The sequence below is a fragment of the Pomacea canaliculata genome, linkage group LG9, assembly GCF_003073045.1.
Source record: "Pomacea canaliculata isolate SZHN2017 linkage group LG9, ASM307304v1, whole genome shotgun sequence".
NCBI lineage: Eukaryota > Metazoa > Mollusca > Gastropoda > Architaenioglossa > Ampullariidae > Pomacea > Pomacea canaliculata.
In genome coordinates, this window is record NC_037598.1 from 149014 (window position 1) to 218676 (window position 69663).

Consider the following 69663-nt stretch of genomic DNA (forward strand, 5'->3'; position numbering starts at 1 on the left):
TTAAAATCAAGCAAAATATAACTGTAACATTCACTCTCAAGATAACGACAACCCCCAACCTTCATAACCTTTACAACTGTTTCCATCGTATTTTACTTCATTAATAATGTAGAGCAATTGACAAATGGAAAGCTTTTAACATGACAAGTACATTAGCATGATGACCTGAACAAAGTATGCACATCCCTCGGCTATAAAAGTCTAAAGGGCTTGGGAGCGAACCCAGTAGCAGCTACTCGGTTGTTATAGAGACTTATAGCTTATAGTTGTGACCATCATGTGTGAATATTACAGTCACCAGAGGTCAAAAGGTTTCTGTCTGGCGAGGTTAGCATTTCTAGTAGTTTACATAAGTCCTGTGTGCTCTGCCCGGTCATGGAAGGAAAGTCACTTTTACCGACTGGAGAGAGATTTACTGACTAACTACAGCCACACTGTGAGGCCAGTCATGGAGGTCAACACACCAACCAACATCTCAGTCACCTTCACACTCATGTGTATCTACGAGGTAAGAGCAACATATTGTAATCTTGAAACTGAATGAAATTCATAATGTATGATAGTCTGTGTAAGAAACATGGCAATCCTTGGTATTCTTTTGTCCCAAAATAATAATGGTGTAAGTCAAAAATAATTATAAAATAAAAAAATATATAATAGTTGTCTGTTAGTAAAGAAATGTATGCTACAAACTATATATTTGGTATGAAAGTGGCATGATTGTATGTATATCTCCATGCAAAGGTCGACGAAATAGCACAAGCCATGACCCAGAATTCCTTCGTGACTTTGACCTGGTTCGACGAATTCCTGCAGTGGGATCCACAGGAGTATGGAGGAATACAAACCACAGAACTATCCAATCGACAGGTCTGGCTGCCGGTGAGACAACACTCTGTTAACAATACTATCAAGATATACTCAGATAAAGAAAAAACTGTAGCTAAGTACCTTAGTATAATGCAGACAGAGAATAAACATGTAAAACATGGCACGCATCTCTTTAAGTTAGCTGCATTTTAACTAACGAGTTAAGAAAACTCCTTAGGTCGAGTAAGAAGATGTTAATATTAAGCATATTTTTGTGTATATCCGAATAAAAACTTTCATTCTTAAAAAAAAGCACAAACAAACAAAAAAATGTAAGAAATTTCATTTTTACTAATACGCCGATACTCCTCAACCGACTGTTCTGGAAAAAAAAATGACCTACACTATTTTGATGGAACTTTCTGTCCAAAGTTAATCCACGTTCTAAATACGGTATCCGGCTCCCTTATATTTTCACCTGATGAGATGTCAAAAATAATCTTCAAGTCTAACGGCCACGTGACCTGGTTTCATCAAGATGTGTGGAAAACAATATGTCGGATTGATATTACATTCTTTCCGTTTGACACCCAACAATGCGGCTTTAGTGTCGCCCTGTGGACATCTTTGAAATCACAGGTAAATAGTTCTGACTTTTTGTATCTTATACCTTTATAAAACTTCCTTCCACATTGCCACAATTTGATTTTTTCAATTAATTTTTTTTTCTAAAAAAATCATTGACTTTCACACAATGATATATTTTTTCATGATAATTTATAAATAAATACTTGAACAGCATTATTTTAGTATTAATGATAAATAAATGTCATCACACAAACAATTAACCGTTAAGCAAATCGTATCATGAAACTTTGATGTCTTGAGCTTGTTTATTTGTTTGGTGCAATTTGTTTTCCAAACAGGCTCTGTTTACTGATGTCTCTGTCAGAAAAGATGAAATCGCCTTCACTGAAAACTCTGAATGGGTCCTCCTGTCTTTCGAAGCAACAACTGGAGAAACTACTTATTACAATGAAACTTACTCCAGTGTTACAATTAACTTTTATTTAAAAGTGAGTTTTCGAGATTTTATGATTTTTTTTCTGCATGACATGAACCCATATCTCTGCTGAAAGTAGTATATCAAGAAACTAAGCGATAAAGTATAATAGATGATGTTCAGAGCTATGACTACGAGGAGGATAATGGCGACTCTGTGCTCCTAAGTTCAGACGGTTGGTTAGAACTGTTATATTGACCGGAGGAAGAAATTATTGAAATTATTTGTATTCACGTTCAAAGTTAAGTTTTGTTTAATTACAGATCCGCTGGCTTTGCTGTAGGATACATTTTTGACAATTTAATGAATTCATTGAAGATCTTGCCCTGTTTCCTTTCTCAGAGAAGAAGAAAGTTCCACACGCTAACTCTGATGGTTCCCAATGTCACCCTGGCGCTGCTGTCGTCTCTGGTGTTCGTACTTCCGGCGGACTCCGGGGAGAAAGTGTCTTTTATCATGGGACTTCTTCTGGCGACTGGTGTCAGCATCACCGTGTTGATGGATGTAATGCCGAGATCTTCTTTACACATCTCCTTCTTAATGATATATATTACTACAGTGAGGTAAGGCATAAGAACATTTTACAAAATTTATTTCCATATTTAAGTCTGCAGTATTATGTAGTTTACTGTCAAGAAAACGTTTAAGTGTGTAATAGGACTCGTGCGTGTAGTTAACTAGGGGTGGGGAATCTTTTTTTTTCAATCACAGGATTATGCCCTGCTTGTATAAAAGTTAAGAGTATGTGTTAGGAATAAGAATTTTGTATTGTTCTTCCTTCAGTATGACTACAGCACTAAGTGTTGTTGCTTCTGCGTATATAACCTCCTGCTGCTCTACTGATGGACCGACTGATGCGAAGACAATCACGATTGTCAGGGTTCTATGTAGGATCACCGGAACAGACTTTCCAATTTTGAAGAACAGAACAGAAAACATTCAGCAACTGGAAGTCAATGGCTGCAGCAAAACGCTTCAGACGTATGAAATGTACATTAATTCTGCCTCCGACACAAAGGAAGATAACTGCCTCACAGGGGAGACAACAAAAGAAAGGATCACTTGGATGGATCTGGCTGCTTCGTTGAACTTAGTCTGTTTCCGTATATCATTTAGTGTTGTTGTTGTGACAACAATAATATTGATTATTGTTCTTTTGCTCGGATCGTCGTAAACTTGGATATCTGTTGTTACTCACGACAAGGAACTGGAAAGTGTTTATACTTCTTAATATCTGGTTGTCATCTTCTATGAAAGACTTTGATGATACCAATACTCAAGTTGTCTTGAAGAAGGTTTAATAACACCTCTTCCTTCTCTGAATTTTGGTCTTTTTCTTTCTCCTAACGATTTCTTGAGCTCTTTTGTAGATCGTGCATAGAAAGCTTGATGTTCTTGTCTATTTTTCAAAACTTTATTGGTGGAGGACAAGAGCAGGTTTTCTCGTGTTGTGTCCATCTTCTCATGAGTCACTGGGGCAGCCTAGAGTACTGTCCAGGCTCTGTACATCATGAAAACACTTCTGAAAGTGTCTGATATCTTTGGCGATGACAGGTATGTCCTGTCAAGAGAATTATTTCAATTCCCATTAAGTCTCCGATTCTATGTACCTGCATACAAAATATTATTGTGTGTAAATTAATGAAGCTGTCTAAACCATGAATGTATGAGTCTATTTCGTGGATATGAGCATGTCATGCTATTATTTGTGCTTTCTTATCGAGGTGCTCTGAATTGCCCTCTGAGATAAAGATAGTGTTATCCATCTTAAATAAGAATATTTGTGAAAACGTGCGCTGATTCCCTCTGTACTAACAAAAGAACAGATTCTCGACAGAGAGGAAGTTGGTTATCATAAGTAACGCAGTTTGAAAGGTATGGGATGCAACCCATAAATATCTTCGTGCAGGTCTTCACAAACATTATTATTTACGATAAGATGGTTTTCTTTCGGGGAAGATCTACACAAACATGTCGGCCTTCATGAAGACGACTAAAACTATGCTTTAATCAAAATTGTATGTAAAGGATTAATTTAAAGCCGAAGTTTTCATTGGATATAAAGGCTGTAATTATATATAATTGAAACAGCTTCTATAGAGAATCACAAACAGAGCTATCACAGAAGTAGATACTATTTTGACTTAGAAATCTTTTCAAGATGAATAAATCTTTTTCATTAACAATAAATTTTAAGATCTCACTATGTTATTATTTCTAAATAAACTAGAAATTTAAAATGTAAAAGACTTTATTTTTGTGAGTTTAAAGTATGCAAAATGTTTGCTTTTTAAGTGAAAATAAAAAAAACAAACTTGCAAACTGCAGTCGTTATGTGTCTGCTTGGCAAGTCAGAAGGTGCCGCCACCACACTATGAGCAATACCGTCGCACTAGCCTCAATAAATACTTTCATTTGTTTGCATTTTTTGCATGTGTTTTGAAATTCTTCCTCCAAAAAAATTACTGAAGCAGAGTTAAGAGCTGATGCATTAGGAATATTCCCTCGCTGGACAATAACACGAGTCAGATGTCAGAAAAACAGACTCCTGGGACTCACCCACATCCAAGCTGCAAAATGACATGGACTTGCCTGAATGGCATGACTAATGGTCAGTCATAGCAGGTTTTGCAAAATGGCTTGAAACAGCAAAACATTGCAGTCTGGGATACATGTTTCGTTCTGCAATATTAAGAGCAAAGCTGTAGAACAGGCCTGTCACTTTTATTAATCTACTTATCATTTTCAGTGGCTTGGAAATGCCATTACTTGATTCAACGGGAATCGCAGAAACACTCACGGAACATTACAACAATTCTCTATGGACATCACTAAGCGAATTGTCGAGGCTAAATATTTAATTTCTAATCGCCAAATGCGAAACATTCATCAAAACGTGTTTGCATGATGGTCGCAGAATAACTCTTTAAAATATCAGCCTCGGATGCAAAAGAATGCACTATTACCATTGAGTGGCAAGCTGGTAACTGTCTACACTTGCTCGTAGATTGTATTGGATTCAATTTGAGTAAGTCATGTCCCCATCCCCGAGAAACTGCTGCAAGAATGTAAAAGTTCGAACTGTGGTGTGGTTAGTTTATTTGTTTCTAACGACGAGCCCCATTGGAGCTGTGTGGGAGAGGAATCACTATTACCGTCTGGAAGAAGATTTGCTCACCAACTACAGTCCAACGGTCAGACCAGTCCTGGATGTCAACACAGTAACTAATGTCTCCATCAGCTTCCTTGTCCTCTGCGTCTATGAGGTGAGTGCTTCAGTTTCTCACTTAAAAACACTTGGTGTATGTGTTTCAATAGATATTGCTCATACAAGAAATCTCGTGGTTCATGTAACACACAGTAGCAGATTTTAATGCTATGAATAATTTGTTGTAGAAACAATAAAACTAGTTTTCCATGAAAAGGTCGACGAAATGGTCCAAGCCATGACACAGAACTCCTACATGGCTTTGACATGGTTTGATGAACTTCTGCAGTGGGATCCACAGGAGTACGGAGGAGTAGCTTCTACGGAGTTTTCCAGCCAGAAGGTTTGGCTGCCGGTAAGACAGTAAATGCTCTATACAACTATTTTATTTAAAAATGAAAACACATTACTGGCACTGAAGGAAAGACACAAATACATGCAGAAATATAAAGACATAACCAGAAAGAAAGAAAAACAAAACAATAAGCAACCTGCATTTTTATTTGCACCTGCCTGTAAGAGAAGAGGGACCTACCGAAAATTTTATTGAGTCAGTGAACAGGTAGATGACACCAAGCCCTTCCTTTTTACCTTTACCTTTATCAGTCATTTACCCCAACGATGAAAAGACGAGTATGCTTTCCAACAGCCAAAACCACATGAACATTCCATACATTCGTTAACTAGGCGTTTTATTGTTTGTTTCTGTGTTTCTGTTTGTTATGATATACACAAAAATCATAAGTAAGGTAAATAAGACCTTTTTGTCCAAGTTTATGGAAATTTTAAACACGGCGTCCGGGTCCTGGATTGTCTCCATTGATGATATGTCGAGAGTAATCGTAAAGGCAAATGGCCACGTGACCTGGTTTCATCAAGATGTGTGGACCACCATATGTCATATGGATATAACCTACTTTCCATTTGACACTCAACAATGCAACTTCAGTGTCAGCATGTGGACTTCTTCAAAATCACAGGTATGAATTTTCCTTTTATAAATACCCTAAAATATTTAAATAATTATATATAGTTGAAAAGTTTATTATATTATTTCATGCTACTGCTAATAATATGTATTCTGAAGAATAGTATCCGGTAATGGTTAAGTACATTGTAAGACAGTTTATCAAGATAAGTCACATGGCCTGTACTTTTCCAATCACTGATCATCTTAACCTCTGATGACCCTTACCACGGGTGAACCTACATGAATCCCCCGTAGCAAGTCTGGGTTGAAATACACCCTTCAGCTCCTGAGTCCACCTGTTTGAATTATCACTCGCACCAGGGATATGAAAGACAGGAACATGGACTAACTGTGGGGAGGTCAAGTGCACAGGGTCAACACCGGGAACAAACGCATGTATAACTGAAAGGGTGACGAGGACAAATTTTTCGCGGCACTTAAGATCTTAGACTACTAGGTAATGGGTGTCTATGATCTTGAAAAAAATATCTTTTTTAGCAAAGTTGTCCCTTTAGCTTGCCAGATGCACAATACACGCAATATTTCGATACTAACAGATGATGATTTAAATTGCAAGCTTAGTACTAGGACATCGCTTTGTCTGTCGCTGGCAGTAGACAAACTTTCTGCCCGAGGCAGGACTGAAAGCACATATTTCGGTGAGAGGTGTACATTCGTTTTGTGTTGCTGGCAAAAGTTGGGAAATGTTGCGGCAGACCGTCACTTCACTGTCCACCTCATTTTCCAGATTCACTGCTTACTCTGTGAAACAGGTTGATATCTATTTTAACTTTCTTTCTTTAGTGCTTCACTCACATCAAGCTGTAAGAATTCATCAAAGAAAAAATATGTCCTGCTCGTACGAGTTGACAAGCTATCTCTAAGCTTCCCGCAAGACTTTGCAAGTGTTCTCTAGATGCCCTTTTCCGATGGTCGACTGTGATCAGTTCAGTGTAAAGATTGCACAAATTTCGTTTTGCCAAGCGATAAAAAATACTGATGTGTGTCTCTATCTTTGCCTGGGGAAATCATATTGTAGGAAGGACATACCACCTTATTCCCAACTAACTGAATGTAAAATGAAGAACAAAGCAAACAAACAAAAATTTCATTCTCCTCCTCCATCTTATCATCATGTAGGAAAATCCTTGTGGTAAACTCTAGCACTCGTCATCTTCCAGTGACATCGAGCAATGAGAAATGTGATGATTAGGAGCTAAAGCAAGGCATTGATTTGTGGACAGGTTCAGTTTGTACACATCGACCCTCGACAAGAAGAAGGATATTTTATTGAGAACTCTGAGTGGAGTCTCTTGTCTCTCAAAGCAGCAATCAGAGAAGCTCCGTATGACAACACAAGCTATTCATCCTTTACTGTGACATTTTACCTGAAAGTAAGTCTCTCTTGTCACGTATGTCGTCTGTCGTTTTGCTAGGTTCTATTCTCACGAAAAGTGCAAACAATTAATGATATAAATAAGATTCTTTGTAACAGTAAATATCTTAATTATTTTAGTTTGGTTCAGCATCTCTATGTATTATGTTTACAATTAATTCATTTTAGAACATGCAGTTTTTTTTTTCATTTTCAATCACAAGTCGTAAAAAATGATATGACCACTAATCCTAACCCTAATATTTTCAGAAAAAAGACCGCTTTTGTTATAACAAATCTTCTGTGAATTTTAAAATAAACAATTATCGCTTAGTCACGACGGGATACACTGTTTTTATATTTTTTTCCTAGAGAAGAAGAGTGTTTCACACCCTGACTCTTATCGTCCCTAACGTTATCCTGGCTTTGCTGGCGTCCCTGGTGTTTCTACTTCCGGTGGATACCGGGGAGAAAATGTCATTTATAATGGGACTGCTTCTGGCAACTGGTGTCAGCATCACAGTTCTGATGGACATCATGCCGAGATCTTCATTAAACCTGTCCTTCCTAATGATCTACATCACTGCACTGAGGTAAGCCCAGGTTTATATCACTAAATGTAAATTATCTATCCCACGTGACATTTTAATGTACAGGAAAGATAAGGAAGCGAGTTCCATGAATTAGGAACAATAAAAATAAGATGGTCACATTGTGTAGAAACGGAGTAAATTGACTGGCAAACATATACTTATTGTATCATTCAGGATGAGTTAAATTGCTTTGATATTATCTTCCTTAACGAGGGTAGTCAGCCGTTTCACTTATTCACGCCGACAATGTTTATTGCTCAACAAGTTAAAATAAACAAGGAACGTCCACAGTAAACTTCTAAACTAAAACATTATAATGTTATCAAACTTTTCTATCATATCACTAAAATAAGAACCCTTTTCGTTTAAAATAAATGAATTCAGGTATGTCCGTGTTTTGAAATTCAATGTTTGTGTCCAGTATGACCACAGCTCTGGCTGTAGTTGCCTCTGCTTACATCATCTACTGCTGTTCGCTTGATGGACCAGTCGGTGCCAAGACAACTCGACTTGTAAAATTTATGCTTAAGCTTGCCGGAAAAGACCTACATTTTTTTAAAAGTAGAGCAGAACATTTTCAGCATTTAGAAGTTCACGACTGCGGGGAAGCCTCCCCGACTTACGAGGACTACATCGAGCACAACGACGTCGGTGCGAGGGACAACCTCCGCGACACAAAGGGAGACAACTTCACTTCAAACAACACAGCGGCAGGGAAAGACAATCAAGTAAAGATTACCTGGGTGGATGTGGCTTCTGCTTTAAACCTAGTCTGTTTTCGTATCACTATTAGTGTAGTTGTCGGAATGACAGTCATATTGATATTTGTTCTTTTACTCGGATCGTCTTAAACAAACAGCTTCTGGTCAAGAGCTGGGTAACTTGCCGAAGAAGATGCTGCATAGAAAGCAAACAATATTGGACATTGTTCTTTGCTTGCTCGTTATCCTAATAAGTACAAAACAAGAAACATTAATAAATGACATCCTTTATTTCCTGACTATTTCTAAACAGCGTTTATTGTTTACTTCAGATTATTCAATATTATTATGAAAACTAACCAATAGATGGCACTTGGCTTAGTAAATGCCTAAAACACATTGTAATCTGGTAAACAATGAAGCAAAATCCCGATTGCATTCGGTAAAAGACATGAAGTGTAAAAACCCATCATCACACTAAGTCAGTCAGTTCTTTTTCAAGTGTTTTCATATCCCCATATTCAGGACAAGATGGATCCTCAGTTAAAGTGAAGAGACAAAAGACAAATATTTGGGTTTTAATGAAGGTCAGTTCTATCAGTATGGACAGCTCTTGTGTGTTGTAGTGAGAAAACGCGTGGGATAAAAAGACCATTCCAGAATGTATTGCACTTAATGTATGCTAGTCTAGAGAAAAGTATACTGTGGAGTCGATGAAGGTTACTTTCGTTGTTACAAAATATACATTGTAGATTAATTGATACGAAGGTAAAAAAGGATGGAGAAAGAAAAAGACTTACGCAGCAGAAATAGAAACGAAAACTGCAGACAGTTATACAAAGCCATTCATCCGAGACGAGAAACGAAAACAGAGATACGTTTAACGGCAAGGAAAAAAATTGAAAACAGAAAAATTCTGTTGAGTCTTTTGCGAATAAACTATCAATGTTTTAAGAAAGCTTCTCTAAAGCATAACTAATTCAGTCATCGACTAATGAGCACTCACATTAAGGAAGTCATTAATCCACATTCTATCTCTCTCCTTCTCTCTCTCTCTCTCTCTCTCTCTTTCTTTCTCTCTCTAAGATTACTCGACTAAGTAGAAGAAGAAATATGTATGAGACGTGTGTGGCTGTAAACAGGAAACAGCTGACAGTGAGCTTACTTTGATTAGAGAGATTTCTGTTATCACCACACACGTTTCCTTATTGGGGCTTTAGGTATTAACTCAGTCAGGCTGTCTTTTGTAAAGAGTTTTAGAATCATTTATGAAAAAGGTAAGCATTGATTAACCCAATGAAGGGTGAGGTCAATTTCTAATGATTTGGTGACACCTGCAAGAAGTAAGTAAAATATACAGGGATCTAAACAAGACACAAAAGGTGTGGAAACGACATTGATGTCAGATACTGTGATTAATAAGCACACCTACCCACACAAACACACGTTTAGTAGAAAGATATAAAAGGGTGTGTGATGGCATCACCTCTTCACGGAAGATCATCTGAACCATCGGTAGACAAGAAGACCTTTGCGACTGAACTAAGAATGGAGCTGGCTTTGCTTGGAACTGTCTTCTTGCTTCTTCTGGCTGCTAACCGTACGTACATCCTATACATATTGTCTTGTCCATGAACAATTTTGATAGTCACAGTAAGTTCAAATAGATATAAGCAAAAATGTTTGAAGGAGAATTATTGATGACGCTGATAAAACATCTACAAGGTGGTGCTGTGTGTTGTTGCTATGCCATGTTGTTACAGCGACCCTAGCGGCCACCAATGTTGGAGTAGGCTCCCCCTGTTCTGCTGCCGACACCTGCGTGACTGGCGCTGTCTGTGACAGAGTCTATGCCAAGTGCTGCAAGTATTTCTTTTCACTCTACAAGACAAGAAATGTTTTAAAATCCTATATTGACATAAAAAACAAAGAGGTGTAGGTACACAAGTTTGCATTTTTATAAGCGACAAATGTTCCGATCCTAACATAACCGAGTAAACCAATTATTACTATTATGAAAACAGGTAACCAATCAGTCGCTATATTAATATGCCCTGAATAACTTAATTTATAAAAAAAAACTATTCTTTATTTGTAAGACTGACAAATTTAGTGGAAAATTGTATTTACACGATAACTTGTTATTACTGTGCAAATAGTAAATAACATAGTCTCGATGTCCTATAATTTTGTTAATAAGTAACGAAAATCTGATTTCAGTAAAAACACCAAATTTATGAAAAAGTTTGTGTTTGTGTGCTAAGTACTATTGTGTAAACAAACAACACCTGATTGCAGTGCTGACACAAGGCCAGGAGTGTTCAGGGGAAAATGCAAACAACTGTGTGTCGGGTGCCTACTGCCTGACTACTTGTGAATGTGAAGATGACTACAAGGCTGTGTCCAATCTCTGTGGTAAAGATATAACAAATATTAAGTTACTGTATTACCGGTGTGTGCAAATGTATGTTTGATACCCGCTTGTACGAACTGTGTGTATGAGTCTTGTTTTATGTGTCTCTGTCACAACGCGCTAATTAATATACTTTTTTACTATATACCGATACTAACTTTGATATCAAAATATTTTAGACTATAAAGAATAACAGAAATCCAAGATAACTTTTTTTGTTGTCCGTCTCTTTTGTAATATAGAATGCTTATTTTTCAGAACCTGTGGACTCTGGAACTGGAGGCACTTTCACACTCAACTCTAAGCGCAGCGCTGTCCGCAAGATGTGGTTGTTCAGGTAGAGACTGACATCAGGCACACAGGTGAGTACTCAGGTTCATTGATATACATAAGCATGGTAAAATGTAAGGAAAATGTTTATAACCTTAGTATTAGCCAAATGTAAGAGTGAGAGACATACTTTGGCTGGAGTTACAGTGATACCTCGGTTCTCGAACGCCTTGACTTTCGACCAAATCGGTATTCGACCAGGAAATTCGAGAAAATTTTGTCTTGGAATCCGAACAAATATTTGGAACTCGAACATCCGAAAGTCTGAGATGAGCCGAGTTGAGCCGAATGGCGTTCATTCAGCCCAGCGCGCCTTGCTTGCGTCATCAGTGTGAGTGCAGAGAGAGAGAGAGTGACGTTTTGTGGAGAGAGTCATGAAATGTGTGCAAAATGGGCAGAAATCGCAAATTGTATTGAATAACATCACCCTGATAAAGTGGTAGCAAATAGAGCAGTTAACATTTTTAATGACAATGTTATGTCCACTTTCCGCAAAATTCTGCAACGGAGAAAAAAACAGCAAACAATTGACAAATTCTTCCGTAAAGAAATCAGACAAGCAACTGCAGAGCAAGATTCTGATTCTCCTCAGCAAAAGATACAGAGAACAGAAACACCCGAAGAGCAGTTACCCTCTGTTTTTATTGAAGAGGACTCCCCTTCAAAACAATAACCATCCCCCTTCCCACTTCCCTCCACATTCATTCCCTCCTGCCATAAAGTTTGGTACAGGTACAGTAAATGAAACACAATTTACTGTTCTGTACTGTACAGTACATTTTATTTATTTATTTATTTTTTTTTTGCTTTAATAAATACACTTTTATTTCTTATTTCTTGTTGAGACTCATGTTTTTCTACATATTATATACAAATTAGGCAAGTAAATAGGCATTTTCTGGGGCTTGGAACGAATTAATCCAGTTTCCATTATATCCTATAGGTTTCATTGCTTCGGTTCTCGAACAATTATGTTCTCGACCGTCCTCCCGGAACGAATTATGTTCGAGAACCGAAGTATCACTGTAGTTATCTTTTAGTCAGAACAAAAGTGATCTTATTCATGTATCCATGTGGGAAATAAACAAAAGCATAAATTAAAAAAAACATGTTTTTATATGCACATGTATCATATTTTAGAGGCGCATAATACATGCATATATGTATGCATACATATTAATACATACAATACATATATCATACTAAACTGGAGTAACAAGTTCAACAGCTTTCTCAAGACTTATTTTCGATAATAAGCAGCAGTTAAGATTCTTACATAGTCTCATATGTAAACTGAGGTGTTGTTGACTTTTTTTATTTTAGTTGCTGACGACAGTGGGATAGCATCAAATCACATCTCCAGCTGTCAGCCCATTGTCATGCTGATGAAAGTGTTAGCGAGAAACAGAGAAAGTCCCACATCCGACTAGTTCACGATCTGTTTAATCACAAATAAATTTTCAGAAGCTCTGATGCATTGACCGTGTTTTTTGTCTGAAAGTACAGGAATGAGTAAAGAAGTGAGGGACTGATCTAAGCATACCAAACATTGACATCAGCGTGAACACTCATGATACACACAATACACAAACACAAAATACTTACAATACACAGAGTGCACCTAATATTATCTCCCCTTGCTCTACCGCTTTTCCTCCCTCTAGCGATTCTAAAGAACGGGCAACGAAGAATGAAACAGAAGAAGAAAAGTTTAATAGAACATCAAATGCAAAGCACGTTAGATGTAATGGTAGAGGAAAAAAGAGATGGACATCGATATCCAAACATCAAATCATTGCAACAATCAGACTTTTGTCTCTACAATGTCATAGAGGCATATTTGTCTGATCACTGGCTGTTCATTCTTACTCGGTTTTCTGTTATTCTCTAAAAAAATGAATTGCATGCATTGGACTTTTACAACTACGAAGAAGGCATAAGCATGCTGGTGGTTATTTGAATTCATCTAGAAGATACATTTCATACTATACTGAAGCCACGCTAGTGCACCATTCACAAGGCTTCCAGCAGTCAACACCAAACAGAGAGACAGAATGAGCAATAGTTTCGTACTAAAGTAACAGCTTTTCAAGTTTTGTGATGTCTTTTGAAGAAGGAAAAAATAGATAATGTGGAGGAGGACAATTGGTGTTTCACGCCGAGCCAGCAACTAAGGCTGTGACAAGGCAGCTAGCCCTGTAAACAGATGTCACATGCACACGACAGAAAGAGAGAAGGGCCTGAGCTCGCGACCATGAATACAAATTATAAAGTAAGAAAGAATTGTTTCTTACTTGCTTCCTCGCTAAACGTTTAATTCATAATCGAACAACAATCATCAGTCACACAGCTCCTGATGTTAGACCTGTCTGTGTTCACGTGACCTAAACTAGTCCTTGTAACATGCATTTGTAGTGCTCTAGTATCTTAGTAATTATCTTCTCTACAGCTGAAATTATGAATGTTTATCAAAACAAAACAGAAAAGAGTTTAACCGACACAGCTTCGTTGTGTTGCAGTTGTTGATGTTTAACTATCACGACCGAGGCTTTTTCACTCTGTCATCACTTTGTCAGAAAGTCTTAACTCAGTTATTAATTCTACCATAAGGGCTATACCCAAGTTTGATTTTTAGAAATCGTAAACTATTTTTGCAGAGGACTTTTTCATCATAGCTATAGAGCACTGTGGTTCACAAATTTTACCAAAACATTTCAAGAAAAGCACAAAAATACTTTTTTACTACTACTATTACTGTTTTTATTATTATCATCATTATTATCAGATAGTTTTCACTGTCTGATATGTCGCTAACTATATTTACAAACCAAAAAGTACAGATGACATCTTAGTCCATAATCACAGATATTAGCTGTTAAAGTCCGGAATATATATACACATATACATACACAAGATTATACTTTCATTGCCACTTTTCTCTTAAAACGATTAAAATCTTATAGTAATGAAATGAAATCTGCTCTTTAACAATTTTGATAAATAATTAAAACATTTTTTAATCAAGAACAATTAGTCTACACCAAATAACTAGGTAGCCAGAGCTTGGACATTACCGCGACTTGTTTTGACAATAAGGGACGTAACTAAGCAAAAGGCAATTCTGTAGAAGATTTACTTCCCTTAGACACAGTGTACAGTGTCAACGGAGTACACTGTTCTCTATATCTACCTCAGGTCTGAAGACCTCAGGGGAAACAACTCTAACTTAACAGTGCCGCAGTGTGTGTGCTGGTGTTTAACTGTTTTTTTTTTTTTTTTATTTTTTTATTTCTTTTATTATTTTCCCTTACCAAAATTCCTCGTTACCCTTTCTTTTCTTTGCGTGGGGTAGTCCCCGTTTCTCTTGCATGTACGTGTACGTGCAAGTGTATTTCTTCAATATTTTTTTCTTTGTTATATTTATCTACATTTTTATTAAACTGCTTATTTGTAGCGTTCATTTCGTCCTTGGTGTGGTCTGCGTTCATCAAAGATTCGACAGGTCCGTCGTGTCCCGCCTCTGGCTGAGCGAGTGGGTGTGTGTTCGTGCCGGCTGTATGAGCGGTTGTCAGCGTGCATCCGGCGACACTAGGGGCGACACTCCACACCTGTCTCACCTGTTGCTACTAAAAGCATGTTTATTAAAAGCTATTGAATTAAGGTACACACATACTGAACATTATACCTACGGTCACTACACATTTGATTTTTAAAAATCTTTGCCATTTTCATTCACCATTTGAGCACCTTATTACATCCTCTTGACAAATTTTCATAAAGTTTGTTATAAAATATAATGCACCATCTCTCACAGTGCACCTTTGTGATCAAGAATGCGCCATTTGATTATTTTTCTTTGGCCAGGCGATTTAATGACTTTTTAAAAATATACTATCCTTGCATGTATTGTTTGAGAAAAAAGTCACTGTTCTCATAAAAGTTCTCCCCTTACCTCAAAAACGACCTTAAAATGACAGGTCTGTGTATATTTGTATGAAACTTACTGTTGGACTCATCCATTCCTTCCTCAGTTCTCCATTTGTGCTTTCATTTTACCCTTTGTGTGTGGGAGGGAGAGGGTGTAGGCAGGTGGAGGTGCTGGTGTAAAGGTCACGAGATCAAAATGTAGACAGACCTATCTTGATAGAGAAAAGCTTCCTGCTTATTCCGAATAATGAAGTTCGGTATGATCATAACTCGCTTCCATTGGGTCTCTGTATGGAGGACACAGGGCAAACTCAACAATGGCTGTGAAACTCAGCTCTCATAAACTCATTATTCAGGATAGCAAATACTGGTGAATAAACTTTCACAAGCAATCGCAAGTTTGTTGTTTACCATCTGTCCATATACAGAAGTCACATGTGCTGTGTGTATATATATATAAACACCTGACTGCTGGAGATAACCCAGAGGCATTTCGTATCAGGTAATGTGAACATCCTAGAATGAAAAAGAAGACAGACGTGGAACAGAAGTGTGGCTGTACACTTTAACTGAGCATATGAACAGTTTTCAGCAGAGTGGCCTGAAGTTTCAGCAGTCATGTCAGTGACCTCAAGATCGCGTTACCAGGGGTCAGGAGGTCACAGGCTAGTGTGGATAGTTGTTATGTCCCTTGCCACGAATTCTGTGTGTTTTGCCCTGAATAACCAAAACTACCGCCTGGAGAAAGATTTGCTGAGAAACTACAGCCGTACAGTTAGACCAGTTCAGAATCTGAACACTATAATAAATGTATCAATCACTTTTGTTGTGTTCAGCATCTTCCACGTAAGTTTAATCTTTGTTTCTACTTTGAAAATATCAACCATTCATCTAATAATAAATATTTAAAAAATTTAATTAATTACCATGGCCAGTGTATAGTAGTGAGGAGAGGCTTATGTCTGAATAAGTGATTGTACATGTGTATAAACATTTGTATTACTTGTCAAGATCGACGAACAGAACCAAGCAATGACACAGAACTCCTACATAGCTTTAAGGTGGTTTGATGAGTTCCTGAAGTGGGATCCACAGGAATATGGAGGACTGACAACTATAGAACTTTCCAGTAAAGCAATTTGGCTTCCGGTAAGAGAGTAAATGTTTTAACTTCAGTCAAAGGAAAAAATACTTTACAAGTAAACTAGGAATATTAAAAAACGTAGATCACTGACTGATAGATTGACTGACTGACTAATTAACTGACTGATTGACTGATAGTTGTAAACTATTGTTATACTCTCTTTGCATTAAATAAATCATTTGGAAACGAAAAAGAAAGTCATGTGCATCTAAAGTGTTGCAAGTTAGGCCACTTAAGTTCAAAGGGTTCAAATTCTTTCAGCAAAAAACGATCTACATCAAGCAAGCTAACTCAGAGAGTAGGTAAAGGTGGAAACAAATGTAGAGTAACAAATCTCGAAGTAGAGCACTTCTCTCTTGGTCTTTAACGTGTTAGTTCCATCTACAGACTTTGTGATAATATCTCCCATCAGAGGAAAAGGGTCTTAAAAATTAAGATGGAAAAAACTTCCCGCGTCCCCATCTTCGTTATGTCCATACCATCCCAGTAAAGCACCGTCAACCGAGCCAGGAGAATCCCACACTAGTCGGTTCAAACCCCATACCATGAAGCATATTTGGTGCCGAAGGAAAATATACCAGCAGCATTTTTATCGAAAAAACACAGGACACACCCCGATACAATGCAAGTTTTTGACTACTGAGTCCCTGAAAACAATTGTTACACAAGTAAACGAAGCTGACTTTATGACAGACAGCTTTCGTATTTATAGCTATTTAAGACATTTCTCTTCGTTCTGAATGAGTCAGCTAGTACGTGATGAGTAAAGGAACAAACAAAAAGATTTTTTTAAAACTAATATTAGTATCAATGGTTGTACTTAGTGATAGCTTGTCTTTTTACTTGAATGAATTCTGCATGCATGTGGAACCACGCATACAAACATGTTATCAAGGAACCATTACCATACACAAAATATGTAAAGAATACTGCTATCCCTGCAGTCTATGGAACTCATGAATAACTTTTATGTTTTTGTCTACAGTATATGGACAGCATTAATACGTTTGATCCTTCCTCGCTCTTTTCCTCTGACCAATTGTCTAACGCAGTGGTTCAGGCCAGTGGCCAAATCACGTGGTTTCAACAAAATGTTTTGACAACAATATGTCGCATGGACATCACATACTTTCCCTTCGACAGTCAACTGTGCAACATCAGTGTCAGCATGTGGACATCTTCTACATCCCAGGTTAATACTTATCTATTTCTGCTGTATATTTTGATTGCCATAGATATACCTGATCATTATCTTTAAAACTACATTTGTTTAAACCGTAAAAATATAAATATACAATATTTCTTTTATTGTTAAGAATAAAAAACGAGAAAACAAGCTTCACTTAAGTCTACCATTAAAAAAAAATAGCATTCTTAGAGAATGGACCATCGGGAAGATTTTTGCATTGTAGATGATTCAGATTAAGAAATAAAATTGTGTAAAGATAGCTTTCTAATTACCTTTTATTTGACATGAACAATGGCATGAATGTCTTTCAATACAAGTGTGTAGCATTTATATCAAATTATTTGTTTCTGGACACAGGTTCAGATTTCAGAGGTCGTGGCTCGACAAGATGATGTCTTTTTCGTCGAAAATTCTCAGTGGATACTTAAGTCTCTCGAAGCAACGCTAGGAGAAACTTCTTTTGGCAATGAAAGCTACTCAGCTTTTACTGTCAGCTTTTACTTAAAAGTAGGTTTGTAAAAAAAATTCTCTTCTTTTAATTTATAGAACTTTATCGAACAAGAGTTTGACTAGAAGTTATACGTAGTACGTGCACTTACAAGTAGATATTAAAGACCAACTTCTCTTACATCGGTGGATGATGACAACAACCACAAACTTGAGATTTGTGATTGCTTTTACCTCTGTGAAGTGATGCGTGGCGAACACTTTCTTAACATAAGTGTTTATTTATTTATGACTTTATGTTTACTCACGCATGCGCGAACATACACACACCACACATACTATCATGGATACAGGTAATAAAACAGAAACAAAACAAACTGTCAACAGCATTTTAAAATTATTTTTTATGACATTCTACTTTTAAAATGTAAAAAATACTTGTTAGCCACAACAATATTAGTTAAAAATCCACTTACATCCGTTATTTTGTATATCAATATATTGTATTATTTTCCTTAGATATTTTCTTATTTTTAATCTTTTTACTCCTTTCTAGATTAGGTTTTTATTTATATATTTATACATGCACTCTTGCATACTAAATTTTGTTCGGTTGGTTTTCTTACAGAGAAGAAGAATGTTTCACACGCTGACACTCATCATCCCCAATGTCCTTCTGGCCTTGTTGGCCTCCCTGGTGTTTCTGATTCCCTCCGATGGCGGGGAGAAGATGTCGTTCATAATGGGACTGCTGCTGGCCACTGGGGTCAGCTTGACAGTTCTGATGGACATAATGCCGCGATCATCATTACACATCTCTGTCCTCATGATCTACATTGGTGCACTAAGGTAAGACAGCAGTCCTTCCACTTGATGGATTGCATAGACGATATGTGGACGTTGTCAGCCTCAGGTGACTTCTCTACAATTAGAATGCATGTGTCTTTGTTGATATCCTTCTGTATACTGTTATTTCTGCAGAGTCGTTGGTTCATTAAGATGATGTTGGAGTCTGTCTACCGGTGTAAGTTGCATAGGCCCTTGCAATATTCAGTCGTGTACCTCGCTTAACATTATTTGTCGTCGATGACTGTAGCATTGAGCTGACTAGTTTTAATGAAGTAGTCCAAAGGCCTTTCTTGCTACCCAGGGCCATACCTCGTTTTTTTAATGAAATTGTCCCCCTAGTAACTCTCGAACTGCTTTTAATAAAAGCACATCAATGGGGACATTGAGAAGACAGAAATTTTCATGTGTTTTTATTGTGCTTTCTTCTTTGTTCTCATCTTTACTCATCTTTCCGTTCTTTTATGTACTACACATTAACCATGTGTGGTGTGTGTGTGTGAGACAAACTCTTCGAGTGTTTTTCCCCTGTATAAATTGCACATTTTTGTAATTAGTACTTTTTAGATGGCTGATTAGACCAATGGTTTGGTAGTTTAAGCACTGTTTAATATTCCTGTCTCTAGACCGATATGAACAGCGATTGAGTTTATTCTTTGTGTTGCTCATTAGACTGGATGTGCGCAACAAGATCTTAAGGCTACTTTTTTAATATCCATGCTATTTTAATTGTTTGTGAAATGATTAAAAGTACACGAATCTTTTTAATTAAGTCTACTTTATTAAAAATTTACTGCTTTAATTTTTTGTTGGCCTTCATTAATTTTTCTTAGCTTTCCCGGAATAACAATAGTATTTAAGACTTTGCAGTAAGCAAAGTTTTGTTTCGGTTCAAGTATGTGTGTTTTGCATGTTGTGTCACCATTTTCTTCTGTCTGCTAGCATAACCTCTGGTCTGGCTGTGGTGGCCTCCACTTGTATTGTCTTCTGCTGCTCACTACAGGGGACCGTCGGTCCCAAGACTTTACTGCTCTTCAAGCTTCTGCGCAAGATCATCTGCAAAGACCTACATGTCAGCAAACAAAGGGTAGACCCTCACATCCATGTTAAAATCCCCAATGAGAGCAAACTACACAAACAAGCAAGTCCTCGCTCAGCTGCGATTCACAACCTGTACGACTTACAGAAGGACAAACCCACCTCGCAAGAGACTGTAGCAAGAGATGATGAAGAAGACCACATCACTTGGAGGGAAGTGGGAGCTGTTCTGGACCAAGTCTGTTTTCGTATCACCATTATTCTTGTAGTTGGAATGACAGTCGTACTAATGCTTATTCTTTCTTTCGGCTCTTAAAATAAAAAAAAGTGTTTTGTTCACAGGTAAAACTGTGATGGACCGCTTGCATTGAGTGTCGGACACCTTGAGTGTTAATTATAATGATGTATTTTAATTTTAAACAATAGAAAAAAGTTCATTTAGTCATTGCTGATTACTCTCAGTCCTGACGACACAAGAACTGTCTCCAAACATGTTTACAGCTTACATTAGACTTTATACCCATATTACTAATGAGTTACAGAATTTGTTTCTTCTTTAGTGTTTTAAATGTTTGAAACATGGTTATCGACATATCCATTAGCATCCAAGCGTACATTTTTCTCTTGGATTATACATTTTAGATATTTTTGTCTTTCTTAGAAATTGTTTCTTTCCCATTTTTCCTAGAAATGAGATGTCAGTCACTGATATCATGGTTAATTATAAATAAAGAGACGAACACTTGTATCAGTGCGAAATGCATCGTTATTCTTGACGGACATTTCTTTGTATATGTGTTCAAATCTTCGTTGCATTATTGCCTGCATTTAAACTCTAGAGGTTTTTTTTATAGTCATTCCTAGCACAGGTCTTGGTTTTGCAGGTGGTGGTGGTGGTGGTGGTAGTAGTAGTGGTCGTAATAATAATAAATAAACGAATAATAGGAACAAGAAAACGCAATTTCTTACTTTACTAAAGACACAATGAGTTCTAAAACAAGTAGAAGAAAAACAGACACGGAATGCACATGTTTAGAGAGCCACACGAACCAGAGACAAATAAAGAAAAGCACACACAGTTTACTGGGACAGCGCAGAAAACAAAATCGACAGCTTTACTTAATTGTTTAATAGTCCAAAGAACTATTTTTTTTATTATCGATATCCCTTCACATATTTAGAAATAAAAGCTAGTTGAATTTATTGAACTTGCAAAGTCTTTTTTATTACACAATTGTAAGACCTCACCGACAACCGCTAAGAGAAAGCAATGAATGTGCTGTAGGGTCCCGCACGGAAATCACTCTGATAGCATGAATATAAAAGAGCAGACGGCCAGAAGACCATTCAATGCCATTGTAAGAACTGTCACCACCTGTCAACAGAGTCAACTTGAAGTTTTGGCAGTCATGTTGGTGTCCTCAAGATTGCCATACCTGGGGTCAAAAGGTGGCAGTGTTGTGTGGTTGGTGTGTCTGGTGTTTGCCTTCAACAACACGAGCGCGCCTTTGACAGGACAGAGACTGACTATTACCGTCTACAGACAGACTTGCTGACCGACTACAACTCTGCAGTCAGTCAGTTCTGGATGCCAGCACCACAACAACAATAGCTGTAAATGTTGTTATGCTAAGCATCAATGATGTAAGTACATAATTTAAATACATTTTCTACTTTTAGTTTGCTGCAGCTGCAGCTGCAGCTGTCGTTTTAAAGCCGCTGGGTAAAAGGAAAACATCAAAGACACATTTGCCACTGCTCTTTAATTACTACCTCAGGGGTAAAGCAGCACTCGTTGCTACTAGACATGAGACTATGTTATGATTGTTTTAAGAAAATAAGTCAAATGCACATTGTTGTCATGACATCAAGTATAGTGTTAGTACTTGTTGTTAGTAAAGTTAGTTGTAAAGTTTCATAACTAAATCATATTTGTTCTTCCAGAGAGAGGGTTAGTGTTAGATACCTAAGAGAACCACTCATTTCTTCTATGTCTGTTTTAGGTATTTGAACAAGTGTTCAGTAATATGTTTTGCTTATTTATTTCCCCACTTGTGTGCAGATTGTGACTCAGCAAAGCACGTTATATCAGCACATGCAGGGTGTGTTCGCATTCTATTCAGGGTACACCCCGTGTTATCAAGATCTCACACAACCTGCGCCGATATGTAGTATAGCAAAATGTCATAAAAATACTGCCAAAAAATTAACTGTAGCCGAGGGATATATTTTAGCACCAGTCCCTTCCATAGCTAAATAAGCTCGGTGTCCTCGATCAAAACCAAAGAGCGCCATGACAAACATTTCGGTTTCTTTCATGTCTGAGAGAAGAAGAAAAATAGCAAAGTAGTGTAAGTTTTTAAAATGCTTCATAACTTCTTTGTACTTTGCATTTTATGGCAGTTTTATAATACTAAGTTTAGTCCATATTCACACAATAGCAAGCAATGTACCTTCTACATGCCAATGCCATTCTCTTTCAGTGATTATACATGGATTTCGTACATATTTAAAACAAAAACATTTAGAATTATTCATTGAATGAGGGATTTTTTTCATTGTTCTTAGACTATCATTATACATTTACATAAATGTCAGCATGACTGTATTTGGCAACAAGTGGTTGCTACAGACTTGTACACTTGCATAAGACAATGTGTAATAACATCCTGTTATTTTCTCCTCAGATTGACGAGTCCACCCAGACATTGACTCACATCTCTTACATTGACCTCACTAAGAATCGCTTCACTAAGTAGCTTGTACATTATTTGGCATTAGGACATAACAATCACAAAATGAACAGAAAACACGGCTAGCAACCGAAAAGTGGAGTGTGCAATTGTCATTATTATTGGACTCATAAATAAAATTATTGCTACTTATTTTGAAAAGTTTGAAGCACCACTCAAGTGACCTATGTCTAGAAAATGTATTTCAACATTTTTTAACTTATATTTATTTACCTTGATAATTTGATACTTGTGTAGAGACTGCTTTCAGTAAGCAAGAATTTCATGAAAACATATTCGTGGTGAGTTTAAACTCCCTCCACCCCTCACGGGTTTTGACACCTGTGTGAAAATGTAGGGGAAAAATAAATATTGCTGGAGAAATTTAGTTCAACCGATGGGTTGTCAGATTGCCATTGTTGACTGAACACAGTGTCCTAGATAAACAAAAAGTAAAAGACTTTACGGCCTTTCATTTTGCTCTCTTTTATGTCGATGAGAAAGAGAAAATGACAAGTCAGTGGTAGTTTTTCAATTCTTGATAAAATCTTTACAATTTACATTTCATTACATGTTTATGGTGATGACTAGGATTCAGTATCCACGCACACATACACAGGCATTGCATTGAGTGCATGTCTGAGACGAATAAGTGTACACGTGAAAGTTTCTACTCCACATAGATGGTGCTCATATTTAGAAACAATTCTTGGATGCTTTGCTCACCCATTTTCTTTCTACAAAATTTATATGAAACTTTTGCTTCAGACATTGCATAACTTGTGTTTTTCCAATGAAATGTGTTTCATAAAGTTATCTGCATTCTGAGCATCACTCCTTGCACGAACTTTTAAGCTTAATATTTTGGTTCAAGGCTATGCCATGTATATAGTATATATGTTTAGTATTTATTAAAACCATGGTGCTCTACTTTCCCTCTTTAATAAGACAAAGGTTGTGACACCAGTAACCAAAGCATTTCCATGGTTTAGCCACTTTACTCAGGTTTTCCGCAAACACCAGCCGCACAGTCAAAAATTTGAGTGTGACACTGCTAAAAACTTCGACTGACCTTAAGTGTTATCTAAATAATGATGAGGACGACTGTACAGTCGACTGAGTGAGTTTCATCAGATGCTCTCACGAGTTGTCATGCCGTCTGCTGGCTTGGTTCCTCCTGGTGCAAACACATTTGTGCACACACGCAGCATACACAAATACAAGCATGTTTGTACTGATACAAAAATACACGCCCTCAAACACATCTACACTGATGTGGCATTGCCTATTGGGATATATCTCACCACAAGCAGTTACATTAGGTAGTCATGGAAACACTCTCTGGATGATGTGCAGGGTCGTACCTTCATGAAGTGGTTTACAAACACTAAGTGCAAACATGAAAAAGTTTTCTGGTCTGGCACTAAATATTTCAATCCGAGTTAAGTGTTCTTTAAACATTTTGTAGCAGACAATCCATCATGAAATCAATGAGGATCACAAGCGGATTAAAAAAGAGAGGCTGCAGTGAATCAGTAGTGTGTCTGAAACATCGGAGGCTGGTCCACTGGATGACATCTTGGTGTCCTATCGGCTTCTTGTGGACCCCGCTGCCAGAAGTTGAAAGGTCAAATTCCAATGTGGCTGAGGTACTTGTTTCTCTCCACGTGTCACGTGCTCGTTGGTGGAAGATGGCAAGAGACTCACATCTACCGTCTGGAGAGAGATTTGCTGTCCAACTACAGCCCGACAGTCAGACCAGTGTTGGATGTCACATCAACAATCAACGTTTCAGTAACCTTATATATAATGAGCATATACGAGGTAAGTTTGTAATAGTTGATTGATTGTTCATTTAGAAAGTTGTCAACTGATACAAATTAGGACATCAAACACATAATGGTGCAGGGTGTCTAAGTAACTATACTTTATAGTGATAGCTTGCACTCTGTACCCTTACAATCTGACTTTTGTAACGAAGGCTGTCCTGCGATCCCTTGTTCGTTTGTCCGAATTGCCTTTTGCCAGATGAATTTGTATAAATAGAAAGCTAGGTAATTCATAAAGATAGGTGTTTAAAAAAACGTTATCTTACCACAAGGCATTAAACAGTTTGGTTCGAACGCAAACGCCAAGTATATAAACGAAAAGAAGTATAAACTAAACACAAAGCAGGTCTTCAGGGGAAGGGACTCTGGTTGAAAGCATTCAGCGAAGATCAGGTGACTAGGGAGGGGACTGTTATATGTATGGGTGGAGATCCTTTCAATCTGATGTTAATTTGACATTGAACAATTACTTTGTAAACACTGCCACGAACACTTCCCCTTATCTCACACCCTTATCCCGAAAAAAAGAAATTCCTACGTGAAGAAAACTCACATCTTTAGTAAAGTTTCACACTTTTCTGTTGTTTTTTGTTTGTTTTTTTTTTGTTTTTTTTTTTTGTTTTGTTTTTTTTTGTCTGACAGTCTTCGTTCATGTATGTGGAGAACGTAATAGGAAGTTGCTTGAATTGAATGCCCTATACACGATTTTAAGTTACAGCGGTAACTTACGGTAAAGTGAAGCAAAGGGAAATAATCCATGAAACACAGTTCAAGGGTGACTATAGTTCTCTCCCTTGTATTGGATAAGCACAGAGTCTTTTGACGATATCCTGGTACACAAAAATATTGGAAATATTACAAACTGTGTATAAACACCCCACTTAATCTGATACAATCAAGTGTGTGACTTTCAAATGAAGTTTCTGAGGGAGCGAGTATAAGAGAAAATAAAGTTGTAGACTCGTCGGTCGAAATAACTCTGTAAGGACTGTTACTGTTATGTGATTAGAATATGTAAGAGAAAGACTGTAAAAACAAAATATTGTCGGGTAAACCTTTGTTGAAATCCTTCATGACCTTAGCACAAAGAATGCTCATTGCTTAGACCAGGTCTTTCTTCCTCTGGCATACTGACACTTTGCATACAAGACACACTCACACAGCATAAAACAAACAGAGAGAACTGCTTTAGCCAATGGAGGAACTTATGTTTGTGTAGATTGACGAAATGTCCCAGAGTATGGCTCAGAACTCCTACATGTCATTCAAGTGGATTGACGAATTCCTGCAGTGGGATCCCGATGAGTATGGAGGTCTACAGTCTACAGAACTTCCCACTAGTAAGATATGGCTGCCGGTAAGATATTCACAACTGTGAAAGAAGTTTCAATATTTACCTCCATGCAATACATCTATATAAATATATATCATATTAAATACATCACACGCATACGTATGGTACGTGGTACGGTTACGGCTCCTAGTCTACATGATTGTAATAATCATGAGAGAAACAGAATAAACGAGACATTTACTAAATAAGTGGAAGGTAGAAAGGTTTAATGGTTATATACAAACTTTATTTCTATTTATTCACCCATTAACCAACATATGTGTATGTCTGCATGTGTGTGTGTGTGCGTGCGCGCGCATGTATACACGATGGCACATTATTCTACCAAACCGCAATTATATATTAAAATACATACACGTATTAAAGATTTTAAGATCACCAATCATTAAATGTGATGGATTAATTTTGATTATTAATTTTTCTACAGTTTACAGAAGTCGTAAACTCTGTATCTGGTTCTTGGGTTATCTCCCCTGGTGACGCAGGGAAGGTCATCGCGAGGGCTACCGGTCACGTGACGTGGGTTTATCAAGATGTGTGGAAAACATTGTGTCCTATGGACATCACCTACTTTCCCTTTGACTCCCAGCAGTGCACTTTCCGAGTAAACATGTGGACAGCTACTAAGTCAGAGGTGGGTATACTTTAAAGCTCTCCATGTACATAGGTATCGAAATAAAGAAATCACAAAGGACGTGTAAAACACAACATTTTTTGTGGAAACTTTAACCAATTTAGTAGAATTTTATATTTGACTAGAGTTAGTCTATAATTGCGACATAGTCGGATAAAAACGTGGTCTTAACAGCTGTTCTAAAAGATAGATATGTATCATGGTCAAGATTAGTACAAATAAGTACAGAAGAATTTTTGTTATGGCCGTCCGCTATTTCTTGTTTGGGATCACCTTTAGCAGCCTTTAGTATATCAAACATTTACAATTACAATTTTATTTTATATACAGTCACATTTGGCTTACGTAAAGACCTTTTAGGTGGCTAAGGATCACTTTATATGCAATAAGTTTAAATAAGAATCATGGACACTACGTTTTACAGAATCTTGAGGAAAAATAAAGTCTTAGACATATTTGGATAATAAATAAGCTGTTTATTCACGACATATCTGTTGAAATTGTGTTCTGTGGTTTACCTGGTGTGTACCTGTGGCAACTCTGCTTACAGACTATTATACGCTGATTAAACATTTATCTGTCTGAAAGTTTGTTCAACTATTTGTATCGCAATTCACAGCTCGCAAATAAAGTAAACACTTCACATGATGGTAAATAGAAACGGTCTCACCTTTTCTCTCATGGCAGGTACAGTTTAGTGAGGGACAAGCTGCACAGGACGACATGTCCATTGAAAGCGCAGAATGGATACTTCAGTCTCTCAGTCCAGCAGTGAAAGAAATAATTTTTAACAACGAGACTTTTTCCTCTTTCGAAGTTAGCTTTAAAGTGCAAGTGAGTGTTTTGCTCTGTACATTTCTGGCTCTCATGCTCTGTTCCTCTGTGTGTGTGTGTGTGTGTGTGTGTGTGTGTGTGTGTGTGTGTGTGTGTGTGTGTGTGTGTGTGTGTGTGTGTGTGTGTGTGTGTGTGTGTGTGTGTGTGTGTGTGTGTGTGTGTGTGTGTGTGTGTGTGTGTGTGTGTGTGTGTGTGTTTTAATGTTTTAAGACTTATTCTCTTTCCTGTCTGTCGTTTTGGCCGGTGTCAGAGGAGAAGAGTGTTTCACACCCTGACTCTCATCGTCCCCAATGTTATACTGGCGTTGCTGGCGTCCATGGTGTTCATCCTTCCAGCCGAGTCCGGGGAGAAGATGTCGTTTATAATGGGGCTGCTGCTCACTACTGGTGTCCACATGACAGTGCTAATGGATGTCGTGCCGAGTTCTTCACTGAACATCTCCTATCTAATGATTTACATTACTGCACTGAGGTAAAACTTACAAACTAGTACAGTACAGAAGTCTGCTGCACGTCTAAGTTCATTATCTGGATTTCCTGGGAATACCTTCAGTCAATACAACAATACTACTGTCTAGTTGTGGACTGTTATTTTTACTAACACAAATGAATAATTTATTGTTTAATAATGTATTTTATGTCGTTTATACCACCCTTTCAATGTTTCCCTCTCTCTTTCAGCATGACAACAGGGGTAGCAGTGGTGGTCTCGGCATGTATTCTCTGCTGCCACTCTCTTGAAGGTTTGGTTGGGTCCAAGACAACAACACTTGTCCTCTTTCTACGCAAGTTGACAAGAGAAGGGACTAGACTAGGCAGAAAGAGGGCAGAGGACATCAAGTGTGACAATGTTTATATAGAAGACTGCCAGGACAATTCGAGAGCAGCTGACAAGCACCTTACAAGATTTTCCACACAAGATGTCAGCAACTCAAAGGGAGATAAGTCTCTGTCCAGGAGAACAGCATCAAGGGAAGCTGATCAAGAAATGATGAGTTGGAGGGACGTGGCTGCTACTCTGGACCAAGTCTGCTTCCGTATCTGTATTAGTATTGTTGTGGGAATGACAGTCCTGCTTATCATCGTTCTTTATTTAGGCTCGTAATTACAACAGTCGAGGGCTTGAGTGTAATTAGTTGTGTGAATGACAGTAGAAATGAACATCTTTCTTCGTGGCACTCTATTTTTGTTTGTAGTTCAACATTGTTTAGTCTGCTAATCACAAAGAATAATTACTATTTTATTTTCAAACTTGATGAATTTTAGCCTCTGTTTTTATTTCTTCTTGATAAGAAGATAACAAAGTTATAAGTGTCACCGCATCCTGACTTTTATGTACTACATTTAATTATTTATATTTCACTTTATTGAATGTTGTGATTGTCTATTTTTAAACACATTTGTCTCATTATTGACACTGACACATTGAAAAGCGTATCATATCTGTGTTTAATTGTTATCATTTTATAAACATAATGAATAAATTCGAATGTAATGGTTCGAGGGCTAGAGCACACGAGAGGCACATATATTGTCATAAACAACCACACACATTTAAATACATAATTACTCACAAACATGGTCATGTGCAGGAACCTCTCTGCTGCTTTATTTAACTGTGGTAACTGCTTCACAACTTCTCGGCAACTGCTAATGTGAATCATGTTCGAGACATTGCTGCATCAATACAAATGTTTGAGTTCCACCACGGAACTATTTTAGTTGTTTTAGACACGATAGGTACACCACTACATACTATTACAACGTATACAAGTTTTGACTTAAATAAATTTCTAAGGAGTTTCCTAAATTTTCTGGAACCAGGAAGGTTCGAGCACGGAATACCAATACACTCCTTCTTCCTTTGTCGCAAGGCGTCTTGGGCTATTGGAAAAAACCCACCGCCTTTTGGATGATTCTTACAAAGATGTTTATCAGTCTACTGTGCATCCAGAAATAATTTATAGACTGATATACACCATCAGTCCCTCTGTGGCCAAGTTATACGCTTGATGATTTAATTAACACGTTTATACACTAAAACAATTTGCTGTTTCTGTTAATGCTAATAATTATAATTAAAAACTTAGTGTCTTACAATGACAAGAAGTTGTTGTTTTATCATTATAAAGTTTTTGCTTTTCATTTGTCGCTATGATCATCGTCGTGGTCATCATCATCATTGTCGTCGTCGTCCTCAAAACAGTAATAAACGATTTTTGAAGCGCGTTTTCACATTGTGCTGTACAGTAAAAACTAACTTATATATATATCAGAAGGATAGCATCTTTCCTCAGAGAGTTGTGCACTAACCACATTGTTCGGATTCAGGTAATGTACGTAAGACGTACCACGTAAGACTGTACAGAAAACGTAGACACAAAATAACAGATATCCTCTTTTAAACCTGATACTAGTTTTACAATTATTATCAACACAAACGACTTAACATATGAAACACATGCTTAATGCAAATACATAGAGAACAAGGAGCCAGTAACATGGTGAACCAAGAGGAGTGCAACTTTACTGTCAACTTATTATCAAATGGTGGACATTTCAAAAATATAAAAAATCGTGGTACAAAGCATTTTCAGAAATGCCTATCACAGGAATGCTTAATAAAAGTAGTAGTAGTAGTAACAACAACAACAGCAACAACAACAACAGCAACAACAACAACAACAACTACTACTACTACTACAACAGGATTTGTATAGCACATTTTCGGATGCGCTTCACAAGATGATGCAGACTTCGCAATGGAGTAGAAGAAAGCACAACTGACATAAACGAATGTGCACCGGTTAGCAATGCAAGAACACTTGGTGGACAAGTTATAGTCCGTATTTCCGAAAGACAAATGTTTTAAGTCCAGATCGGAGGCCATGTACTGACTCATGTATGTGGAGAGACGGAGGCAGGTCATTCCATATAATGAGGATGGACAAGGAGAAAGAGTGAATTCCGAATGTTTATGAATAAAGAAAGTCCGGCGTGGGGTTAGCTAACTGACCCCCGGGGCTGGTCAGACAGACAGATTGGGGGAGGGTCATAACAACACGATAACAAAACATGGCAATCTTGAAGTCGATGCGAGCTAGTTTCAAAATCGCATTAAATAAATAAACAACAAAATAAATAAATAAAATGTTTTGAATAAGCGAAAAAAAAAACCAGTCAAATCTGTACTTGTCAATACAGTACATTGTTGTAAATATAATTTGTCATTTGAATCTGAGGGCAATCATTTATTTGAGAAAAGACATTATATATTATCTCTGAAAGTAGTTCAGAACGTTCTTCATTTGAGTAAACAACAAGTAAGGTTTCAAGAAGGATATTGCAACCAAAACCTAAATAACAAAGCAAAAGACACAAACATATTTAACTTTTATTTTCGTTACTGTCAAGTAACTCGTCGATAAAGTATTAGACATAGTAGGTACGTATACACATCGAAACATTTAAAAGTGGAAAGCCTCGAATATCGCAAATCTGAAAATTGTATCCTGATTCATATTGTGTTCAAATCAGTCAATTGCCATAGAAAAGAGGAAACAACCGAGATGAACAGATTGTAATTTGATGAAAATAAAATTTGTAACACGCAGGTAGGACTAAATTTCGTCAATGCAAATGTGTATTAGTGCGAATTTCTGTATACATAGAATAGAAGAATCATTACATATAGCTGAATTGTGTGTGCATATGTGTATGATAATAATGATAATAATTTATTATTTTTAAAATTTAATTTTGGAAGGTCATTCGGTCTTTATAAACATCAAATGTATCTGAAGAAACCGATCACAGCCGACACACGAGGTGACGTGTTTTCAATTACAAAACTTTTTTTCCTGTCTGGAGGAACAGCATCGGGTATGTGGTTGCCATCGGCGGTTGTCGTGTGCGACCTTCTCTACCTAAAGAGCAAATGTCCAGAACATTCATCAAGATAGAGGAGGCAATGTCAAGGCTACATACATACGAAGTGAGTTTTAAACCCTCGCCTACCCCGACACAAACCCATGACCTACTGAACATTATTAATTAAAATAAAAAACAAAATTCTTACGTCCTATATGACAGCCTTGAAGATCATCAACATGGCAACGGTGACACGTGACCATCCTGAATGCATTGCTGCGGTGTTGTAACTGGGGAAATAGCGTGGAACTACAACAAAAATATGAAATGGAGACAACAAAATGGAAATACGGGTATAACTGATTAAAACATTTAAATACTGGTTGTGTTTTATGTGCCATTAGAGTTAATTAATTTCATTTATTTATTTATTTCTATTTTATTTATCGATGAAACAGAAATATTAGCACGCGTCAGTTCACACATATTTCGCTAAAAGTCTTCTCAAATTTTTGTTCGCTTTTATACACACACCTACACAGAAAGACAGCACAGCTCTTTAATTTATTTGGTGTTACCATTCTAAATTGCAGTAATTGCGCGCGCGCACACACACACACACACACACACACACACACACACACACACACACACACACACACACACACACACACACACACACACACACTTATTTATAATATTTAAGAATTATAAAACTGAAACAAATTTGCTAGTGATACGAATTGTGGTACTTTTGATTGTTGTATACTGCAATATTAAATGTTAATAATAGTTGACAGAGACCTTAGCGTGACATGAGCCACGCGCCTCGGATGTGTTCGTGACAACAGAGAAAAGGTTAAAGTTTTAAACCTCATATACAGACCTAGTGAGAGGCAAGACACACACCAGCCATCACTAAATACCACAGGAAGAGGGAGATCCCAGGACGTTTTCTTTGGGAAAGACAAGAAGAGTGACAAAACAGGAAAAAGGCAAACATACCGACCACCGGCTTGACTTGGTCTTGCTGAGTCGAAGTTCTGCTTAATGTCGTCATCGTTGTACTGCTGCTGACTGAAGTTGTGCTGTCCGTTACCGACTGTTCCGTTGTTGTTGTTGCACTGTTGTTGAGGACAGTTTCAGTGTCCATTACTTGCTGTGTTGTTGCTGTTGTTGTACTGTTGCTGAATAAGGACAAGGCAGTCAGTGTGCTGTGTCTCTCTGTATCTGTCACAAGGGGCGATGTGGTGATGGCTACTGATTCCTTGGTTATTCGTGTCACTCCTTTGTTTGAACCGTTGGTCGCTAGAGAGGCCGAGGTGTTGGCTGTGATGGAGGACGTGGAAGGCATGATGGGAGGTGATGTAGGGCTGCCAACTAGAACTTGTGTGGTTCTGTCTACGTCAGATTTTATTGTGTAAGTTATGGCACTTGTTGTGTTCCTGACCTCTAGAAGTGTTGTGGTGTTGGATGGTGTAGATACTGTGGTGATTCCTGGAGCTGTTGTGGCGTCTTTAGTAACCAGAGCGGTTATCGTGCTGTTTGCTGTAGTTTTGGTGATGATCTCACCCTGGGCTGTTGTATTGCTGGTTATTACGGAGGGTATTGTGGTGTTTGCTGTAGTTTTGGTGATGATCTCACCCTGGGCTGTGGTGTTCTTGGTTATTATGGATGGTATTGTGGTATTTATTGTAGTTCCTGTGATGTTCGTTTGTAGTGCTACGGTGGTGCTCGCTAGGGTTGTGCTGGTTCTGGTGCTGGTGCTGATATTGGTAGATACATAAGCTATGGTGCTTGTTTTTGCTGTTGTTGATCTCGTATCTACAGATATCGTGGTGTTTGATACATTAGTTTGTGTGGTATTTGCTTGTGTCTTAGTAATCCATATTCTTATTATTCCTGTTGTATTATCACGTGGTTTGGTGGATGTGGAAAGCGATGTGACTACCCGTGTCGTAGGTGACCGTGTGGTTGTTATGGGCGACGTGTCTTCAGTTACTGGAAACGAAGTGTCTTCAGGCGCAAGAGATGACATGTCTGCTGTGACATCTCCAGACATTGGAGTCTCGTCAGTAACTGAATTTACTGTACAAATAACATTGGGTTAAAATATTAGATGCATTAGAAGCATTTTCCCATGAAAAGTATAAATTTTTTTTAGAAAACAACAGACTTCACGTGTTTAAAATACAACCTCATGAATACAACATTTTTATACATTAAAAAGATGAAGTTATTTCCATTAACCAATACACACATAAATAAATCGATTTTGTTGATTTTAAGATAAGAAGCGCTGCGACAAAAAAAAAAAATTGAAACTAAAAACAGAAATTGAAACAAACCTCTTAGAAAGGAAGTATCTTTAAATAGATGAGAAAATTTACGAAATAATAATTTATAAAAATTTATAAGATTGGCGTATAAATTGTTTTATATTAGTAAATAAAATGTTTGGTTTTTTTTATAAATAGTTCACACACATTAGCTCCTTTGTATCACCTTTGAGAAAATTTCTTGAGATTCTAATGTAAAGTTCGAATTCTTGTAATGTTAAAGTCTGACCTGGACTGATAAGTAGTAATCCAAGAAGATAAACTGCAAAAAGTGCTTTCATGTTTTACAGCATATTAGTTGAGGCTAAAGATGTGCTGAGATACTGACTGATCCACGGTCTGTGGGCCTCTAGCACAGTTCTGTTCAAGTCCTGGCTATTTATTATCGACTCCATAGCAACAGGAATAATCAAACAAAACACAGTCACAACCCAGGTAAGTTACTTGGGACAGGGCGGGACGAGATCACGTGACAGAACATTTTTACATCCTCCATACACACCTGAAGATTCCTTGTGCGAGTAACAATGGGTCTGAATTACCTACTGTGTTTTGGATAATTGTCTACCCAAAATTTACCCATTCCTGAAAGGTACAACATATTCTACAACATTATCAGACACAATAATATAACAACACATCAACTCACCAGCCCGTGAGGTACTCTACTCACAACCACTTCCAGGAGAAGCAGGAATTGTCTATCTTGAAAATAAGCAAAATATCACAAGCGTAGTCTGTATTATGATAGATAAATATCATTAGTTATTAACTAAATGGTATGGACCAGAGAGTATTGTACTTCATATAGACGCTGCAAAATAATCACAAAAACGACAACAAAAACAACAAAATTAAAATGCGATATTCAAAACAACTACTAGTACAATATCAATTTTCGACTCTCTCTGTCTCCTCTCTCTCTCTCTCTCTCACACACACACACACACACACACACAAGAAATGATGCATGCTCGCGCGCACACACACAAAGGCACAAATTAAAAAGTTCGAAAGTACATAAACAGTAAAAGCAAGAATGTCTAAAAACATCTTTACCTGTAGCAGGAATAAGAAGATCACTACACTATGTACTATGAACATGACAGACCTCCAGAACACAAGAGCAATAATTACTAACAACAGTAACTAACAACCATGATATTACAGAGCAGCCTTCATGCCCCTCCAACAGCTCAGCCATCTCCTCACCCTCCTCGCCCTTGTCATCGACACTAGCTAGTCTCGCTTTTATTTCTGTTTGTTATTTCTTTGTTAAGTTCTGATATATGTGGCCTTAGTCTACTGTTCTCAGGTTAGTTCCGGTGCTAATCATCATATGCATCGTTGACTATGTTCAAGTGGCCACTACTAATGAAGGGGACTTAATTCAAATGGTCATTACCATGAAGGGACACAACCACTGTACAAAATGAAAGCACGGCAGTTAGAAGACTGTTTCAGTACGTTCTCCTTGCATGACCAGACTGTGTTTACTACAAAATAAAAGGTATAAAAATGGATATAAGAGGCATTTTCTCAGATTTTTTTCCATCTTGTGACAGCCACAACAGTCTGAAGTCATGGAGTTGTATGAACACCACTGTGTAACAAAGCTTTCGGCTCTTGTACTGAGAGTGGTCTTGTGTACTCTCTAAACTTCAAAGGTATTTGTGATTGTAAACTTTTTACAAACTAACCTCCAGATGTCGACTTTTCAAGGCATATACTTGGTCTTTGGAGGAGGGCTAGTTCAAGTTTGAGAAGTATTAATTTGTAAAAACATTTTCGAGCCCAGTCATCAGGTAAACATGTTAAGCAACATGTTGGTGGAATGTGATCTTTGGGTTCAAGAAAAAATAATTGGCATGGCACACGGGTAGTGCACGGGTATGTATGACTGTGTAACAATCTGTTTTTGGCATTTTACATGTGTATCTTCGTGTGAGTGATTCACGTATGTTTGTGTGCGTGCATGTTCGTATGTGTGTGAATGTGAATTTACGTGTGTGTGTTTTGGTGTGTGTGGATATTTCTGCTGCTAATATATACTGTATGTAAAACACAATATTTATACATAGTGGATAGTATGTGAGCATGATATGGGGAACAGTTAATGAGAAGCCAAGGAAAAGGTCAGAATTTTCTAACACAAACAGACATGTCTTTGGTTTTGTGAGTGGAGGGAGGAGGGTAGGAAGGAATATCGGTCACCAGGCTCCCAATAATTGCAATCTGCATTCATTGTCAAGAAGACAGAATAATGCCGAAATAAGATTTCATTTTATATCGGGAATATGATAGTGAAATACTTGCACGGATTTACTTGACAAACAGCTGGTGCGGGAATACAGAGACAATCACAGTTGATAGGTTGAGACTGAAATTTAAAATACCTAATACTAAATGTAAGCACAAGTAAAGCAGTCAGTTCAGTCTTCAGCTCACGAGAAGCAGATGACTGTACTAAAGTATGCTGACGTTGGCGGCGATGGCGGTGGTGTCCGTGGGAGGCGATGAAGCAGGTAACTGAGATGTTAGCGCGGTGACGCCTGAGGTCAGAGGTGAGCACGTTAACCTCCTCAATCCTCTTGGGACTGATCATACACTCGAGTGAGCCCACCTGTCGACTGCGCTACCTGATCCCTTTGATGATTGTGGAGGGGATCGGCACGGCTCTTACAATGACGGCTGCTCCTCCCCCACCGAGATAAGTGGCAGTGTGAGGAACAAAGATGTTTGTGTGTCTGTGTGTGTGTGTAAAGCACGTTTAAACGTGTCGGTGGTTAGGTCTCTGACGTAGGAGAAAGCCATTTCTATGTTTTTTTCTGAACATCAGTTAAAACGGCATCGACCTTATTTTTTTTTGTTTTTTAGTGTCAAACGTCTGTGTGCGCGCGCGTGTTTGGGTGTGCCTGCATATGCGTGTGTGTGTATGTGTGTGAGAGAGAGGGGTGTGTGTATGAGGAGTGTGGGTGCAAGTGTGTATGTACTTGTATGCATGCTCGCAAGAGAGAGAGAGAAAGAGAGAGAACAACAGAAAGTATGGGTGCATGAGTCCGATGATACGTGGATTCGAAACCGCCCGTTGCCGTGTGTATTTATTCCTGCCCAAAAAATCTGGGTCTTATATTTGTAGCTGATTCATTCAATACTTTTACAGGTGGATGAGGATAAAAGATTAAGGTATAAAGAAATAGGTTAATAGCGATGGGGACTAACAAGTGCATTTCTCATGTGACACTCGAGTACAATCTGCAAAATATTTCATGCCTCATATAATGTTTTGTAAGGCATGAACACCATTCAGTGGAGGATTAACCAAACATTTTAACTCGCCCATCTAATGCAAGCTGAACAAATTTTTAAACCTCACGAGCTTGCAAGGAGTTTATTTTCACACGAAGCACCCTGTCGAGCAGGATTCTTGCTGAATGGCACAACAGCTTTTGTTACTGTGACTGAGCCGCTGGAGCTCGGGACCACAGCAAACAGTGCACCACGACTCTCCCTCCCATCAATCACACTCTGAATACCTTCACCTCTTGAAAGGTACGAATACCTGGCATAGGAGTGTCGGCATTACCACACCTTTTCCTTCATGACAGTAATAGGGAAGACGACCAGAGAAAGGATGCCACTAGGACTAGCATCAGTCGTGAGAGTACACTTGGAATTAGTAGACACACGTGACATACACTTACCTGGAGTTTTCTTAGAGGTATGGACCACTTGAAAATCGTCTAGGTGTCCAGCCTGGCCCATCCTCCAGGAGTACCAAAGATGTGGTAAGCACGATGTTGTATTGCCAAAGCAGATGGGCTGTCCTTTGATATCTTTAAGTCGTGAGTATACTGAGGTCAGAGGCTAAGATAGGTCGTGAGCATAGAGAGGTCAGAGACTAAGATAGGTCGTGAGCATAGAGAGGTCAGAAACTAAGATAGGTCGTGAGCATAGAGAGGTCAGAGGCTAAGATAGGTCGTGAGCATAGAGAGGTCAGAGGCTAAGATAGGTCGTGAGTATAGAGAGGTCAGAGACAAAGATGGGATCTTCTAAAGTGTTTCGTTCCTCATTTGACTCTCTTTAGTTGTCTCTGATAATCTGATAATTTTTAAGGGTAGTTTTTATGATTGAAATTCACATCTCGTGTTTTCATAAGTTGAATGGAGTGCACTGCACTGGTCTAGGTTGGTCCACAAATCAGAGAGATACCTTTTGTTGTCTCTTGGTGCCAAACGATGAGCGGTACAATGACTTGAAAACAATCTTTGATCATAGACAAAAATAAGATAAAGGCGAAGTGGTAAACAGGGCAGCGATGATGACAGTTTCTGAAAACGATGATAATAAAGATAAACGAATAAAACTGAAAACTTGAATGTGTTTTCTTTCCTCCGGATATCATACAGACTTCATAAAAATCAAGATACCTGTGATGTAGTAATAGTTGCATACTTGTGTGCATACTTGTGTGCAGATATGTGTAGGTACTAGAACGAATGATGCAGAAATGTCCTCTGTGTGCATCAATATTTTTGGTATGACACCTTGTTGGTGTTATGTTGTGTAATTATAAAGATCAAAGAATTCTCACCAAATCCGTGCGATTCGGCTATTATTCTTTTCTGAGGACTACAATGGTGAAATAAAAACACGCTCAAGTCATGTTCTTTTTATTCAAGTTGTTAGTAGAGGTCAACACACTTTAATTGCTCGAACAAAGAGGAGCTGAACTGTACTGTCTAGGCCCTCGGCCTGTCACAATTAAGAAGAGCAGTCGATTGACAGCAAAGAAAGAGTAAGAAACAAATCATTTAACAACCATTCAACTTATTTATTTCAACAAAATTAGACTAGTATATGTAAAACTCCAATGGACAATTACAGCTAAGATATCATCTGGAAGGCAGAAGTACAGAGCTGAAAAAAGAGAAAGTAATAATATTGAGAACAGACAGGTCCTCAAAAGACATGGAAAACAAAACTCTTTTTCTCTAAGGTATCGCAATCCCTAAGACTATGTCTTAGTTCATATTACACTTGTGTGTTTAGATACCAGAGAGAAAGAAAGAGACAGAATAACAGATTTGACAAATTAACAAAATTAAAAGCAAGAGAATTATCGTTTATGTCTTACATTTTTGTGATTAAATTTCTTCGCTCATTCTTGTGTGTATGCACACAATGATAAAGATTGGAATAGCTGCAATTAGTGCGTTTGTGTACGTGTATAATACGTTGATACACATGTATATGGTGACTATTCTCAGCTATTTAAAGGGTTTCAAAAGTTACTATGTAAAAAAGATTGAATCCAGTCACAATACGATGACAGGCAGCAATCACAATCTTTAGTCTGGCAATCACGTTTATTGTCGACCTGTACGAGAAATGCCGACTGAAAGTAGTCATTCATGTAGAGAAATGTTTGTCTGTGTTAACAGAACGAACTTTTCTCTCAGCCCACAGGAAGGTATACTTTAGAAGCCAGCAAGTAGAAGAGCTGTCAACATGAAGATGCTGATGGGAAGCCAGGTGATCCTTACTTCTTCACCCATGTTATATCCTGAAAAGAAAGACGATAGAAAGAAAATCCAAACTTTTGTATAAATTTGACGACATTTTAAGTAAATAAAAACACAAACAATGAATCTTCTTCCTGATTCCGGGACACTGATAATAGCGCTAGTGATTTTTATTTTTAAAGTATTTAACGGCAGATATTGTCGGCTAGAAGAGTAAATACAAACATTAAAATTAAATCATATTATCTTACCTGTTGTACTGTTGCTGGAGTACTCCGTTGTAGTTGAATTCCCTGATGCTTCAGTTGCACTCCCGGCTACTGAACTGCCTGTTCCTTGGGGGTCACTCCCGGATGCTGAGCTGCCTGATGCTGCACTTACACCCACGGTTACTGAACTGCTTGTTCTTTGGGGGTCATTCCCGGATGCTGAGCTGCTTGATGCTGCATTTACACCCACGGTTACTGAACTGCTTGATCCTTGAGCTGAAGTCCCGGCTTCTGAATTGACTGGTGCTCCAGTTGTAGTTGTTCTAGTTGAAGCCATAGTTGTAGTAGTAGTAGTAGTTTCAGTACTTGTAGAAGTTGTTGATTCAGATTCGCTCACCGATGAGTCAGTTGAAGAAGTGTCCGCCGTAGTTCTCCACTGACCTATAGTTGGTGTACGTATATGTCCAAAGTTATTGTAGATACTTCCTGTCCCCTTTACCCTATTCCCACCCTGTTACTGGCCTGTCTGGAGAGCTACTCTCTAGCCTGCATACTAAGAAAAATAAAACTACCATGGCATTAATACATCAAACATATATCATCTAATCAATATCTTGCATCCTGTCGGCCATTTCTATTCTCTCTTCTCGCTGGCTGCCCCCAGTACCTCATACACGAGTCAAGTCTCGTTCTTTAACCTCGCAAATCTCGCACCACTGCGCACTTCTTACTGGCGGCTTGTTAAAGCAGGAACTGAATATCAAATCTCAACTCTCTGCTGGCTTCTCCCTCTCTAGTTTTCTTATCTCTTACTTGTCCACACTCTTGCTTAAAACCTTCTAAACTCTACAGAAAAATAAGGCATCCAGATTAAATTGTCTCTGGGCTGTCGCAATGTTACTCATATTTTTCAAGTGTATATCCCTAATTTTCTGACAGAATATACACCCACTCAACACCTTCACTCTTTCTTTTATCACTCCTTTCAGAGCATGCCCAAAATACAGGGAGATTCAATCAAGAGGATCGGATTATTTTGTCATGGTTCTCGTTAGGACAAAAATATCTAAGCGAAACACCGAACAGTGTGCTCACCATATCAGTTTGCATATCCTACTTAAAAAGTCGAGATACCCGACATCCGAGCGATGAGGTGGGTGGTTCTAAAGTGTAAGCTCCATTTGGTAAATAAAGCAAGGCGTCTTAGTGTGTCTGTCATAAACCTTACATCATGACACATAATGAAATCGATTACGCATACATCAAGGAATGCACGGTATTTGTTGATTTGTTTGTTTATTTGTTTAGATTGTGGAATTAGGATAATAATTATAGAAGAATATTCGGAGCATTTTCGAGTGAATCTCCTTGTTGAAGCGTGTAAGACTTTTGATGAGAGGATGAGTCTATGCTGCCCCGCAAAGCTGTGGAATTCCCACTGTATACTCATTGTAATTTTTAAAATGCTATGAAGACATACCTATTCAAAAAATGATTTTGCTAGTTCTTTTCAAGACTTTGTTTCATACTTGCTGCCATGTGGTAACTTAAAACAAACGACGGCGGACCTGGAAGCGTTTGTGCAAACGTTGAGACCAAGGTCCCGGGGCGACGACTGAGTATGGTGGCGCCACTTGCCGCGAAATGCGATCAGATAATGTGTCGTATCCACTACCGTTCTAACACAAAGGCGCCGGTTCAGTATCCGGGTGGCGCAGTGTTTTCTTTGCTTAGACGACCTAGCTGACTCCACAGAGGGTTGACGAAAGTAAGACAACGAGTGATGGAAATAGGCATCCCACCTAACCTCAAAAAAGCTAGTTCTAGAAAAGTCCAGTTTGCAACACCGCACTCCTCAAACAACCTCAAAAGGTCAATTTCATTTCCATATGTAATGATACTAAGGTTGTAGATACTAAGGTTTTAGAGTCTGGGTTTATTTCCAACTTTCGGATACCCGTTTGCATATTATTTGCACCTTTTTTCTTGCTACTATAATTTTTGTCAAACAGCTGATACACCTCGCATTGTAGTTAACAATATTTTCAAACCCACAGCTACACGTCGCTTTTCCTGTATTATTATATTTCTATTTCTCTTTTGCTTTGTTCTAACAAGAGAAGAATAATCTCTACAAAACAAACAAAAAACGTTTAGAAACAAGTAAACTCAAAACAATAAAATGAGATTCAAACTTAGTTTCATGATTACACTACCTTAAGCTTCATTTAAACAGCAAACTTACTAAATGTCACCATTAAATCATTTTAAATGAAGAAGGTCATAACATCGTTGAAAAAAGAACTTGACTGTCTGTCACCAGATATTTGTCAAGTAGATATTTTTTAACAAAAATATTATATAAAACTGTCGCTAATCGAAAACGTCTGGAAGAAAAAAAAAGGATAGAAGAAGAGCAGGAAAGAATAAAAAAGTGTCGACAATGGTACAAACAACATGTAACAAATTATTATATCTTGTGTCATTATGTGTAATAGAGGGTCACAAAACTGGGAATTAAGAAATGGATGTTTTCCAGTTATGAAGATGATGTCTTACCCTGGAGTATCAGCAGAAGTGCAAGAACACTGGCTACTCGACTCATTCTGGCTTCCATAGATGACAGATCTTCACTTGACATTGATAGCATTTTATAGAGCAGTCCCTAGCAACAGCCATGGGTGGGGAATAAACAGTCGTGACATAGCCTGACAACGAAAAGCTTCCCTGTGAATATATTAACCCCTTGCATTCGATCTTTCCTTGGAATTCGATTGCTTCATTTGGTGCCACTAGTTTCAACCAGTAGTTTAGTTCCAGTATTGGTAATATTAACCAATTTATGTTCTTGTTACTGGAATGACTACTTTTTAGACAGCATGTAGGAATAAACATGGGCTTAGGTGAGTGGCAACACTAGGACACCTTGATGTGCCCTTGAGATGAAGGGCGCCAAGTGTTCATCCAAGTGTTCAACTTGTCCAGGTGACAGTGAACTTAATTTACATGAACAAAACAGGTGCAGGAATAACCACTAAAACAACAAAGCGCCATCTATCTGAATGCCATAGAGGATCATTTAAAAGGTAGTCACAATGTAGACGATAGGAATAAGGAAGAGAGGAAGAAAACAGCGCCCAGACTTTTTAGGTCTCACAACAGAGGGTAAAATGGTTACACATTTACAACAAATATTAGAGTTGTATCACAGCCAGTAAAGATCATAAAACTTGACATAATCCAACAGCCTTTCTCTCCAGCATACCACACACACACACACACACATGTGCGCACAATTCCCCGATTCTATCCTTTAAATGCACACACACAGTACATACAAGGAATGATACTACCTGCACTGATAAAAAAGAAGAAAGCAGAACAAGAAACATAACCTACAAACATTAAATAAACAAAGATAAATATACAGTAAATCGGGAAATCAGTGGATCCTTTCTACAGATACACAAACTTAAACAGTGTAGACGGATGCATTAGAAAATAGAAGACATAGAATGTATGCGACCTTCTGAAACATTTCCCGTGTTATTTAAGGGGATGGTCTCAGTTTGATCAACTGTAGCTCTTGACACTTCAACCTGAGAAAATCCTTTGCTGTACTGAACGACCACTTGACTGAATGCAAGGTTTTCTCTTGTACAATCCTTTCGAGGACATCTGTATACCACGGCGATTGGCTTGCTTGTTCGAGCTTGAACATGTTAGAGAAAAACCGCGAAGCGGGACAAATAATTTTTTTTTAAAAAATGGTCATAAAGCATTTCTTTTACCTCTCCCTTTCTATCCAAGGTGTCTGACTCATACCACCTCACTGTAATATAATGACTTCTTCGAATCCTTTAGCGGAAGTCGTTTCTCTCTGAATACCTGTCGGTTTTTCTAGGGAGGCGGGTGGGTGAGCAACGGTCCAAGTGTTTATGGAGGGAGCAACATATGAATGATAAAATGAAAAGCAAGCAGAAGTTCGTTTTCCAGCCCACGCCTCTAGTTGTCCTTTCTGACACCAAATATTTCTTATGTGTAAGTTTATCTATACATAGTTTTTAGTAAGCATTTTTCACAAATAAGATTTGAAAACTTTTTAAATATTAAGTTCCTTGAATTCTTAAGTTACTTTTTGGAATAAAATAAATAAAGGGCTCAAAACCTAAATAACTTGTCTGCTAAACAAAATATAATAAATAAAAATGTTACCAATATATTTATATTTTATCAGAAGAGAGAAGGAGCTATCAAGCCAGCAACAAACATAAGGCGACAATAAGTAATTCAGAACTAAGGGTAACAAAATAGCTCGAGTGTCTGTTAGATAACCAGCTTATTAAAATTTAATTTGTTATAAATATAACAGGTCTCACTAATCTAAAATAATTAAAGTAGGGCTTAACAGATTATACTTAGCTAAATATTAAGACATTCTTTCATGCGCGTGTGGTGAGCATGATCTCTAAGTTAAAGATGAATTAAAAAAAAAGAAAAACGCAGACAGGTCTTATCTAAATTTAAACTGGCATTTAACACTACTTCCAGCTTCATCCTACCCACAGATTTTTGTGTGCACTGAACTGTACATATATGTAACAACGCTAAATTTAGAATCGTTTAAACAAAGAGGACAGGATGTTATCCCATGTTATAGACATCTCATGGAAAACAATAACAGCTATAATCTGCTAACCAAGCCTAACGATAAATTAATTAAAGTACTTTTTCGAAAACATCATAAATAATATCCGTCAACCTTATTTATTCATAGCCAAAGCCGTGATTAAGCATATATCAGAGTAATTAAGGACGGACGGGGCATGTCCTGGACACCGAGAACAGAAGAACACAACAGGAAGAGGGCAACACAAGCAGTGAACACCTCAAACAGTGTGAAGTCCCCTTTTTTGGTTGAAGCACTTCTCCCTTCCAAACACGAAAACAACAACAACAATTTTAGTTTGTATTTGCAAGGAGACCAGCCAGGGGAAGAGAGCAGCGTGAGAAGTTCTGGCTTGTCTAAGAGAGGGAAGGAAGGAGAGAAAGAGACTAATCACACGCAGTTCTGTACTGAAACGGTTGAACGTTTGATTTGGAGAAAAATAAAAAACAATTACAATTCGAGATACAGGAAATGAAAGATGAGTCTGTGATTGCCTAATATTCTTTGAGTCCTGTGGGATTGCTAGCTTACACTCTGCAAGGTTCCTAAGAGACGAATATATTGCAAATACTGATTGTTATCTGAACACCGCTAGTCTGTAGCTGAAAGGCTAATCTCTAGCAGTTAGCTAACCAGCTATTAACGTGTACATGGTAAAGCTAAAAAAATACACAACAAAAACATGATACTAAAACAAAGGGCGACGAAAGTCAGATGTCAAAAAGGACTCGAGCTTGTAAGACATTTCACTCTAGGATACATTAGTCGACGAAAAAAACGATGTAGAGTAGCTATTCCTCCCATCTGGAGAGACACACCAGAGGTCAGCAGGTCTATAAATAATGCTGTTAGTATGAGTACTGACCACATTCATCTGCGTTTTAAACATGCTAGGTAAGACTATATTGTACTCTTTAACATTGAGACAGAGAGATTGTGAAGCCCAGCGGTTCTCCTTGTTCAGGGCACGGTAATTCAAAAGTTGAGTCCTACTCTTATGCTTTTGCCTTGATAATAAATAAACACTCAAGTCTAGGTGTGTCTAGTTCCAGTATAGGCACGCATCTTTTTTACCGAATAGAAGTGTAAGTCTAGAAAAAAGTATGAGTGTAGGTGTGTATGTGTGTGTGTCTGTCAGAGAGAAAGAGTTTTAGCGATTTTTGTTCTGTCCCCAAGGGAGACTGTCAATACTGAATATAAGAAGCTAAAAATGTAGGAGCTGGCAATGTTATGTGAGCAAACACAGTTGACAGTTTTGTCATGAAGAAAAAAACAAGTTGCTGTTAACATTGCTTTTGTGAGATTGGATGAAGAGCTTCAGGGTGTTATACCCGTATTTGCGAAACATTTAAAAGCAGTTTCAAGTGGGGTGGCTGTATGCGGGGCGTGCGCGGACATTAATGCCCTCTTCAGTGGTTAAAAAAGTTGCTGTTGTGGGGTGGCAGTATACTACTAATGTATGCCATGTATGATTCTTGTACCCGCAGTTCTGTATGCCAGAGTTATTTTACATCTTAAACGGGTTGTGTGCTTTGTTTTATGTTTCCCTTTATTTGTTTTTCTAGATGCAATCATGAAAAGAAAGTAACTATTGCTAGCTTAAATTTCGTTATCTATTCGTTTTACTTTTTGTGACCTTGTTCCCTTCTTCTAGGCCGCATTAGGGGAGATAATGTGTGGCTTACAAGTCTTACAGCAGCAGTTATCTATTGCTCGTCTTTCGGCCTTCAAGTTCTCATATAACATTAAATTTTAAAAAATAATATGCTACCTTTAGAATACTGAATTAAATATTTCATAGTTATAGGAAATGAGTAATGGGCGAAAATGTCATACAGGACAAAGTGAACCGGATACAAAATCGATTGCAAAATTCCGCTTACAGAGCCAGCCAGCCAGCCAGCCAGCCGGACAGACAGAGCTAAGTAAAAAAGGTGTGAAAGCAAATGTAGACATGTAATGCGTAGAACAAAATGTTATCACATCTTTTTTATCAGTTGATACACTTAGTTGCATTAACCAGATACAAACAGGTAGCTGGCCTTTTGTTTTACAGGGTAGGCCTCTGAAAGAAAACTTTGAACAAGACAAGCTGATACAACATCAGAGTCTTTCTAGCTAAACTGTCTCTTTTATTTACTTAGGGTGAACTGACATTCAGAAAAAAAATATTGTTTTTGAAACAACGTACCACGAGACTAGACTAATTTGTAAAAAGTACGAAATTTCACAAAAGTCTAGATGAAACAACATTGCACAGACAAATGTACATACCATTAGGATGTGGATTAGTGATCACTCTATGTAAACTGAAGTTCACAACCTACCATTGGGAGACAAAATAATTTCCTGAAAAAGGACTGAGAAAAATTATATTTGTCTGCTACCTTGTCCACGAAAGTAAAGATTGTGAAGTTGCCAAATATTGATAATGATGGATGAAAGATGATCCACTACACATTTTGATATTCATACACATGGATTATGTTTCCGGTGTTTAGTTAGAGAATTCACACAGATGTCTGATAATTTCTAATCGCTTTCGTTTAATCTTGCTAGTCAGGTATAAGAACCTGTTGACGATGGGGGCCAAGCCTGAGCCTGTCAGTGGGGCTGTCAGTCTTTCGCCCACACAATCCCCTACATGGCGATGGGAGGGCAAGGGCTGTTTATATTGTGATAAGTGATGGAAGCAAAATCAAGAAGTCTTTCAAAAGTAGTTTGAAAGCGGTTTTTAATCGGTCTGACAAGCGTTATTGTTCGCTGTTAAGATTACCGAGACGAGGACCTCCATACAAGAAATGTGGCCACACGGTAGTCAGGGCAGATGTTCAGGACAAGAATGTGTGTGTCGGGAGCAAGGTAATGTCAAACACTAAAGTAGGTCTTGCTAGATTGGGATCTTTGTTATCGTGGTAAATGTATTGAAATAGTGAACTTAGTCTCATGAAGACATTCTATACATGTGGGCGTTATCCTCCCTGTCCTACCATACCTCTTGTGATTCGACACAGAACATGAGACCAAGCCGCTTCTCACTGCTAGGTTGCATAAGAAAAACCAGGATTTGATCAGCAGCACTAAGTGTTACGAGGTGTGATGAAAGGACTTTTTAATGTGACGGTTGAGGATATTTTAAATTAAAGGATATACGATCGCATATAGATACGTATGTATTAAATCACAAACACACAGTCTGTAAGGTAGGTCAAGTGGTGCCAAGGTATTTTGTTGGTTATAGAGAGGAACCAGTCCAGTGTTTGCCCTCCTGTCTACAAAGGCCAAGGCTGTTCACTCTCTGTCCTTCTACTGAACAAAGTCACGTGACTTTCATTTTATCGGAAACTGGGACTCCTGTCCTCTCACTCCTCGTCTGTGTAACTACTTCCTGGTGCGGCAGGTCGGGTGGTACCCAGGTATTTTGCAAGGAGGACCTCGTGGGAGCCAATCCCGTGACGGAGTGAAGGTGGACAAAGGCCATGGCCAGACTAAGTCTCAACATCAACACAAAGTCACACCTTCCCTTTCACGGCTATTCACAGTATTCACACCCACAGACTCTCTCCTTACCGCCAGCGACGCCATTTGTTGTAAACATTTTCTTTTTACTTGTTGTGTTGCCAGGCAGCACGTGTCGGTAGTTTAGAATCTGTGAGTACAGGTTTGTTCATGTTTTAGTGCATGTAGGTGGCGCTGTGCCATAAATCTATAACATCACAGTGATTAAAATTTTTTTGAAACTCATCAAAAAGTCACATAAAATGTGGTACAACAAAATTTTATAGCAGAAGAATACTAAATGAGAAATTTTCGCATTTGTCTAATGCCTTATCGTTACATACTAACTTACAAACACATAACATGTAATGAAAAGCTTTAGATAAACCATTATGAAAGAATATGCATTCAGTGCACACACACACACACACGCGCGCGCGAAACATCCGTTGTGAAATACTAGACACAAAGATACGTGTTCATAGAATAAATTATTTTATTGCTTTTTGGGTTTTCAGTATATCCTTATGTCAAAACAGTAAATTGATAGTGATTTGTCGAAAAATGTCTAGATGTGATTTGTGGTGATTTTTCTTAGCTACCGTTCCAGTGTCACTAGGTAAATACTCGGGCAAACAGAGGGAGAGTGTCATTGAAGATGCTGATATGTTACAGCAGTTATGTCCCTGTATAGGAACAGATACAGATACGTATGATAACGCCCCTTCCTCCCCTGACAGTCTTTATACACTAAAGACTACCTTTAAAAACATACAAAAATAACTATAATAACGACCCAAATGCCTGATTAAAAAACTATAAAAAATATGTTGACCAAATATTTTTAAAACAGATTTTTTAACTAACAAGCATTATCTATATATAAACCTCAAACGAATTGTTAGTGTAGAATAGAGAAAAAGTGTAGAGAGAAATAGAGAAGAGTGACAACCAACGCAGTGGATACAACAGTACTCCTGGTCACTTAAAAGCAAAAGACTACAACTACAATGCTTCCATCTAGTCCTTCCACGTACAGAGGGAACATCACCACCACCACCACCACCACCACCACCACCACCACCACCACCACCACCAACCAAACACAAAAACACTTAAATACCAGAGAAAAAAGATAAGGTTAGAGATTTTTCTTTTAATTTTGTTTTATTTAAATTTAGAGATACAATCCCCATGATTCTAAAACTAGATTATCCTCACAAAAATTAGTGGTGGTGTAAGGCACCGTTAGTCTTTAATAAGTAACAGCAAACTAAGACGCTTTTAATATGTACAATAACACCAAGTTCTAAACACTGCAAGAGCAGAGTAAGAAAGGACCTCTGCATGCCAGACCTGCAAATAAGAAGACAGGTTAATCGCAATTCAGAATATATTGCCAAGTAGCTATTTCCGTTTTGTAAAGAAAGAAACCACAGGTCTCCTTTAACTGCTTTTCGAAAAAGAAGCAAGGAGCCTGCATTATCAGGACTTACCACACCCATCTGCATCGTTTACGAGCTCAGTTTGTAGACAAAAGTGTGGCAGCATGTATGTTCATGTTAATGAGCACGCAAGCGATTCATTGTGTCTTTATTTGTTTGTGTGTGTGTGTGTGTTTGTGTGGTTGTGATTTTTTTTTGCGTCGTGTTATTTATGTACTTCTTCTGTGTCCAGGGGAGAGTGTTCAATGTTGAAGACAAAAGTTTGAACACTGAAAACATGGAGATACATGGTTAACACAAAGTCGACATTTCTGTCATGATGAAATATATAAACACCGTTTTGGTGAATTGGGTCACGTGCTTCATGACCTTGTACAAGTTACTGAATACAGAACACTGAAGTGGAAGGAATAAAAGAAATCCCAAGCATTCTGTATGCGGAATGTAGGCGGACATAACTGTGTGATCGCCATGAACATCATAAAGTCGTTCGCTTCGCTCTGCTGCACGTGAAAAACGTTGTAAGTCGTGTGGCCGGCACTGAGCGGCGGTAAAGTGTGAATAAGTCTGTCGATGTGTAACTGTCGCAAAGAGGTGAAGATATCGGCGATGTGAAGCAGCCCACGGCGGTCGTGTCCGATAATGAGTAGTGCTCGACGAGCTTGATTCACAAATAAAATAAAATAAAATAAATAAAATTAAATGAACGACTTGAATAGTCGGACACTAATTAAATTTTACTATTAAGAGCAGTAGTAAGTTTTGTTCGTCTATCAAATTTGTCGACCTCGATTTGATTGAAGACGAGAATAACGCGCTCGTATTTATCCAAATAATAAATCTTTTTCTCATTGCAGTGATTACCTAGAGAACTGACTTGTCTCCTGATTCTGTTAACTCACTCAATTATAGGACTAGAGGAAAAGCTTTTGTATCAAAAGAAAGGTCAGAACCACCTCTACATTTAAAAAAAAAATGAGCAATCTGAAAAAAATTTAAATTTCTGAGTTCAGACTCATTTTGTCATAACGGGTCAAATAATTTCACTAAAAGGAGTAATATAGATATTTTGTCTTTGTATTTGCTTTCTACCTTTTTCACTAAAAGATCCAGTAGTTACATTGAGTTTATAATGATGGACGAAAGGTCCTGTCATCATATTATGTTCATACACATCGCCTATCACAGAGCTAGCAGTATATTGCAGCAAAAAGTTCTAAGATACATAGAAGAATAGTTTTGCAATGTATAATGTCCCTAAGATCAGTGTGCATACTTACTTTTGGAAAAACCGAAACAGAGATGAAACAACTGCACCTACACACATTGAGGAGGACTGTGAGGTGAGCTAAGGAGAGGATGTCAGCTTCCAATTGTAAAAGTAAGATATTTATATTGTAGATGTAGATGTCTGCGTTAGAATAAGCTTTCGGACATTTGTCCTAAATGTTAACAAGTTAAAATATTTTTTAATTAAACCCTATTACAAGAGGGGATAGTTTGATGGTTATGGCTTTTTATGAGTTGGTATTTATTAATCATTATATTCCTCTCCATCTTTTCTTTTAATTCTTTGAACTTTTCATTATCTGTTTGCGCCCTGTCCTAGTTAGCAAAGGCACATTTTCGGTTTACCTAGAATTGGGACACCTTACTTTCTTTTTCTCTCTCTCTTTCCCCTTCTCTTATTTTCTTTGAATATTGAAAGCCCTACTTCCTGGTACGACAGGTCAAGTGGTCCCAGGTATTTTGCAAGAGGACCCCGTGGGAGCCAATCCCGTGACGGAGTGAAGGTGAACAAAGGCCATGGCCAGACTGAGCCCCAAGTAGTGCAGAAGATCAGTCACACCTTTCTTGTCAAGGCTTTTCATAGTATTCACACCCACAGGTTCTCTCTTACCGCCAGCGAGGCCAGGTAACTGCTATTTAATTTGTTGTAAACATTCTTTGACTTGTTGTGTTGCCAGGCAACACGTTTGTGGGGCGATGCAGTCTATAGCAGCTGCTTTGTTCATGTTTTACTGCGTGGGTGGCGATGTGTCCTTTATCAATGTTCGAGGTAGGTCTGAGAAGTAACTGGACTGGTTCTAAAAGAAAAAAAAACAACAAAATTTTCTCATTTTAAACAACAGCTACGTCGTATGCCCTTTGAAAACAATCCCTCTTGAGCCTAATGCACTTTTTTAAACTTTATATGCAAAACACTTTTGCGTTGCTGTGAGGACTCTTCTTGGATTGATAAAAGTAGAAGTTCCTGATGTCTAACGAATATTTTTTTTTTGTTGTACGCAGTCGTTTGTTATTTATTATTTTTTTTTAGTTTGTATTTGTATGCTAAATCCCTTCAAGTCTATCCATTGCCGCTGTTACTGTCGCGATCCTAATGCGGGTACCTGGGTGGAGCTGGTGGGTGGCTCCCTAATACTTGCAGCTGCTGACCTCTTGGAGCTGTAGAGATTTCTGCTTTGCCACAGCGATTGGTCATAACTTTGCTCTTTTCCGTGCTAGTCTCCATTCCATATGTATTTGAATTATCTCTCAGTTGGTGAGTTCTTCCAGCTCCTGTTTAGAGCATGCAAAGGTTGTAGATCGGTCTGCCTTCAGTTGAAATAGTAGTAGGATGGTCGTGGAGAGCTCTGAGTATGATGTTCTCAAAGAACAGATTAAACAGCACCGGTGATAGCAGACATCCTGGACGTGGTACAAAAGTAAGCTCCTGTTTGTTTATCCAGCAGTATTACATTTGTTGAGCTACTATACAGAGATGACTTGAACGAGGCTTTCTTTGATGTTGACTTTTCGCATCACGAGCCTCCCTCGCGCTTCCACGTGGTCTGAAGCCAGCCTGTTCATCTGTCAGCAGTTCCCCTTCGGGGTTGCTGATGCTGCTCTGTACTCGATTCTATTTGTCTTTATCTCCATTCATCTAATTTTTTTTACATTTGTCTCTATCGTTCGCTCTTTTATCTTTCTTCCCCCACCCTCTCTCTCTCACATATTATCTCTTTCATCCTCTGTTATAGGCGCAGTCATTGAGACCTTTGAGTTAATTGTTCCCTAATTTGAGCCAGGAAAGTTGTAGTCCCCAAGAGCCAGCGTCAGTAATTTATTTACAGGTAATTTTTGGAATATATGTATATATATATCAACATCAGGCTCCAGTGTTGTAAGAGAACATTATCAAGTGTGAACAGTTAGAGTTGATCTTGTGTTACAAAACATTAGTTATATCTCGTAATGCCGTGTTAGCTTTCTATCTTGGAGAAAGACTATTTTCAGAAACATTTGAGTCTTGTGGGAACTTTTCTTTTAGACGATGTTTATTAATTCCGTTTAGAAAATACTTTAATATTCACTGAGTAGATGCATACACCTTATGTGCATGTCCTGTATATGCGAATAAATAGTTAACAGCTATTGTGTGCGATGACTTTAATTGACACTACACTGCTGTAGTGGTAGTACTGATGGTGGTGGTGGTGGTGGTGGTGGTGGTGGTGGTGGTAGTGGTGGTGTCAGCTGTGTGGTCAGTGTGGTAAAAAGAAGATGGCCACATTGCCTAACGGTGCTCAATGCTAGTAAAGTCACATTTCGTTTCAACATGCCAACCGATGTCAGATTGTTTTCTCATGGACGACTCAAAGCTTTGTAGACAATCTGTTTTGCAATTTGAAACTTATCTCAACTAATTAATGGTTTTTTTCTTGATCAGTAATATTTTTATCATGCTCGTTAAATTACCTACAGACCCTGCTCGTTAGTTTTTTTTAGCTATATAGATATATAGAAAAGCGATTGGTGAAGATCGTGTGTTGGTGTACAGGTGTGCTTGTGTGTGCGTTCACATTTGTGAAACAAAAGGTGCGCGTGTTTGCGTTTCAGAATAAGAAGAGAGGGGAGCAAAGATTTGTTTTTGACCATGGAATCTCCATAATTATTTTGTATCAACGAATCCCGCAGTCGCATTCCTTTTGGTTTTGAAGTGTTGACAAGAAAATCCAATGTGTTCCCTAAGTTGATGGAACTTTTTAGGACTTAACTTGTGAAAATAATAGCACTCCACTCATGTCCCTCAGCAGACTTCACTATACAATCCATTTACACTAGAAATGCTTGAAAGAAAAAAAAAAGCTGCAATAGATGAACTTTATTTTACTATTAAGACCTATCAGATAAAGAAAGAATGACAGCAGGGTGTATAGTCAAATGCTAGCAATAGCAACTTTGGAAGAAAAGCAAAAGGATAAAAATAAGAAAAACAATAATACTAAGTTAAAAGAGAGGGAAGAAACAACACAGGTAAAAACAATTAAATTATTAAAATTATCTAAAAAGAAAGGTCTTTGAAAGTGGAATTCTCTTCTTTCCTCCTTGGTAATACAATCCCTAAGACTATACATGTCTTAGTTCATATTAAACTTGTGAGTTTAGTTACCATAGAGATTAAGAGAGAGAGAGAGAATGGAAAACAAATTCTGTAATAAAAAAACAGTCACAAGCAGCAAGATAAAAAAAAAACAGATACGTGTTTCATCTCGACTGAAATTTTGTTGTTATTGATGTGTTTATGCCCACGTGGACTCACATGTCTCTAGCTGGACAGAATGTATTTGTGTGTATGTTTGAGTGTATAGATACACAAGGGATGACTCTTCTTAATTCCTATTTTAAAGAGTGTTCAGTTGTTGAGAAAAACAATTGCATGTGGAGAAAAAGTGTCCAGTAAGTCACATGATGATGCCAGGCACTACAGAGTTGAAATGGTAGTCGACTGAACATATCTCCTCATCTGGACATCTGCCTATATGAAACAGAACACATTTGCCTGTAAATTATTTCTCGTGGTGTCAATGTAATTATAAATTTGAGACACAGAAAGCATACATTCCTATGGAAAAAGATATGTAACAAAACATGAATCCCATTAATTCTTAAACGTAAAAAAATTGTATAATGTGAACCTTGCCATTTAAACTCTGACATAAAGTTAGTGCCCACCTAGGTTTTAGAAGAGACCAAGTGGAAGAACAGTCAACATGAAGATGCTGCCTGGCAGCCAGGACATCGCTACATATGTAGCCGTGCTGTTCATCGCTGGAAACACACCAGAGAACACAGATTAAGGGTGTTGAAAGAATAAACGACCGACACCCAACACATACGCACACACAAAATAAATAAACAAATAAAAAGCTTTTCAAATTGTGATCGCACTGCTGCCTAGGGATTTATATGCCAACTTCTCCTTAAGAAGACTTAAATATAGTTAATATTAAAACGCATAAATAAGAGAAAATCGACAAATATTTGTATGAATGAACATTTTTACTTCAATGGTCGCATTTTTTACAACATGTTATGTTGTCATGTACCTGTTGCGGTAGTAGTTACACTTCCATTGCCTGCATTTCCATTCCCTGGTGACGTGGTTGTAGGAGCTGCAGTTGAATGCGCTGATGTTGATGCGTCAGTTGAAGCTGAAGTTGAAGTTGCTGCAGTCCAATGACCTACACATATTTTATCGACTGTTAAATTTTAAACACTAACAGAACAAACTGTCAATCATAACTAATAACTGTGATATACATTCTTTTAGGTGAGATAAGTACTTGTAGATTGGTCATCAGACTGACGAGACACTTGTTGTGACCTACAAACATGAGTCTGCTGCCGAGAGTTCTTGCACCTGCCATGCTGCTTACAGACTTCCGCACATGACACTTTCTGTCCAGACAGAGATTGCACGTGAAGGTACAGTCTGTATGTCATGCTGTTCACACAACTGATATCTACCTGCTTAATGTGATTAATGGTGTCTTTACTACACTGGATATCGGTGATAACTCTCTCCTTACCATGCATTTGTCTGCGACTTTTGACACAAATAATCACACTTTGAACGAATAGCAGGGCTGAGTCTTGTGAGCCGTGTGACGAGATGTGAGGAGAGTGAATGACATGTGTACGCAAAGTGCGAGTAATGTACGTAACATGTGAAAATTGTGAACGTGTGAGAGTTTAAGTGACGTGTGAATAATGCACTAATATGTGAACTTTGTAGTAACGTCGCGTGCTGGACCCGGCTGTATGAAGGATGGGAACCAGTGTTTGGTATACTACAGCAATATCAACAACAGCACATCGCCATGATCACCAGAGACCGACACATTAGACTAATGCCACCTAGTGTCGCCGTAAACGACTGCAACAGCAACCTGAGACAAACCACGTGACAAACGTGTGACAGCAAGCAGGGCTGAGACAAGAGTACAAGGACTTCATCACACAAGGCTGAGGGGTTAGAGCACTGAGATCGAATTCCGAAGCACGGACACGATATCCGTCTGGTAGAGCACACGTCAACAGTCGGCTCAGGTGTTGGTCACGGAAGCCTGACTCCACAAGGGAGTGGTGAGGGTAAAGCAAAGAGGGAGTGGGGATAGGCACCCAGCACGAGCTAGCACCGAAAAGATTGAGTTTACCCACCTTTTGTTTTGAAAAAAATGTTACAAAAAGTTAGGGCATGACCTTTACCCTCTTAACCTCAAAACACACCAATGTAGCCACGATCACACACTTTATAATAAACACTTGTCATCGTTCGATAATCCTGATTACAAAATCCACCTGCGGTCGATAAAAATACAATAAAGTCCTTACAGTGATTATTTCTCCATGTTATATATCATAGTAAAATCATACACCTAGACTTTATTATTTATAAGAACCATTACTCTAGTCTAAATAATGTTAGGCTCTCCACTTTTCGAGGGATTTTGTTTGCATAAAATTCACACCCTCCTCCGATAAACATTGTGGAACAGCTTATAAAGTGATAACTTAGGTGAATAATATTTTTAACTGAAAAACTCATGCTGTATTCACATACTCCTCACCAGTAAAACTTTAGCCTCTCTGTTTACCTCGAATGAGTGGACATCATCTCCATAAAAATTACCACAAATAAACCCAAAGAGAAAAATATTTACAGCACGTAAGCGCAAAACAGAAACATTCGATTAAATCCTAGTTCCTATGCTTCTTTACTAGATTACAGCAGTTCACACCCAACCACCTTAAAGTCAAACAAATAATAACATCTATTGAAATGCTTCAAAGCCTTTTCTTTTTAATAAAACTGACAATATAGAACTATTTAAAAAAATAAAATTAGCACTGATGAAAATAGCAATGCTGAATTTTGTAAGTTATCAGTGCGTCTTACCATGCAGCATGAGCAGAAGAGCAAGGAAACTGTAGATAGCTAATGTCTTCATTGCTGCTTGATAAGATACTAACGGGTGCCCACCTCAAGGCAGCAACGATAGCCTTTTATTGACTCCCCCCTAGCAACAAGGTTACACAACAAACATGGGACTCACTTCTTGACAACAGTTGTGATTGGCATTAACACCGCCTACCAACGCGTCCATTTGGTCTTGAATGAAACCAAATGCTTGAGTCAGTTCTTTCATAATCCTATATCTCTGTTATTTATCAAAAGTATTTTGTTAGTGATTGGTGTCTTGTTTCATATAATATAGAGATTTTTTTAGCTATATTTCTGAAAGTATTTCGTTTTCTTACAATTTCTACCATGGTGACCGTATATAGGGGTAATTCAATAAATAAATAAAGACTGTCTGATAGAGCGAGATCGTTTCAATGTATCAGCTGGCACTGAGCTCACTAGAACTACAGAAAAGCCGAGTTGCACAAGAAACAACTACGCGAAAAATGTTTACAAAGTACAAAAACAAAGGGGACAGACTAAAAAGGCGAAGAGGAAAGCTACTAATAAATAACTGCCAGGGTTGAGGTTCCAAGGTGTCACAAAATGAAGCGATATCAACAAGACATACTAGATACTGTTGCCAAATAGGATAAAGACATTGTTCTTGTTTAAATGAAAGATCTATTTTTAGGAAAGGAGACGGAATAAAATTAAACTAAAACTGAAAAATAATAAATATTCAACACAGCTGGTCAAATTAATCATTAAATCACTAAAAATGGAAGTAACAATTAATCTGTGTCTCCTGCCCCGCATCACACACCAGTGTACCAAAGCGATCTGTGTGTGTGTGTCTGTTACTGAAGGCAAAAAGCTTAAAAATTGAGAAGGTGAGCATTCACTGAGTACAAATGTGACCCTCCGAGACAAATTGAGTCTTGAGTCGGAAATTTGAGATTTGCCAAATTGCATTTTTTTTTTAAAGTACAGGTTCGGAACTTTCTTTTGATACAAAAGTTGTTCCTCTAGCCATAAAACTGAGTGAGTTACTAACGTTTGAAGTGTGAAAGTACGATGGCAGCCATTTTGAGAAAAGCGGGTTCAAAGATTAGTGTCAAGATGGCCGACCGGGTCTGCTTCCTCCTAAACTTTTGCAGACAAATCTTTTGAACAGTTAATAGTTGAATCGTTCTTTTAAGAAGTTAAGCAGACTCTGGGCTTCCTGGCAAGGTGTAACACGATAGGTTATGACAGGGAAACAATATCGACACAGCGTTTGAATTCCGTCTCAAAGCAGTACTGATCGCAGTAGGGTATCTCGATTAAAACGTATTTTAAGTCCATTTCTAACTTTTATTTTAACATCGCAGTATATTTTCCTGATAGTTTAATAACTAAGGAATCCATTTGTAAAGAAAAGTCAAACTGTACTAAACTGACCCCTGTCACATTTCGGGGCCTCGAGCACAAAACTGTTCAGCGTGACTTGAGACTCATTTCGTCGTGGAGGGTCACAAATAGCTTTCCTGTCCTGAGGAAAACAACAACATGTTGGTAAGATTCGATTGGTTGTTTAGCGACCTTGTACCCGTTACTGAACACTTCACGGATTTACAACATGTAGCATGCGGAGCATGCGCAGACACGAATGCAGCACCACACCTGTGCTCCTCACACGGTCCCTGCACTCGCCTTTGTCAGCCTTCGTACACATCACGGACCAGTGAGTTTACCATAGTTTATGACAGGACCACCACGGCGATGTCAAGCATAAACACCAACTGTCCTGTATTAGGAGTGCAGGTCGACAAACATCGGGCAGCAGTTGATGAATACTCAAATGGTCTGACAACAGTTGATGAACACTTAAATAGTCAAACTTTTTAGTGTCTGATTGAACAGTACAACTGTAGTAGATCAATCAACGAACCACGATAAGTGTAAGAACAGTAGATAGTGAAATAACAGAATAGGCTTTCCATGCAATATCACATCCTGTTACTACAGCCTCAACACTTGCCGAATCCTAGCTGAAGTTACTTTGTGCAAGATTCGTAAATAGAGCATTGTGAATCACTTCTTCACAATTAGATGTTTGCAATCATTCCTAAAAAATATTAATATTATTATTTTTCATCAGCTTAAATTAACTTATTATGTATGTTTATGTTATATTCCACATTAATTAACAACAAAATGTCGATAGTTAATGTAGTTTTTCTTACAATAATAAGCTTGCTGCTAAGGAAAGACGTGAAAGTCAGTGAATGATGGTTGTTCTTTCTCTTTCACAAAACACCAGACTTTCTTTCCTGCAAATGAAAACTACTTACCATACAGCCGTACTCGAGTCGGTTGATACCTTGACCTCTCACCTTCTACCCAACAGTGACTAAGTTCTAACGGCTCATGGTAACCAGTATTTGAAGCAGTTAGCAGAGGTCGAACAATGGTCTCTAAATGCAGTTTTCTTGAGCAGACACTCCTTGACACACTAGCTCTGTGGCCACCACCTCTGCTTGTCCTTTCTTACACGAAATCTCTGTCAAACTTATATCCTCGATCGTTTGTACCACATTCACCTATCAAAGATCAGCAGCGTGTGTAGGGGTCTGTCTTCTCCCCTCTATGGACATACAAACTGCTATCATTTATCACATTCCGACACGCGTCGTTGAACTGTTATCACCAGGAAGCTTAATGACATCCGCTAGTTTTTCTTTCTCCGATGTCAATGGTTTTGTCGTCCTTGTAAATGTGTTGAATCAGGTGGGCTTCTCGTTCTTTTCAAATAAATACTGTACTGTCGTAGATCTTCTGTTCGTGTCAGTGGTATCCTTTGTAGCGAGGTATGTCTCTTGTTGTTTGACACCTTTGTCTGCACAAAGAAACATGTCTCGGATGATACAGACCAGTGAGCAGTTGGCGTTTAACACCACTTGATGTTATAAGCCGGTGTAATTAAAGTCTCCTTACAGGCTATAAGTTATGAGTGCTAGGTTTGATTTTAGGTTTAATAAAAAAAAATATATATATATATATACGTAATGATATAAACTGTTGGTTGATTTCAATTTAGGTCCCGTACCTGTCTCGCAGTGTAGGCTGTCAGTAGTTTGCAAGTGTGATAAAGTTTTACTACAAGCGAGTCGTTGTGTGTTGTATTTTACTACTAACAGTCTGGTAAAATAAATTAGTTTGTAAAATAAGATCGCTATGACAATGCACTATGATGCGAGAGTTCAAAGGATGGATAATGAATTTAGTTGATTAGTTCATTTATTCCATGACAAAGGGCTTGAGGCAGTCTCGCACCATGAGGAGAGAGAGAGAGGGAAAAGCAGACTGGAGTTCCGAGAGATAATGCATCATAGTCCTGCAGACATACTGAAATCATCCCGAGAGAATATATTAACCTAGTCTCTCTCTCTCCCTCTCTCTCAGTAGTCTTGACAAGAAGGTGTGTTAGCAGCTACACTACCGTCCCAGCACCCTTAATAGCACGGGGTATTTAACCGGGTTTAAAGCGCTTTCATTCACATCAAATAAACCTTCATACACGAAAAAGCGCACAGAAAGAGACAGAGAGAGAGAGAGAATAGATGCGAACACAGATATAAATTACCTTACATGTTACGATGTGACAAGAAGTGCCCACTAGTAGTTACTTGATTAAAGCAGAAGGGGAGACAAGCACTATATTATACATACTGCACTGACCTTTCCCGGTTACGTCCCTGTAATGCAATCTGATGCACATCCTGCTTCACATTGTCGTCTGGCTGGCTGGGTACAATCCAAATGACAGAGACTATTTACAGCCTGGGGTCAATTTGCGCAACATATTTCTAATTCTAAAACTATTATTTATTTAGATAATTATTTTAAACACACAGAGCGCACAAAACAAATTGTATTTTTTTAATAAGGTAAAGCTGCTTAAGCCACACTTTAACCAGCATATTTTTCTGTATGCTCTCTAGATGGCATACGAGAAAGTTCCACTTCCATCTTACACTGTTCTAGTATCTACATCCCTTCATACCTTAATCTATTGCTTTACCTTCTATTCTTGTACCTCATCTTTATGTTGTTCAGTGTGTCTATACAGTGGTACCTCGACATACGAGTGCCCTGACATACGAGTGTTTTGAGATACGAGCCGCCGAGCGAGCGATATTTTGCTTCGAGATAAGAGCAAGATTTGAGATACGAGGACTCGCACATTACACCGCTGCACACGACCCCAACATGCGGGGCGGATGTTGGGGTCGTGTGCAGCGTCTAACAGTTTCTCCCACCTCAGACTAGACCTCAGTCTGTGTTGTGTGCTTGTTTCCCTCGTTTTCGAAGCATTTTTGATAAGTTGGGTTCGCGTTTTTTTTGCTTTTTGTACATTTACTAAACATTATCCCATTTATTTTTGTAACCATGGGTCCGAAAAAGAAGATGATGTCTATTGAATTAAAGCGCGAAATCGTAGAAAAACATGAGCAAGGTGTGCGAGTAATTGACTTGGCGAGGATGTACGGGTGTAGCACATCAATGATATGTTCTGAGCTTAAACAGGAGTTGATAAAGGGTACAACGCCAGCTAGGGGCGTTACAATAATTTCTAAGCTCCGGACTTCTCTCCATGAAAAGATGGAGAAACTATTGACTGTGTGGGTGACAGAGAAGCAGCTTCAAGGAGGAACCTTAACACAAAGCATCATGTGTGAGAAGGCACGAGCGATTTACGGTGATTTGCTGAAGCAGATCCCACACACTTCCACAAACGAAGAATTTAATATGTTTTTATAGAATATGTATTTGTTATTCATAAATAAATGTTTCTTCTTGTAAATACACTTTTTCTTATTCAAAAACACTTAACAAAAACAACTGAGGTGGTGTTTTGGGAGCTGGAACGGATTAATGACATTTCAATGAATTTCAATGGGGAAAATTGCTTTGAGATACGAGCAATTTGACATACGAGCAAGGTTACGGAACGAATTAAACTCGTATGTCGAGGTACCACTGTACCTACCCCACTGTCCACTGTCTGCTATCTTTCATTTTTATTATTGGTCTGCAGAAAAGACGATCTATCTTGGTCGTGATGCTGCGCGTTTTAAGTTTCCATTATTATTAATAACAAAAGACAAACACAGAAGACACAACAAGGAATCAAGGAACAGTGTCTAGCAAATGTTGGGCAATGAGCTTAATTTTCAGACGTAAGTAAATGAGAATAATATTGACAACACGTTTTATTTAAAAAAAGATAATAATATAGACCAATTTATTACACATTAGTTAAAAATATATGAGGTGTAAGATTTATAATATTAAGCAAAGAAAGAAACGAACCTTTAAAAACTAAAACTACAAGTGGCATTTATACTGCGATATGACTACAGTAAAGTTTTTAGTCTATAGGAAAAAAAATTGTGCAAAGAACAAAAATGTAGTGTTATAAAGAAGTGATTTCAAATTAGATAACCTCCATTACCTTTAGTTTCTAAGAGAACACATTCTCCAAGACATGGTCCTGGATCATATAACATTTGAGTTTTTAGTTCTCAAAGAAGGAAATGATAAAGGAGATTAGGAAACAACAACAACATCCACGGCGTATGAAAAGGTCGCCGGTACATAAAGGTTTAATTAAAAGTTGTGTTTTACTGAGTGCAAGACCTATAAATACATCGTACAACATACAAATATTACTTCATAGATATCGTATTATAACACAGTGCATTGAGCTCCCAGTGTAGGAAAGACATAACTCCCAAAGCAACAGACCACAACTACTAAAACATATTCATATTTCTAAAGCGGTGTAGTAAATTAACTGTAAAAATGTATTTCACAACAAACAAATCTGGAATTAAAGTGCAAGTTTTCAAGTCCATTATCACATCTGCCTATTTTTCAAAGAGAAGTCAGTCCGCACAACACTGGATCAGTTTACGATTCCATATCAGGCTCCCAGTAAATGTAAAGGACAGTGTGGAACAAAAAGTAACATCTATCACATTTTACAAAACATCAAGGCACATATGAAATAAAAAAAATTATGAATCACCTAAAGTCTTTGATTTTAAAATAAATTTTAAAAAGTCTGGCATAGAGCTTACTAATGTTCTCTTCAGGATGACATAATATTTTTTAAAGCAACACACGAATTTTCAGCATAGGAACTTTTTCCGGAACATGTCTTTTGTGTCTGAGAGGTATCAACCTACTAATCTATCCCTAGGTAGACTTTACAGTTGTATGTTTCATGCTTTGAGAAAGAAGTAAAAAAAAAAAAAAAAAAAAAAACATCTACCAAGCATTAAAGTGTCAACTATATCTACACTCACAAAGTATAAACAAACATAAGACAAAATTTATGTACTAATATTCCTGTTCGCATGCTTTGTTCTCTTTTTTCTTGTTGTTTTCGTTAATTTAATTTGTTGTTGTTGTTGTTGTAGTAGTATGACCGACCCTTGTTTCTTGTCGATAAAACGTTGATAATCAAGCTATTTATTACCCTTTAATAATTCTTTATTATGTTTCATTAAATCCATTACCTGTACTTACTAAACTAAAACCAATGAAGCATAATTAGTGAATCTTTTCCCTGTATTCACTCAGATTTAACCCAATGGTTTCTAAGTGCGATATGATAGTCTACATTACAAATAAATTATTAAGGATATCGTAGAGCACAGGTTTGAATATGAGGTCTAGAATCATTGGCGTCTTTTTACAAATAGAAGAAAGTAATTCCTTCGTCGTGATGGAAGATAAATGGAAAGAGTGTTTACAATGTCAAGTAGCCCACTTGCTGACATACACCTGTAAGGATACAATAAAATAATCTAAAAAAAGTTTCAATAATAATGGTATTATTTATGTTTCTCCCATATCATATATCATATCCAGTAAGTGTTAACGTGTTGATAGTTGTATTTAAAAAATAATAATGGCGACACACTTTGTGCAAACAATAGGTTAAACATCGTGCAAGAAAAAGTTTTATTTCCCTAGTCAGTAAAAGCATTTAAAAAGTTGATAATTCGTCAAATACGAAATGAATGGTAATAAACTTACTGTTAATTTTACTAATGACGATAGTGTTAGTTTAAGTAATTCGGCACACGTGTGTGTGTGTGTGCGCGCCACATTTTCCGACCAATTTTCCCGAACACACTATCTCTTTGACTCTCAAGCCTCGGACAACATAACATACTTACAGACCTACTAAAGTGAAGTTAGTAGAAATACAGAAACAAACACACATACACACACACACACTTTATAAATCCAGATTAATCCCACTTCACTCACACACAAACACACATGTACCGTACAGGTTACAAGCCGACGAGTAGAAAAGCGGTCATCAAGGAGAGACCGTTGGGTATCCACACCATCGTCAGTCTCAAGCCCTTGTTTCGCTGCCCTGATAAAGCAGAACAATGATCAAAATAATTTCCAGTTAAACAAACATATAAAACAAACCTACGAATATGCACACCGCCAACGAACACGCTAAGAGCGGTCTTAATGTGTGATATACCCAAGTATACAAACCAACATGGATTTGTTGAGTTCATCATTTAGTTAATACACAAACCGACTTGTCGTCCCTACTGTGTGCTCTCTAGGCTTACAACACTTTAGTCAGAGCTTCTGCTTACGCAAAAAATTGCGTACAGTACGCATTAAAAGTTCGGAGGACCCCTTCAATTTTTGTCAATGGGGTCCCCTTCAAATTTGGGCGAAGAACAGGGACCTCTTAAAAATCTGAAGAAGGGGTCCCTGGGACCCCAAAGAATTTAGCCTTAGCAGAAGCCCTGAGTTTAGTGTTTACTATCAGAAGTGTGTGTGTAAGTGAATTTACGAAATGAGTTCATAACTAATGTTTCCACGTTCAAGCAACAACAATTTCTTAATGTGCTCACACGTAATAGTGAACACATAACACAAAACAGAATGTACTTGTACCAGAACATGTATTACTTATCGTTGTACTTCCTTCCACAAGTCGTGTACTGGTTTCCACAGCGTGTGAACTGGTTTCCACAGCGTGTGTACTGGTTTCCACAGCGTGTGAACTGGTTTCCACAGCGTGTGTACTGGTTTCCACAGCGTGTGAACTCGTTTCCACAGCGTGTGAACTCGTTTCCACAGCGTGTGAACTCGTTTCCACAGCGTGTGAACTCGTTTCCACAGCGTGTGAACTGTTTGCCACAGCTTGTGTACTGTTTGCCACAGCTTGTGTACTGTTTGCCACAGCCTGTGTACTGTTTTCCACAGATGTTGGACTTGTAGTTGGATTAGCCACTTGATTTCCAATTGCTTTAAATGGTACAGTAACAATATTTTGTATTAAATGTTTAAAAAATTGTCAAAATCTAATTAATTTTAATAATATTTTTATAAAAGGAAAAAGCTGTGTTTTAACAAATTGTTTCGATATGAGAATAAAACATTGAATACATTAGCTAATACTCTCAGTTAAGAATGAATCTTTCGCCGGCCTACAAACAGGATGCACTGGTCTAGAAAACTTGAACTCTTGCTAAATGTTATACGGGTGGAGACACATTTTCAATCACAAAACCAATATGGACCAAGCCACATAAAATGCTACGATTTCTCCACAAAATGTGAAATATAGAGATTGTTCTAACCCTACCTTAAATTTTATAGTTTTCATTTTGTCATGAAAAATACAGTTTTTTTGTGAAAAACATATTTAAATAAATTTTGTAGTGGATTAAAAATACGTCCTTATCATCCTTTAAAACATGGTATTATCAGTAAATAAGTTCAAAAGTACAACTCTTCAGAAATAATTTTCATCATGCAATAATCAGAACTTCATACCTTCACAAAGACCAATCCGATTGGGAGTGTATCCGGTGTTACACATACAGTGACCGTGACTGGCACACGTAGCATGCGACACACAGCTGGCAGAGGTTTGACATCGGTAGTACTGCGGTAGTACTGCACACACAAAACAGCCCATAAAACAATTCACTTTATATATTTACATATAACATCCTATAACACATACATAGAAGATTGCATTCCATAGTAGTTAAGAATTTTTTTTCAAACATTCAAACAGATAGTCTGTACTCAACTGCGATACGTTTCACAGAAAGACATTTTATTTCGCAAAATCAGAACATAATGTCAGATGCATCATAAGTTTTAAGAGACGGAACAAATGCTTTAATATCGTGTTATTACTATTTGTCATACAAGTAAAATATTCTAATCAGACCTGGTGTGCAGGGATGCTCCTGTACCTTGGCCACTAGAGTCGCTAACGTGCCATTGCGATTTCTATATCTATTCAATACCATTAATTCTTATGTAATATCTTTTACACTGTCAATATAAAAACTATTTGACAGGATTTGACACCCTTAAGGATGGAAATGAGTTCTCATGACTCATTTAAAGGGCCATCACTAGAACACCAATGTTAGAAGCAGTCGAAACAGCTAATATATTGATATATATATATATGTCCACTAGGTGTCTCTAGAGCTAAGCTCTGCCTTTTTCTATTCAGCCTGAAAACAAGCAAACAAGACGCTTTTAACTATTATTTACATCTTCAGAAGTTTTGTAATAATAATGTCTTGGTTGGATTAGCACTGCCTTTTAAGCTTAGTACCCGATGCTGAGGAGGGATGGACGATGTCAACAACAAGTAAACATCTTGAGGTAACGCCGTCTGAGGACATGAAATTGCTCTTCTTAGTTAACTCAAGGGAGAAAAATTCAGAGTTAAAAATTTTTCTATATTACTTTTTGATATTAACTGAGTCTTTAAGAGCTCAAAAATAATCTGAACATGTAGACGGCAATGACACTAAAGATGAAGTAATAACATAGTGCGGCATGACCGGTGTTTGGTCAACGTTCGGAGGCCATTGCGAGATTGATATTTCTGTAAAGTATAACAGGCAGTTGTTTATAAGAATATGATATAAACTTACAGCACTGTTTCTGTTCCGAATCACATATCCCATTAGCGCATTGCAGGGAGTCAGAACAGGCCACGCCCACGTCAGCATCTGTGAAAAGACGAGATTCATGCAAACAAGGAGATTGCTTTAGAAAAGGTCCTTTCTTTAATTGCTACACTTAAACTAACTTGTGATACTTGACAGAGTTAGTCTAGGCCCATTCACAAAGTCACGTGTCATAACTAACTCTTAGACCTCGGTGTAGTTTCGAATGAACTGTGTTATTTAGTACAAGACTGATTTGATGTTTACATTAACAGTGTTTAATTAACCGTTATTATTTATGTTGCCGTGCAAATATGTATAAACAACTTGGTAATATTATTACAGAAGAGAATTCATATTTTTATTGTAAACAAAAGCAGAAAACAAAGATGTTATGTGGTGTGTAGACATGGAGCTTGTTCTCCACATGAACAAATATTCTCAAAACGCCATTGCTTGATGGGAAAAAGTTGTGATCCACTTTCACTCCAATGATGATACTATGAGAGAAATGTAGTTTCTACAAATTACCTGTTATATCAAGGGCAAAAAATGTTCCAGAAAAATGTCTCATCAACACGAGTGATATCTAATACATCTATGGTCCTATTGTAGATTATTGACATTACTGTAAATTGTAGCAGACAACAATAAATACCTACAGCACGTATGCTCTATGCACACATAACCAGAGAGGCAAGGCGTCTGGCTAGAGCAGTAGTCTCCTGAACTACCACCAGCACTAGGACCTGACAAAACGAAGATGGCATTGTAAAAAGGGAAATTGCTTTGTAAATAAATCAGTATTTCTCAGTATCAATCTTTTCTTATTTTGGAGACATTAAGTGTCTCATCCGCAAATCGAAACGCCCAGTAATGCTAGTACATAAATAGTTCCGGTGATAGACTTTATTTTGAGAAGGACCTTTAAAAAGCTAGTACTTAATAATAACGAATACAGGAATACAAAAATAAAACTAAAGGAGACAATATAAAGAAATAAGGAGAAACACTTTTCATGGTGATGCAGAGAAATAAATACAAACATTAGAGACCACTTGTCTGAAGACGGTGCTCTACATTTCCTGCCAGGAACTTTCTACAGACATGTAGATGGTCCTTGTCCTGGTTCTTTGAGAAACTACTGGCAACAGTCTAACGGCACCAGCTGGTCTGAGTTGGCCTGAGGTTGTGAGAGTTTCTACTAAGGCCATCTCACTTTGATATCCTACCCCACCAGGGGACCATAAAAGCTGCTAAACATCAATATATTGTGACAGTAATCGCTGAGAAGAATACAGCAACACCTTTACTTACCACACAGCCCAGCCTCATTGGCAGTGTATCCGCTGTCACAGACACATCCTTCTAAAGTATCACAGATAGAATGCGACACACACTCCGTGGATGTTAGACATAAAGAGCTGGCTTTCGTTGCTAAACATGCAGAAATGATAAGTAAAGTCTTGTTTCTTGTTAATAGGAAATATTAATACATCTCTCTTTAAAAAAATCTCCCACCACAAAAAAATGTCTTTATACTACAAGTTCCATTGGTTTTATTGAATAGCTGGGATGGCCAACATCATCACTCTAGTTCTACAAGCAGGTGTAACAAATCCATCTCATTCAGCAATGAGGTATTTCAAAGGTCTAAGACACATCCTTTTCTAAATAAACAATATTTACCAGACATTAAGTCTACATTAGCAAGGTGCTGTCTATCTAGCTTTTCATAGTCTGAACTATCAGATTTTATTTTTGAATTGTGTTATTAAGACTTGTTTAAGTATTACTGATTTTATGTCTTCTGAGTCTTGTGGTTTACGTAAAATATCATTTGATATTGTTTCATTTTGACATCTGATCATTAAAGGAAGAGCTATCATTCTAGAAACGAAACAGCTAAGGCAATTTCTTTGTTGACTGAAGCTTACCTCTTAGAAGATTGATCACTTTCTTCCCTATTAATTACAAAATCAGCACTTTTAAGGATAAAGATATTACTTATTACTAGTTAACACAAGGAAGAAAAATTCAGAGTTAAAAATTTTTCTATATTACATTTTGATATTAACTGAGTCTTTAAGAGGTAAAAAATAATCTGAACTTGTAGACGGCAATGACACTGAAGATCAAGTAATAACATAGTGCGGCATGACCGGTGTTTGGTCAACGTTCAGAGGCCATTGCGAGATTGATATTTCTGTAAAGTATAACAGGCAGTTGTTTATAAGAATATGATATATACTTACAGCACTTTTTCTGTTCCGAATCACATGTCCCATTAGGGCATTGCAGGGAGTCAGAGCAGGCAGCGCCCCCGTCAGAATCTGTGAAAAGACGAGATTCTTGCAAACAAGTAGATTGCTTTAGAAAGGGTCTTTTCTTTAATTGCTACACTTAAACTAACTTGGGATACTTGACAGAGTTAGTCTAGGCCAATTCACAAAGTCACGTGTCATAACTAACTCTTAGACCTCGGTGTAGTTTCGAATGAACTGTGTTATTTAGTACAAGACTGATTTGATGTTTACATTAAACAGTGTTTAATTAACCGTTATTATTTATGAAGCCGTGCAAATACAGTGGAACCTCGGTTAGCGAACGCCTCGGATAACGAATATTTCGGTTAACGAACAAAAATTTCGTTAAAAGTTTGTCTCGGATAGCGAACAAAATTTCGGATAACGAACAGCCACGTGAACCTCACGTGACCGACCAGCATGTCGTCATTCGCGCTCGAGACAAAGTTACGATCAGTCGTTCCTTATCTATGCGCATCCATCTTATTTAGTGATTATTGTGCTTTATCTTAATAAGATAATCCTCAATCATGGCTCTAAAGAAGATTAAGAGCAATTAATAGTAGTGATGTAATGACAAGGAAGCGGCCAACAAATGAATTGAAAAAGGAAATGATTTCAAAGTATGAAGGTGGCATGTGTCTGTCGGATCTGAGATGTCGTATTACCGAAAAGTTTTACAGAAAAGGCAGAAGGAACAGACACTGGAAAAGTTTTTTCCTTTAACCTCAAAGCTACAGAAAAGGGAAGTCGCCCCCGATTTTAAAATGTCACGTGTGCTCATGGAGGGGGAATCAAAGCAGTACTTCCACCCCTTCCTCCCCACACCTGCTTCCAACCACGCCGTCAAAACGGCAAGTGTTCTGATGTTTAAATGCTTTCGTTAATGTTATTTTGTTTATTTAACTCCATTTATATTGCATTATAACTGTTCTCATTAAAACATATACCTTTATAGCCTGTAACTTTCAAATATTAGCGAGTCAACAGGGGCTGGGAACCAATTAAATCTATTTCCTTTATTTCTTACGGAAAAAATTGTTTCGGATAACGAACAGCTTTCCAGAACGGATTAAGTTCGTTAACCGAGGTTCCACTGTATGTATAAACAACTTG

General features: G+C 37.8%; 7 protein-coding genes and 2 long non-coding RNA genes across 18 annotated transcripts in view; 5 read left to right on the forward strand and 4 right to left on the reverse strand.

Moving 5' to 3' along the window:
- Positions 1 to 241: 241 nt before the first annotated feature.
- Positions 242 to 10206, forward strand: LOC112572231 (neuronal acetylcholine receptor subunit alpha-10-like). 3 transcript variants are annotated; one of them, XR_003100959.1, is made up of 11 exons: positions 242 to 508; positions 745 to 882; positions 1243 to 1449; positions 1737 to 1886; positions 2216 to 2436; positions 2657 to 5139; positions 5299 to 5436; positions 5855 to 6061; positions 7296 to 7445; positions 7799 to 8019; positions 8441 to 10206. XR_003100959.1 is itself a non-coding variant. In XM_025251804.1 (6 exons), exons 1-6 carry the CDS (start codon positions 278 to 280, stop codon positions 3045 to 3047), a joined length of 1338 nt encoding a protein of 445 aa, XP_025107589.1. In that variant the 5' UTR covers positions 242 to 277; the 3' UTR covers positions 3048 to 5275. The 3 variants fall into 3 exon arrangements, 2 of the variants coding, with proteins under 2 accessions (XP_025107589.1, XP_025107588.1); XM_025251804.1 differs by lacking the exons at positions 5299 to 5436; positions 5855 to 6061; positions 7296 to 7445; positions 7799 to 8019; positions 8441 to 10206 and having other exon boundaries at positions 2657 to 5275; XM_025251803.1 differs by lacking the exons at positions 242 to 508; positions 745 to 882; positions 1243 to 1449; positions 1737 to 1886; positions 2216 to 2436 and having other exon boundaries at positions 3044 to 5139.
- A 6-nt stretch (positions 10207 to 10212) lies between these two features.
- LOC112572234 lies at positions 10213 to 12936 on the forward strand. Its single transcript, XM_025251808.1, has 5 exons — positions 10213 to 10320; positions 10484 to 10582; positions 11019 to 11135; positions 11392 to 11495; positions 12787 to 12936. Exons 1-4 carry the CDS (start codon positions 10269 to 10271, stop codon positions 11472 to 11474), a joined length of 351 nt encoding a protein of 116 aa, XP_025107593.1. The 5' UTR covers positions 10213 to 10268; the 3' UTR covers positions 11475 to 11495; positions 12787 to 12936.
- A 2921-nt stretch (positions 12937 to 15857) lies between these two features.
- On the forward strand, positions 15858 to 20800 carry LOC112572956 (neuronal acetylcholine receptor subunit beta-3-like). 2 transcript variants are annotated; one of them, XM_025252969.1, is made up of 6 exons: positions 15858 to 16236; positions 16402 to 16539; positions 17520 to 17726; positions 18081 to 18230; positions 18799 to 19019; positions 19959 to 20800. In XM_025252969.1, the coding sequence occupies exons 1-6, from the start codon at positions 16009 to 16011 to the stop codon at positions 20368 to 20370; spliced, it is 1356 nt and encodes a 451-aa protein (XP_025108754.1). In that variant the 5' UTR covers positions 15858 to 16008; the 3' UTR covers positions 20371 to 20800. The 2 variants fall into 2 exon arrangements, with proteins under 2 accessions (XP_025108754.1, XP_025108755.1); XM_025252970.1 differs by having other exon boundaries at positions 18081 to 18234; positions 19959 to 20273.
- A 3538-nt stretch (positions 20801 to 24338) lies between these two features.
- LOC112572640 (acetylcholine receptor subunit alpha-like) lies at positions 24339 to 27930 on the forward strand. The gene is made up of 5 exons (XM_025252407.1): positions 24339 to 24610; positions 25835 to 25972; positions 26397 to 26603; positions 27291 to 27437; positions 27688 to 27930. Exons 1-5 carry the CDS (start codon positions 24425 to 24427, stop codon positions 27910 to 27912), a joined length of 903 nt encoding a protein of 300 aa, XP_025108192.1. The 5' UTR covers positions 24339 to 24424; the 3' UTR covers positions 27913 to 27930.
- A 1021-nt stretch (positions 27931 to 28951) lies between these two features.
- Positions 28952 to 33989, reverse strand: LOC112572143 (mucin-5AC-like). Its single transcript, XM_025251696.1, has 4 exons — positions 33875 to 33989; positions 32312 to 33394; positions 31515 to 31615; positions 28952 to 31362 (listed from the first exon to the last, which is right to left on the reverse strand). Exons 1-3 carry the CDS (start codon positions 33924 to 33926, stop codon positions 31518 to 31520), a joined length of 1233 nt encoding a protein of 410 aa, XP_025107481.1. The 5' UTR covers positions 33927 to 33989; the 3' UTR covers positions 28952 to 31362; positions 31515 to 31517.
- Positions 33990 to 38302: 4313 nt separating this feature from the next.
- LOC112572660 (uncharacterized protein DDB_G0271670-like) lies at positions 38303 to 42085 on the reverse strand. Its single transcript, XM_025252435.1, has 3 exons — positions 41939 to 42085; positions 39422 to 39820; positions 38303 to 39211 (listed from the first exon to the last, which is right to left on the reverse strand). The coding sequence occupies exons 1-3, from the start codon at positions 42027 to 42029 to the stop codon at positions 39126 to 39128; spliced, it is 576 nt and encodes a 191-aa protein (XP_025108220.1). The 5' UTR covers positions 42030 to 42085; the 3' UTR covers positions 38303 to 39125.
- Positions 42086 to 50318: 8233 nt separating this feature from the next.
- On the forward strand, positions 50319 to 56210 carry LOC112572467. Its single transcript, XR_003101001.1, has 3 exons — positions 50319 to 50372; positions 50721 to 50906; positions 54588 to 56210. It is a non-coding gene; the product is annotated as an uncharacterized LOC112572467 (long non-coding RNA).
- Positions 53119 to 59893, reverse strand: LOC112572466. 2 transcript variants are annotated; one of them, XR_003100999.1, is made up of 6 exons: positions 59856 to 59893; positions 58559 to 59103; positions 56217 to 57065; positions 54364 to 54498; positions 53990 to 54085; positions 53119 to 53792 (listed from the first exon to the last, which is right to left on the reverse strand). It is a non-coding gene; the product is annotated as an uncharacterized LOC112572466 (long non-coding RNA). The 2 variants fall into 2 exon arrangements; XR_003101000.1 differs by lacking the exons at positions 58559 to 59103; positions 59856 to 59893 and adding an exon at positions 57666 to 57684 and having other exon boundaries at positions 56217 to 56337.
- A 1590-nt stretch (positions 59894 to 61483) lies between these two features.
- Positions 61484 to 69663, reverse strand: part of LOC112572833 (prion-like-(Q/N-rich) domain-bearing protein 25) — a 13767-nt gene continuing 5587 nt past the window's right edge. For 2 of the 6 annotated variants that reach the window (XM_025252733.1, XM_025252735.1), the window contains exons 9-16: positions 68497 to 68574; positions 67559 to 67678; positions 66904 to 66990; positions 66227 to 66304; positions 65097 to 65219; positions 64212 to 64565; positions 63575 to 63666; positions 61484 to 63059 (exon numbers count right to left, since the gene is read on the reverse strand). In XM_025252733.1, the coding sequence (XP_025108518.1) occupies positions 63578 to 63666; positions 64212 to 64565; positions 65097 to 65219; positions 66227 to 66304; positions 66904 to 66990; positions 67559 to 67678; positions 68497 to 68574 (929 nt within the window). In that variant the 3' untranslated portion in view covers positions 61484 to 63059; positions 63575 to 63577. Of the gene's footprint in view, positions 63060 to 63551; positions 63667 to 64211; positions 64566 to 65096; positions 65220 to 66226; positions 66305 to 66903; positions 66991 to 67558; positions 67679 to 68496; positions 68575 to 69663 lie in introns of all 6 variants that reach the window. The other 4 variants (XM_025252739.1, XM_025252738.1, XM_025252737.1 and 1 more) reach the window with 4 other exon arrangements.

Bases quoted from the DNA above. Each gene is read 5' to 3' on its own strand.
- LOC112572231 (XM_025251803.1), top strand. From the start codon at position 4,909: ATGTCCCCATCCCCGAGAAACTGCTGCAAGAATGTAAAAGTTCGAACT. The intron at 7,446-7,798 runs GTAAGTCTCTCT...TTTTTTTCCTAG, and splicing joins CTGTGACATTTTACCTGAAA to AGAAGAAGAGTGTTTCACAC. The intron at 8,020-8,440 runs GTAAGCCCAGGT...GTTTGTGTCCAG, and splicing joins ATCTACATCACTGCACTGAG to TATGACCACAGCTCTGGCTG.
- LOC112572234 (XM_025251808.1), top strand. From the start codon at position 10,269: ATGGAGCTGGCTTTGCTTGGAACTGTCTTCTTGCTTCTTCTGGCTGCT. The intron at 10,321-10,483 runs GTACGTACATCC...ATGTTGTTACAG, and splicing joins GCTTCTTCTGGCTGCTAACC to CGACCCTAGCGGCCACCAAT. The intron at 10,583-11,018 runs GCAAGTATTTCT...ACCTGATTGCAG, and splicing joins CAGAGTCTATGCCAAGTGCT to TGCTGACACAAGGCCAGGAG.
- LOC112572956 (XM_025252969.1), top strand. From the start codon at position 16,009: ATGTCAGTGACCTCAAGATCGCGTTACCAGGGGTCAGGAGGTCACAGG. The intron at 16,237-16,401 runs GTAAGTTTAATC...TTACTTGTCAAG, and splicing joins TTGTGTTCAGCATCTTCCAC to ATCGACGAACAGAACCAAGC. The intron at 17,727-18,080 runs GTTAATACTTAT...TTCTGGACACAG, and splicing joins GGACATCTTCTACATCCCAG to GTTCAGATTTCAGAGGTCGT.
- LOC112572640 (XM_025252407.1), top strand. From the start codon at position 24,425: ATGTGGCTGAGGTACTTGTTTCTCTCCACGTGTCACGTGCTCGTTGGT. The intron at 24,611-25,834 runs GTAAGTTTGTAA...ATGTTTGTGTAG, and splicing joins ATATAATGAGCATATACGAG to ATTGACGAAATGTCCCAGAG. The intron at 26,604-27,290 runs GTGGGTATACTT...CTCTCATGGCAG, and splicing joins GGACAGCTACTAAGTCAGAG to GTACAGTTTAGTGAGGGACA.
- LOC112572143 (XM_025251696.1), bottom strand. From the start codon at position 33,926: ATGAAAGCACTTTTTGCAGTTTATCTTCTTGGATTACTACTTATCAGT. The intron at 33,395-33,874 runs GTCAGACTTTAA...TTATTTGTACAG, and splicing joins ATTACTACTTATCAGTCCAG to TAAATTCAGTTACTGACGAG. The intron at 31,616-32,311 runs GTATGTTTGCCT...TTTTTGTTGTAG, and splicing joins CCAAGTCAAGCCGGTGGTCG to TTCCACGCTATTTCCCCAGT.
- LOC112572660 (XM_025252435.1), bottom strand. From the start codon at position 42,029: ATGCTATCAATGTCAAGTGAAGATCTGTCATCTATGGAAGCCAGAATG. The intron at 39,821-41,938 runs GTAAGACATCAT...CACCAACTATAG, and splicing joins ACTTCTGCTGATACTCCAGG to GTCAGTGGAGAACTACGGCG. The intron at 39,212-39,421 runs GTAAGATAATAT...CTTTCTTTTCAG, and splicing joins CTCCAGCAACAGTACAACAG to GATATAACATGGGTGAAGAA.